Here is a 72,089-nt window from a genome sequence, read left to right as displayed (position 1 = left end):
CACAATACAAAATTTGTCTTACATTACTTAATATAAGACAAGTAGGATAATGTTGAGCATTAGAAAGGTTTGTTTCTACTAAATATAAAATTAAAAAAATCAAATATCAAAATAATTATACAAAAAACTATAAAATTTTTTCCAATTTTTCATTTTAATGTTAAAATTTATATTATTAATATTTTCAAAATTTCAAATAATATTTGAAAAAAAAATCTAATGTATATACCATTCTATAAAAACTAAAATAGTTTAATTAAAAGCATAAAAAAATAATTTTATTTTTTACATTTAAAGATTTAATTCATATTGATGTAATTACAAGTTATTAAACTCTCTTTTTAATGTATATAATTCTTTAAAAAAATATTTGTTTTTCAAATAAAAATTAAAAGAAATTTCATACTAAATTCTATGTAATAATATTTAGTCAAATTAGTTTATATTTATTTAAATCATTGAAATAAATTTTTATATTAGTATTAAACCGAGTTTTCAAAAAAATTACTAATAAATACAAACTTTGCACTGATTCATTCACAAACAATTTTGTAGGATATAGCTATAAGAATCTTCCATTTGGGTATCCATAAAAATATACATATAAACCTAAGATTGCCAACTGTAATAAATTTTGTATCTAATGATGTGTTGTTTATACATTTTCAAGTATCATTATGACCCACAATTATTTTAAAATTAGAATGGCTTCATATCCATCATACCCACTTGAAATCCTATTTCTACAAACCTAATCTGTACTTGAAAAATCCCTACAAATAAATAAAACCATATGGATTAAGAGACACCCAAGTATGAGAAGTGTGGAGTTTTTATCAAACACGTTGAAAACAGATCACAACCAAACCTAGTCATATCCACCCATGAAAGAGGAGAAGCCTCGTCCACACAGAACCACACATTCAACATAGCCCAACAATAGAAACCCTAAATCTTAGATGCCATTGCTCAAACGAGGTAATTTTACCCAACACCATAAATTTCGCCTCCGCCCCCTAGGAAGTCATAAAGCACAAGCAGGACAGAACAACATGCAACGTTGCCCAACAATTCGTACTACAAAAGCTTGGGTTTGCTATGTGTCGGTGCTGGGTTCGGCACTGTCGGCGCGGAGATCACGAGGCGGGAATCTGCTGAGCTCGGGGGTGAGGAAGTATTGTGGAAAGTGGAGGAGCTGGTAGCATATGGAATAAAAAAGGAGGCGCGGATTAGCTCAGCGGGAACCATCTGCTGGTGGAGGATAGTTTTCCCTTTCCGATGTGCTTGTCGCTTCTATCTTCACAGGAGCTGCAGTCTGGATCCTGTACTTGTTGGCAGTTTGTGGGAGTCGCAGTCTGTTTGTGTTAGAAAAGGGCCCCAAGAGCAACGTGAAAGCAAATGTGGGGTGGATTCGCTTCAGGGAGGAGGCTCCTGTAAGTTCCAAGGGCTGCCGAGGTAACGGTGGAGAATCTGAGCAGAGTATTCGGGACCAGTTCTAGGACACGGACTGTGTGTGTGTGGGTTTGTGTATGTTTACAGATTGAAGATGTGCCCCCATCGACGTCGACTTTGAGGTTTTCGAATTGGGATACATGCCCTTGCTGGACTCGCTGGGCCGCAAGAATCCATCGCTTTGTAGTCTTGACAAGGAATCTGCTCGGTTGCAGGATATGACACGCTCGTCGACAATTGAGTGAGTTGTCACACCTTATTCCAGATGGCTCCGGTACTTGTTAGCACAGAAAAGGAGAACCAGCTCCGTGTGATGCCACGACAAACATCAAGCAGTCCCCTCAATGAAACTGAACCTGTGTACGATGTAAGGGCTTTTCGAAGCAGACTACTCAAATCATGGCTTCGAGTCAGCTGTCTTTCCCAAATTTCCCTGAAGCCTTTAGACCATGATTTTTTCGATTCAAGATTCTGAGCAAGATGGGATGTTGCTACGTAGCACATTAGAAGCTTAAGAACAACCCTTCGATCAAGGTCTGGGATGTGCACTTTGTTCGAGGTACAACAAGTCGTGGCCGATCATTGACTGGAATCCACGTAACGATAGTAAAAACCCAGTACAATTTGCTCAATGAATAGCTGGCGCACATTTTAACCCTCAATGCATGTGTGAACATCGGACTGCATGGCCGGTGGCCACGACGACTGAGGACTTGTAGTAGATGTTCACGTACAACGACGATGCTTGACCCCGGTGATTTTTTTATTTTTTTATTTTTTTTTGTTTTTTGCAACATCGTGAATGAATCAGAACTTGTACCCGTTACTACCATGCATTTCTTTCCTTTGTGTTAACCAACAAAATCGATGGATGGTCTTGAACTAAGCGTTCGTAACAACTTGCATGATCTTCGGAGTTCCTTAGTAGCCACATACGAATCCAGTTCCGATGATACTGTTTACAGTCGAAAAAAATCAATCCAACACAGATTCGACGAGCAGTCACCAGATTGAGCCAGTTCTAAAGTGGACACCAAGCACGCAAGGTCTAAACCAAGTTACGTTGGGTTGGCAATTTTAAATCCACACCAACCTGGATCCCAGTACAATCAGCCAGTAACTCTCCCTCTGAACAGATTTTTCAAAACACGGGGACCAGTTGCGTACGTGAGCCAGTACGATTCCTCGTAACTGACAGGAGGGGTTCGCAGGACCGCGGCGCCTGTGTCCTGGATCAGTGTACGTGCCTAAGTTGAGTGAGGCATCAGGACTCGGCCAAATCAGCGACTTCTGATACCGACCTTAGCCAGCGCGAGACACACTCTCACACACCCCACACACACTCACTGCTTCCCGCAGTCACAGTGAAGCATGGAAAGCTGTAGTGTCTGAAACCGTAACGCTGCCCAAGACCCAGTCTCATGGGCTTCAGGTCATGACCTTCAGTTCGTGATTGGAGCAGGATGCTCTTGCTACAGTGATGAGCTGGTGGCTCCGCAACATCAGATCGTACGTCACATTTACTGAGAGCTTGCAAGAAGGTGCTGCTGCTGCTGTTGCTGCTGCAAATCATGGTAATCTGAGCAAAGAGTGCTATGGACGGATGGATCGATGGCCCAGTGCCTGTTTAAAGCCCGACAGTGATCACTGAGCCTGTGGAACTAGCCAGTTTTCCAGCCAGATTCCGTTGCTGGGCTTGCTTGTAGCTCTCGGTGGTGCCCGCGGCGCACAAGTTAATTAGGTCACGCCGTTGCAGGCGTCAACGAAACTGCACATCTTTTGGTTTCACATGCAATAAAGTCATTGCTGGAACGACAACAACAGCAAACATTTTAATAGTAATGATTCCATGTTGTAACTGCTATCATTTTACAACGCCCTTCGTATGTATATATGTTTGTATGCTTATATATATATATATATATATATATCTATGTGTGTGTGTGTGTGTGTGCTGAAGAAATAAAAGTGCATTTCCTCTGTGTAGTCACTTCTTGGGTACATGACTCAAGGCGAACTAGAAGGTTTTCTTTTCGTGTGCTAATGTTGATAAGAACTTGCACGAAGGATTACACATATAGTAGGAGATGAAGTGTAGTGTGTTTGAAATGTTTAAGAATGCTAAGTTTCTCAATGTTTTTTTGAGTAAGTATGACGTCATGGAATTTGTTGACACTCATAAAGCACATTCTCGTTTGAAGTTGTATGTTGCAAACGTGTTTGTACAATTCGAAAACATCATTTAACATATTCTTTTTTAAATGCTTTTAAATCTTTATTTAACATGTGAGTGTACCTCTATCAAAAATTGTAATATTACTCATAGAAAAAAAATGAAGCACAAAAATCCCAAGTTGATACAAGATTAAGTAAAAGATAATTATAAGATATTTATTACCAGAAATTCAACAAAGTTTTTAATATTTGAAGGCGTTTTTTAATACAAGTCAATTTAAATCAGAACAATTCTACACTAGTTTCCAAGGACAGGAGTGGAAAGCTATTCTAATATGTTGAAGAAACATACATCAAACTAGGCTGAGAACCTCATTTGACCTCAAACTTAAATATTCATTTTCCACTTCTCTTGATTTGTTTATTTATTTATTAAATTAATTCTTTTGTTGAGGAAAGGCTACATAAAAATAAAATAAAACCAGATTTGTAATGTCACTCAATTACTGTTCACTAAAAGTCTTGTTGAGCCTAATTTATGATTTTTGTGACTAGTTCCATCAGGTTGTTTGAAGCCTTGCTTAGTCTTCATTTAGTGTTACATAAAATGGAAAAAAAGAAACCCTAAAAATAAAAGCGTGGTTTCAGAGTGAGGGGGGTCCAGACACTCTGCAGCAAGATGTTGAGCCTTGTGAGAAAGAGGGAGTAAAGCTTAAAAATTGAACTCAGACTTGGAAAAAGGCCATTTTCCATCTCCTTTCTTTGAATTATGGAAAAGACAGATTCAAAGTCCCCTTCCAAAAAGTAAAAGAAACAGACTCGTTTTCTTTGGCAAAAAATAAGAAATAGATGTGGCATGAATTCCAAAAACCAAAAACAAATTCAATAGTCATTGCTCACAAAAACTTACAATGAAAAGTATCCCTAAAAAGAAAGTTTTTATTAGATTCATTTGAATGAAAAAATACGATTTATTGTTAAAATAACCTTTTATTTTTTAAAAATATCTTCTTAATTTTTTTTTTTATTCTATCGAAGAATATAATAGTACAAAAAAAATTTCTATTTGATATTCTTACATTTATAATTTATTACAGGCTTAGTGTAGGCTTATGTAAAGACTGACTTAAATATTTTTTTATGGAATTATTATGTTATCATTTATATATTTATTATATTTAAATACTTAGTAAAAAATATATTAAATTAAAATATTTTTATGGTGTAAAAGCTTGTCATTGTGTATAGAAGCCTGTAATTCATTATAATTAAACCTTCTACAAATTTTTAAAATAAAGTAAGAATTTATTTATTAATATCTTTCAAAATAAAAAATAATCACAGATACATTAGTTATCCAGCTTGCTACAGTTTTAGAATAAATATTTTTCATGTAAAGGTTGGAAAGAATCTAAAGGCTCTCTAAAGTATTAAAGAAATATAAAAGTTAATTTTTATAGGAATAAAAATTTATATTTAATTTCAAAATAAACTAAATAAACACAAACAAAATTCTCAAATCTTCTCACTATTATATATATACATAGAATCCCAAACTCAAGACATATTGCAAGACCATTTGGTCTTCTAAAGTTTTTTGAAAGATCTTCATCAATTTAATAATGGCTTAAAGCAAAATCTGTACTCAAGCCAAGCATAATAGAAGGTTATACCATAATCCACTAGGGATTTTATAATAATGAGTTTTTAAAAGAAAAAAATTATTTGTATATAGTAATAATGATAACTTTGTGAAACTAATGTTAAAATGATACTTTAAATGCTTAATTTAAAATAATAATTCTTTTAACTACTTTGGACAAGCACAAAATCCATTCATAGTATTTATCAATGAGGCTAATTTAAGTAAAATCACCAAACACAAGATGACAATTAGAATGAGCTTTTAGAGTTGTTAGTATAAGAATTTCAACCAATGAAGTGGGATTCAAACTTGGGAAAAATGCAATGAATTTTAAGTACAAATACAATAATGTGAGTAGGTGGAATAAAGATGGATTTGAGGGGTCCAAGGAATGAAACAAAATTTGGAGGCTTGGTGTAATGGATTAGAGGTGTGGATTAGGTGGGTGAATGGGCTATTGTAGAAGTTGGTTGGGTGTGGTTTAGATGGCAACAAGGCTTTGGATCACCATCCATGCAAGAGCAATTACAAGCATTATATTAGAAAAAATGTTAAAACAAAAAAATAAAAATTATGTGTTTATATATATATATATATATATGTATATAGTTATTTAGTTATAAAATGAGGTGGCAGGGGTGCAGTGGCAAGCATGTATGCAGCCACAACAACATTAATTGAGGATATTGCCTGTAAGCTTGTGTGTAATGTATGCCTCTCCAAAACTCAAATATCAAGAGTTTCTGAACTGATTCCTAAGTAAGTTAATTTGTAGTTCTGTATGTTGAAATCTGTCTTAAATACAATGATGTGTGGCAGTGGATTGTGTTGCATAAGGAAACTCATGTGTAATGTCATGCAAAATGCATGAAATTTAAGCATTGAAGCAAGTGAGTTGGTTAAGAATTGGGTATTTTTGTGTTGTGATGAATAGAATTTTTGATAGGATGGGATGATATAGTTGATATTATTAGTCATATATAAAATGATTCAAGGAAAAAATATATATATATATATATATATATGTTAATACATAGAGAAGGTGTTGTTAATGTCATCATAGTTTTTGTTATTGCCACCACAAGTTGCTTTAAACTTGTAATGGATACCATAATGTATTTTATAGTACATTAAAAAATACATGTATAAAAAATGTGTGTTTTATTCATTGTGGTGTACATTAGGAATATTCTATAAAGTGTATTGTGGTATGTAACACAAGTTTAAAGCAACTTGTAGTAGCATTAGCAAAAACTATGATGGCTTGGAGTGGATGGCAAGTTGTGGTAGTAATAACAAAAATTGTAGTGAAATTAGCAACACCATATATATATATATATATATATATATATAAGGATGGTGAAAATATGTAATACCACTTTTTTGCTTTGAAATAAGAGTTCATATTTACATTAACTTCAAAGAACAAGTTGTGTAGAACAAGATAAATTTCAACTAATTAATAGTTATTAGCTAAAAAAAATAAAAACCACACAAATCAAAATTATGATTTAGGAGAGTATGAAAAAAATCAAATTTCATATTTTGTTATGCCTTTTAATAAAGACCAATAAATTGTACAACAATATTACAAAATAAAAGCAAAATAAATTCTTATTGTATCATTATATCTTCAATGTTATAAAATTATAAAAATAAATAATACTGATAAAAATAATAACATAAATTTATAATAAAAAATAAGAATAATAACATAAAGTAATAAGTATACATAACTTGCTTTAGTTAATTTTTAAAAACAATATTTATTTTAGCTAATATTAGAAATAAAATATTCATAATTATAGATATTATATTTTATAAAAAATTATAATTTTTACATATTAATATTAACATAATTTTTAATTACATCAAATAAAAATATTTTTTAAATAAAAAATTATAACATGAAATATTAAAGTTCTAACATGAATTTTATTAAATTATATATACGCACACACACACAGACATACATACATATATATATATATATATATATATATATATAATCATTCCAAAAAAATGTTACATGTTAAATCTTTGTTTACATGCACCTTTTGATTATGATAGTTTTGTATATGATTTGTAGGCATGTCTATCAATACCTATTATTGATACAATAAATTCTCTCCAACATGTAAAAACTATTTAAATTTTTTTACCATAGTATATGCAAAATTTATTTGTATATATATATATATATATGTGTGTGTGTGTGTGTGTGTGTGTATATCTATGAATTCAATTACACATTTGTATAAGTGTGTGTGTGTTGAACTCCATTCAAGAAGCTATGACAAGACTACAATGTATTGACAAAGTGTACATTCTTCCCTCTTTTGAGGGCCTAGAGAGTCTCCCTCCCTTTGTTCAATGAGTTGCACAAAATACCAACACATCACCGTAGGTACCTTTGTTATATATTTATGCTTTGGATAAAACCAATACAGCATCATCCATCAATGCCCTGATTCCCTTATCTCCACTCCCAGAAACCCACACAAGAATCTCAAGCATAGAAGGTGTCCAATTCCAACACAATGCAAAAACAAACAAACAAATATCAATGAAAAAGAATCAGCTGAAACTACAATGCTGTGATGCATTTACTATTTCCACAGTTCTCCTCTCTCATTGTTCATTATTTATAAGCCTTGTGAGTGTATTGAAAGCAACTCTTATCCCTTCACTTGGGCACATTTCATCCTCTAGAAGCACTTTTCTCAACAAACAAAAACAAAAAAAAAAAAAAAAAAAAAACACATAAATATGGAAAACATTATCCATATATCTGTGGCATGGATGATGAAGCAGGCTGTCACTGGCAACCACCCTTGGAAAGAGCCACCAACATAAAGTGTTTTGAGAACAACAAAAACCCTTGAAGGAATCATATCCATTCAAACCACATGGGACGGCTACTCAGGCAAATGGCACCCTTGCAAAAATAATAAAATATACCCCATTGTTGTGGCACCATACTAGTTGGATGGATGAATAGATGGATGAATAGATGGATGGATGAATGAATGCAATACATGGATGGTTAACATGACCCAATAGATGAATGTATATATATATATATAGAGAAATACAAGGCTTTCCTCCAAGAGTTGGCTCTCACAGCACAACTCTCTCTTTCAGGGGCTGGCAGCGTGGCCTGTTTCAAAGGCAAAACAGTTTTGTTGTTGTTGTTGTTGTGTGCTTCCCACTTGCAGCCCCCCCTGATAGAGGCAGGGCTCCTGTCCTTGGCTGGGTTGGTGGGTGACTGACTGACTGACCGACTGAATGACTAAGTGTGAGTGAGTGCATGTGTGAGTGTGTGTGTTTGTTTGTATAGCTTGTATAGAGGATGACTGCTGTGGCCTGGCCTCACTCTGCCCAGCCTGTCCTGGTCCAGCTCTACCCAGTCACTGAAAGCTCAGGTGGCGTGAGTTTCTGGGAGACGTAGTTGTAATGAAAAGCACACAAAGAAGAAAGAGAAAAAGAAAAGACCCAGTCTGTCACTGTATTGGTTCCAAATTTTATTTTAAAATAAATAAATTGATAAATAAAAATCTGTACATCCCCCTTGACACATGCTGTAGTTTTGCCTGCCCCATTTGGATGAGTCAGGAGGGGGGGGGGGTTCCGTGACATGCCATGTAGGATACAGTCGAAATGCAGCCATTTGTGTTGGTTCTGTAACTTGCTTTGTTTAGCTCTCCCCTGCTGTTGTGTTGTATTCCCAAATCATGCATTTTTATTCCTCATAAAACATCCTTTTATAATCAAGTGCCATAATTGATACGAGAACCAAAGCAAAAGCCTTCTAAGGAACATCTAAGTAAGCCTACTGGTGTCGTGTTGTCTTGACTCCCTTTGCTGAGTCAGCATCTACCAACCGAGAAGAAGAAAAAAAACCGAAATCGTGGATTTCAGGATATAATAGGAATGCCACGTTATTTCTTCATTAAATGTAAGGAAATATGGGAATGTAACGGAAAGTTCCTTGGAAGGATCTGGAAGTCTATGAGTCAGCCGGCGGCATTTTGAGAACGGTTCAAAGAGTCGCGGTCTGGTAGAACGAGTCGGGCCCCCAATGTGTCTTTTAGTGGAGGGAATATGGCTCCGAGGTTTTTCATAATGTCGGTCCGGATATGCTGTGTGTGAGCTTTCTAAACTTGGGTCCTATTCTGAAGGGTTAGTTAGCCTACACTCCAATCACACGATTATGCTTTGCAGATGTTGTGCTCTAATCATTGATGAACACTTTGGAATCTCAGGGTTAAAGCCGTATGTCTGAAATTTATATTGCTATCTTTCCATGGAAGGGTAGGATGATGGGGCAGTTCATGCAGAACCGGTCTCGTCGATATTCGATTACCACAAAACAGTCGCCTTGACAAGCCGCTGGTCCACAATCACACGATTCATTCTAAATCTGTGTATCTCATCGTCCACGTGAGAAGAAGAAGAAGAAGAAGAAGAAGAAGAAAACAGCGTTGATAGGTACTGCTCAATTACGAGACCTGTGACAAAGCTCGAGAGATTCCTTGCTCTGGATAGTTATCTTGCTCAAACCCGTCGATGCACAGCGAGGTTGAATGGATCTGCCACCAGAGCCTGACGCCGTGTGGTCGTGCCACCATGCAAACAAGCGATGAGGAGACATCGACTGGGTACTGGCTGTCGATCGCCCTGGTGGTACAGTCGAACGGGGTTCCAGTGCTGTACAAAGGTTCCGTTATCTGAGGGAGCTGTAGCGAACAAGTACTGGGTTCACCAGTTTTCACCCCTAGTAATAGTAGTAGGTGAGGCGGGTGGTGTGAGACGGGAAATGACCGTGGGGGTGGTCAGGAGATCAAAACAATCCTGTGACAGTCCGATCGTAGACCACCACATTGGCATTTGTGCAGGGCGTGTACAAGTGTAAGTTTTGCTAGGTGGTGCCCCCATTGTCAGAGCGTGGGACCGTCCATGGCCATGGGGCTCTAGGCCTAGCAAGCCTGTATAAGGAGTGACAAGAATTCACTTAAGACAGAACGCCTTCGACGTCAAGGTATCCCTGCAAATGTGTGCGTGCGTCTGCGCGTGTGTGGTTTTGTGTCGTTCAGAGAGCTGGAGGTCGGGAGAGAGAAGGCGAACTGAGCTTGTGCCATGTCATTGAAGAAGGAAGCCTAAAATATTTGAACAGTTTTCGAGCTTTGTACACGCCATCACGTGCTGCAGGCTATGGTCTGATGTCCTGTAGTTTAGAATTGCGGTGATTCTCGTGTCTGGGTTCGGCAGCTCGAGTGGTTAGTCTCTTTGAGGTTAGTATAGACCTCAATGCTCTCATTGCGACTAGCTGAGAAAATCCTCAAACAACTGCCTCTTCTCGGAAGAGTTACGCTGAGGCTTTAGATGTTGGTGTGGTTAGAAGAATAATCAGAGGAATAGTATTCAGAAGCTTGACCACCGAGGAAATTTAAGCAAAGGTTGACGTTCACTGCAACTAGTCTTGAAAGTTCTGCAAAGTGAGGATTAAGTTGAGCGCGTGTGATGGCGGGGCAATACTTCTACGATCCCCGACCTTTTTACGGGATCAACGGCCACAGTGGCCTGTTGCCCTTGGATGAGGTAAATATCACATATGCATATCCTTCGACTATCTTGTCAAATTTGTTTGATGTGTCCTCTGATACAGCTCGACTGATCAGCGAGATTCGATTAGCTTAACCAAAAACAATTTTTGGATCATGTCGAAACTGGAAAACACCTCGCAATACTAGCAGCCTGCTGTAGTTCCTGTAGAAATGCGGGACAACCATGCTCATGTGCTGCGCTTGACTTTGATGTGGACTCAGGTATTCCATGGAAGGTACGAGCCTGTACCCTACTGGCTAGATCAGCGAATGACGTCTCTATCCTTTGAGGATAGTTACTACCCTAGCCAGAAACAAATGATGACCGCACCCCTAAGGCCAGAAATGCAACAATACATCCACCGGGAGGATAACCTCATGGCGTACAAGAGGCCGGAGGTGAGGGACGACATCTACACCGACATGTACAAGCGGCCGCAGCAAATGATGAGGCCCGAGGTGCAAGATGACATATACATGGACATGTACAGGCGCCCCCAGCAATTACATGCAGTGCCTAGTGGATACCGCGTGTATCCCGAGATGAAGTTTCTTCGCGGACAGTCGCAAGATGATATGTGGCTTCATTTCAGAACTCCAATGAGCGGAAAATCTCAAAACCAGTTCACTGGCAGAGGTCTGGAGTCGCAGGGGATGATGGTTCGCAACGGTCCCGTGCAATCGAGACAGTCAGAGGCGTCAATGGGCCCAATGCCTAGCAGAGATAACGGCAGCGACCAGTACCGGCATTCGGAGATGACGATGACCAGCCAGATGAACAAAGGCCAGAACAATGGCGGAGAACAAGTATTGACTCGGCAGATGGAGATGCCAATGAACAACAGACCCAATAATGGCAACAACAATCATAGCAACAAATTGATGAACATGTCCAGCAACCAGGGCGGTAATGATCACAAGAGCTGGAACAACGGCGACGAGAATTCGAGTAGAAAATCCCAAGGACAAGGTGGCCAATCTGTGCACTCGAATGGAAACCAAGGCAACTTGAAGCAGCGCGGGTTCTCCCAGCATGACCAGAGCGCGAACGACGACGACGACGACGACGAGTACGAAATGGGAAGCACTGGCCGTAAGACAGGTTTCAACAACGGGGACAGTTTCCAGCACAAGGGAGAAATGCAGCAGCACTCAAGCAACAAGAATGTCGGCAACCAAAGCTACAGCTCACCGCAGACTCTATCGAAGCCCAAATCCTGCAGGCAAGGGCAATGCGACACCCAGCAAGTTCACGATCACAACCTTTCAGGCCAAAAACAAAGCAAGACGAGCCACAAGTCCCACCAAGACGGATGGGACAGCTCGTCGGATGACGACGAGAGCTACAAGTACACGAAAAAAGCCTCCAAAGGGCAGCACAATCAAGGAACCACCAATTTCCAACACAGCGGCCACGGCAATGGCCATGGAAACAAGGAACAATTCAGCCTCCAGAACCACGGTCAGCAAGCCAAGCAATCTGTAAGCTAGCAATTCGACCCAACTTTGACCTTCATTTCCTAAAATAATTCTATGACTTCAACATGAGCTTGTAAACATCCTGTGCATTGCACCCAGATGAACTTTTCCAGGTTGTAATTTTGTTGATGCAGCAGTACAGCACCAATCAATCGAAATGCGTGGAGCTCAAAGTTCCTATTTGCTGCGACAATTGCGAACGGAAATTGAGGAATGCCTTCGAATACATGGATGGTTAGTGTACATAAGCAGTTTTACCCCTCTTCTTTCTGCCCGATCTAACTCGATCGTTTTCATGTTGCAGTGTAAGGCATTTACAGAAAGGATAAGTATTAAATTGTTCACTTTTTTTCTGGTTTTTCGCAGGTGTAGAAAATGTGCTGTGTGATCAATGGAGCAGGAAGGTGATCGTCTATGGTAACGTGACGGCCGACAGCGTGCTCAAGAAGGTGAGGCGAGTGAAGAAGGCTTCCGAGTTGTGGCAACAGCCGAAGCAACTACAGCACCAGATCCGGGCATACTAAGAAGCCCCACACGGATTTCTCAACATCAACCTCTGCGCCTCGAAAGCTCCGCCGTGTACATATACATCAACAACCCACCATCTCCGCTCCCCCCCCAAAAAAACCATTATAGTTTCCACGCTCGACAGTGGACAGGCGAGTGAAGGAAGGCTTTTCTCTCTGTAGCTGCGACAAGAAGTGAGAGCAGCAGCAGGTGCAACAACACCAGCAAATAAAAAACGGATCCGGCCTCACTTTTGAAGAACCCGGAAATTCAAAAAAACTCCCACCCCGCCTCGGAAGCTCCGCCTGTGTACATGCTTTAACCCCCTCCAGCTTCTCAGCTTTGATTTCATCATATTAGGTTACGTGCTTGATGAGTTTTACACGATTTGAGGATTTTTTTGACATCATATCCAGAACTCTCATTTGTATTTTAGTTTGTTTAGGATGAGTTGTGGCCATTAGTCTGAGAGAAGAAGAAAAATAATAAAACACAACAAATCAAAAAAAATTACAAAATACAAAATACAAAAAAACTACACAACAAAAGCTGCTTCGAAAATTGTATAGTCTTCATCAATAATGGGGAGTCTCAGCAAACGCAGATAATATTGTGATTTCGTAGTTAGTTTAGAGTAGAGTTGGCACTTTAGAGCTGCCTGATATTCGACTGTTAGTAACATATAAAGTGGGCCTCCCCGCTGGCTTCATGAGGCTCACATTGAGCTACTGTTATTATTTGTTAGTTTGCACAGTTTGAGAAATAACACCAAACATCTGAAAAAATCGGAAATTACATCTTCGCTTTAGCTTCAATGGAATGTTGCTGTTTGATGACTCTTTGGGATAAATTCACTGTTCATTTACGTTTACATTCATATCAAATTTGTTGTATTATTATTGGAGGTGGATGCCATTTAATGCCTGGTTATTGTTGGATCTTAATGGTTTTCAGTCACATTTTCAGAATGACTATATATATATGTATACTATTTATTCATTTTTAACTTAAAAACTTATTAGTAGAGCATTCAGTAGGAGATAATTGCACTAATTTCTTTGCTTTTCTTTCTTTTTAATTATTTCTTTACGATTTTGGAATTCACACATTTTTGTAGAAACACCAATAAATCAATAAATATGCACTAGAATGTTTTAAAAATCAATTAAATTGCATGTTATAGCTAAAGTATCTTTTAAATGTATAATTTATGATTTAACTTATAGTCAATAGTAAAAGTTCTTTCGAATTTTATTAAATTGAATTGTAGTTTTATGCAGTTTTGAAACTGAAAAGAAAACATCTCATATCATATAAGATACTTTGCATAAGATTATTTTTTGGGTTTATATTTGTACAACTTTATAGTTAATGTGTTTAGTTTATTCTAAACTAAATATATAGTCACTTCTTATCAACATAAATGCTAACTCAAAAGGCACACTTTTAAAACAGTAGTGTAAATGAGTCATACATAATCAAGAAAAAGAAAACAAAAATATAACTTTCATTATTTTATATTATTGATCATAACCTAATTGTGTGCTGATATTATAATAAAAGTTCCCTATAATTTTTTTAAATTTTAAATATATCTAATTTTTAACAAGAGCTTGTATATAATAAAAGGTTTTAATATTAATATTTCACTAAACTTTTAACACTCACCACAATGCACACAATTATTTACTATTGTACTACACAAGTAAAACAAAATACAAGGCAACTTAACCAATTCCACAACTATTTCTTGGTTTCTATTTTTATGGATTGTGATACTAGAAATTATAAAATTACATATTTCCATTGCCAATACTATATTTGATTCAAATACACACACACACACATATATATATATATATATATATATCAATTTCAAATTTTAACTTTCAGTATTAATTAATTTAAGATGATTTTAAAATAGGATAAATAAATAAATAAATAAATATATCATCATTTAGAGCATGTATATTATATTAAAATATATATTAACATATAAATAGATATATAATACTTTATACTATGATTTTTTTTTATAAAATCATAGCATATATATTTATTGTTAATTTGAGTTGTGCACGAGAAGTTGAGAATTTATAATAATACAAATTTTTGTTCAAAACCATCTCATTTTTTTAACTAAAATTCTATACAAAAGAATTAATTTTACATAATATTTTGAAAATATTTATAAAATAAATTTGAGATAAACAAAATTTATGCTTAAACAAAATACTACATCACTTTTTGAATGTTTTTGCTAATAATATGCTTACTGGTAAGGAAATGTTTATATATATATATATATATATATATATATATGCATACACACATTAATAACAAAATTTTGGGAAAAAAATAAATATATTAATTTTTTTAAAATTGAAATTTATAAAAATTGAAATTTACTAATTTTATTTTAATATAGAAAAAATATCTATCCTTTATCCTACATTAAAATATGTATTTTAATTGCACCCAAAAAATTAAACTAAAAAATCGAATATTCATAAATTAATTAATTTTTTAACAGATTAATTAAGTATGTCCAGTATAACAAAAAAACAAAAAATAAATAAATCTTCTAACAAACATACTCAAAATAAATCTAAAATTTATAAAATCTCATACTGTAGAATTTTATTTTGAAATATATATATATATATATATATATATATAATCTTTAAATATAGACTTGTTAAAGCCACATCTCAACTTTGTTAAAGCCACACTTCTCAAACCATGTAATAATTCATTTAGTCATATCTCATTCTACCCTTATACTCTATCATCATCTTCCATGAGGCAGCCCATCCTTGATGTCAAACCATCTCATTTGCCCTAGACGCTATCTGAAAGTGTGGAGGGTAGCCCCGTTGAGATTGTTCAAGATTGTAGAGGGCTTGTTGAGGTTGGGGCTGAATTTTGGATTGCTTGCTACTCTTATATCGACCAAACCTAAATTATGCTTTGTAGTTAATGGTTTCAAAACAAGTCCTACATGTGCATATAGTTTATTTTTTGTCATATATTTAGCAATTCATAAGCTAATGTAAGTATGTTTTGCACATTTTAGGTTTTGCTCAAATAAGAAGAGTCAATTATATTTGCTAGAGAATACCAAAGAATTTGTCAAATTACATCATTCCGAGGAAGAAGATTTGCTGGTCGTTTACAATATCCAACAAGGGAATTATATAACCTCACTCAAAGAGTATCAATCCATTCATCTTGTTAGCTCTTTAGTAATTTTTATAGAACAATAAAGCCAATTTATTAGCACTAAAATTGCTACAAGTCAGTGACTTGATACTATTTTTGGATATTAGGTCTTTAGACCACAAAAAAAAGTTCACTCAAAAAGCAAGGGAGCATGAATGTCACAGCAAATAAATATCACAATCCTAATTTGCAAGTAGCACGTGACAATGTGCCATTGAACAGGTGTGCCTTTTGCTACAGTGATCTGATTTTGAATCATCATGTAATAAGCATTAGTTCTTGACACATGTTTTCATCATGCATTATTTCTTAGGGTTTAGTTACATGCATAGAGCTGGTTAATCAAAAATCACAAGCTTGAATTACCCAGATAGCAAGACAAAATTTCAAAGAGGTACTAAATTCGTTTGGGAATTGCTTACAAACAATATACAACACAAGAAGGATGTTGGAAGTGGATGCCGAGTCCATCTGTGCTCACATGTACAAGGCAAAATGGGAACAAAGAAGGAAGCTTTACGAAGCTGCAGATTCAATCAAGAATGTTATGGAATTTGTGCTTCAAAATTCTCTAACTAAGATTGAAGCCACTCTCCTGGACTCTTCAGATTCCAATGAAGTACCTAAGCATGAAGATGAAGTTATTCAGCTTGAGAGGTATCATCTACAGAAACTTGTCGTCAAAGACGAGGACTTGTTGTGGTGCGACTGTGTATGTGTTCACATGAAGGACAAAATGGACAGCACTCTTTGGCATAAATTGCCACCAACTATATTAGAATTGGTGTTTGTGCGGCTAATTCTCCATCAAATTTTCAAGTGGTTGCTAGAATCATGTGGTTGATACCAGACGCTTTGAAACGTAGCCGAGGTAATTGAAGATGGCTAGTGCTTCAAGAGAACATGCAACTAGTTCTTAAGATAATATACTGGATTTGAAGCTAGTATGGTGATTATGCACCCATAGCAATCAATCGATTCCTTTTTATAAAGGTTTCAGGAGAGCTGATATCTCAGTAAAATACCTTTTTTCTGTTTTTTTCATGCATGTAAGTGGGATTATCAACACTGAATACAAGCAGTTTGGATTCTCTACATGGATGTATTCAAACATCCATGACATTTCATTGTTCTTTGGTTCAGAATGCTTGGATATGTGTCAGTGAGCCACGAGCACTTACTCAAGTTTGCGTGTCATTTGATTTTCAAGACTCTGGATCCTCAATGGAATAGCAGCTTTTTTTCACCAAGTAGAAACTAGTTCCACCCCAACACAAGAAGAAAGAGAATAAATTACTCATTTGGTGAAACACACTTCTATTGCTGTACAAACAATTATAGACCTCCCAATTCGTGACCTGCATCTAATTGTGGATCCTTCAAAAAATACTACACAGTATTCATGTGTAGAAAATTACAATTGATTGCAATTTAATGCACTAGAGAGATGTCCTCTATAATGTTGGTTATTAGGCTTGTTTGGAGCATAATATTGTGGTAATGTCAATTCTAATAAATTTGATTGTATTTTTACTTATTGATCAAGATCCAATTTAGGATATACATCACCCATCTGATTAAGTAATGCTTTAATTACTTGAACATTTTATTAGATAATGTAGCTAGAAGATAGTAGCAGAGACAAAAAAGGTCAAGATGCCATTGTTGATGGAAATCACCTAGTTGTAGAAGACTATTGGTTGCAAGACATTCATATAATAGGTGTTTGCATGAAATATCAAAATTAGTAGTAAATTGTCCCATATACTTCTCTTGTTCTCTTGGTGCCTCAACAAATGCACACACTTTCAGTAGTGCAAAACAAGAATTCTTATAAATCACTTGGTCATAGAAATGTCTACTCAAATCAATTCAAGTTTGGACTTTCTTATCTCCAATTTTTTCTTAAAGCTCTCTTTCTTAATACTCCGCATATGTTATAATCTTGTACTGAACATCATAAAAGTCTATTGTAGATATTTAAAGCCACTTCTTCAAAGTAGCATGGCTTCCATCCATCCTCAACATGTTTCTAAAATAGAGGCATTGTGAGGACCAAGCACCAATAAATCTCTCCTTTCAAGACAACTAAGTTATTGTTATGTAACTAATAACAATAGAAAATCTGATATAATCTTGCTTAAGTATTTTCCAATTGAATTTAAAAAGATCAATTGTACAATCATCCATAATCTGATTCCAAAACTATATGAAGTTTGTCCATTCATCTACAAAAAAAAATTGCTTACAATTTATAAAAATGTACTTGTTGATATACAAAACACAAAAAAGATTAGTTGACATATGAAAAACTTTTTCTATTACAAACATCATTGCTAGTTCTCTACCAATCACCAATGTAAGTAGTGTCACTCCATCATCAAATAGTGATTTAACTCTTTTTAATATCCAAACATAGTTTGCCTCTTTTTCTTCCATCAAAAATACAAAACATGATGAAAAAGTGGAATTCAAGGAAGTCACACCTATAATATAGAGTGGCATTTGGAATTTGTTAGTCTTGTATATACAATCTAGTAAGATAACATAAGGATACTTTTGTGTAAGTTCCATTGAAAGAGGATGACTAAAAAATAATTGAGTAATGGTAGTACTTTCATCACAACAATAATTGTATTAAAATTCTAACCCCTTCAATTTGTCTAGCAAAGCTGCAACAAAGGTACATCCTTACAGCAACTGACTTTGCATGGCTCTTTGGTGATTATAAATGGTTAAAGTTGTTGCAATGATTCTAAGCTCTTGTTGCCAAATAGGAATTAAAACTATTGCAAATTTAGTCTCTATAAAGAATAGTTGTTGCACTTGTTGTTACATCCCAAAAGACAAGCGTCTTGCAATACAATGTTCAAACAAGATGGATGATTGTGAGTAGAATTTTAAACAATAAGTTGCCAAAGGCTAGATTTACACTACTTAGCATATAAATCAAATAGACAATTGCAAAGGCATGTGTATTGGCATCTTTGCTTGGTTGTTGACTTATTAATATGTTGGTCACTATGATCACACTTCAACCAAACTTAAGTATTATCAACTAATTGTCTTTTCACCACTACATAGCCTTGGGAAAAGACAAATGATTGAACACTTTTGAGAAGGTTGTCCAATATAGGATACTCGCATTTGGATAGAAGAAGCATTACAAATAAAGATCTTCAATGTTTTTTAGATCAAAATCTATAAAATTATTATCATAAATGAAAATTATTACAATAGTAAGGCATGCATACAAAAAAAAACATCAAGTCTAATTGGTCAATCCAAAAGCAGACATTATAGTATATAGACTAAGCTTATATTTCAATCACAAGAGATTTAAAAAGTACAAAGCATATCCAAACATATGAGAATTATGAGTACCAAAATAATGGCAATTTTGCAAATAAATACAAGTGGCAATGAATTGACAACAAATTAAGAAAAAAAAAAAAAAAAAAAAAAAAAAAAAATCTTCACCTCTATTGGGAAACATATAAGTGATATAGTAGCACTTCTAACAATCCATGCTCTCTATTACAATGCAAATATTACATTGATTAGTAGACATTTGAGCCCCAAGTTATGGATTGATAAATGAATTCAATATCCTCATTGTTACAAAATAAAACAAACATTTGTATACAACATTAAAACAAAAAATATATAAAGATTTAAACTTTAACATAGTACAAAATAAGTTTTTTGCACTACAAATTCTATAATAAGGCAATCATAAGCAATCTACCTAAAATAATTAAATATATAAATATATATTTTTTAATTTCTACCAACATCTTTTATTGAAAATTTATTAATAATATATTTTCTAAAATCCTAATTCAACTCTAAAATATTAAAATTATATCAAAATGCAATGCATGCAATAGAATTGTATTAATTTTCAAGTTAACATTAGCATGAATTACATACAGATAAAATCCACGTCTTCCAAATGCTATATATATATATATATATATATACTTTCATAAACAACTACTTTGCAATGTTAAGCATCATAATTAAAATACATGTTTCTAAAAATATTATGGGGTTTTGAATACATCCTAAATTGCTTTGGAAATATGCACAAATTACTCAAAAAAGAATAATAATAATAATAAATAAATAAATAATCCAAATTGAAATTCGTATGCAAGAGCATGATGGCAGAGATGCTATATTCAAGGTACAAAAGAAGAAGGGCATGGTGGATAATACACACTACGGCTAAGATTCAAGAACAGAGTTCTTGTCCTTTGTTTAGTTTCTTTAGCTCTTTTCACAACCTAATTCTTGGTTTTCTAAAAGCCAAGTTTAACATTAAGCTTATAAAGATATTATTACATTACATAAATGATAAAAATAACGTTTTCATGAAAATCTAAATCAAATATTGCATTGTTGAATTTAAGATAAAGTATGACATATTAATACTAAATTTTGTATTAAGGTATAAGCTTTCCATTTTAAAAAGGTATAGTAAATTAATCTAAAATCCAACTATAAAGATATTATAATATTACAGTTGTTTACTATAAATATAAGGAGCGGATACTATGTAGGTCATTTTTCACTTGAGTAAATACAATCTCAAATCCTGAATCTTAATCCTATTAATATTCGCTCATGTGCACATGAAGCATATCAACTATATCACGTGATCAAAACAGGTCTTTGTCCACTTCATTACCGTATCTTTCATTGCTGGTCTATTTGAAGCTGCAGATTAAATTGCCAGGTCTAGAGCAGAGCAAGTTGCACAGGCCCCAGTACACAGGGAGATTCATCTCTAGGCAGACTGACTGCTAATGCTGCTCTGTTTCTCCATAGATCAGATCAGCAAGATCCCACACCAACAGTCGCCCGAACTAGAACCTTTCGCAGTTGCATGCGACGCTCTGCTGAGGAACAGCTTCCGGAGAAACCCAATCAACAACAAACCCCAAACTTGCTCAAATTACTTCGTTCATTAAAAATAAATCTCCAATGCGGTACAAGATGTCTATTCAAACAAAGAAGCAGAGTAGCTTGAGGAGCCTCACATTGCAACTGCAATGGATTACTTATCACTACAAGGTGTACAATAATCATTTCAATAGTTAAAAGCACATAGAGGCTGTTCAAGCCTAACCAATTCACAAGTCAAAATCGTGCACAGTACACACGTCTTGCAGGAGAGCAGTACCACTTCGGTGTAAAGAAAGCGAGGTCGCAAATGTCACCGCATGGAAAGGCCAACATCGCAGACTGGACTAAACTAATAAAAACGAGCTCTGTGTTTTTGTGTACAAATCATTACCCTCTTTCAACATATCCTTGGCGTCCGTGTCCATACCCAGCCTTGTGAGGGCGGCAGCTTGCATGTAAAATGCTGTCGGCCATTCTGGGTGAACATACTGGGCCTGCATTGCATCACGAAGTGCTGCCTCTGCTTGGTCACTCAGCAGATAAGCCAAACTACGACGTGCAAATACAGTCGGTGAAATCATTGTTCCTACATCAACAAACTGAAGTGAATACGATGTTAGTACCTGATCTCAGAGGGAAGGCCTTCGTGTGATAAATCATTTTAAAATAGTAATGTTTTAAGTTGCATTTTAAGATGAAAATCTACTTAGAAATAATAACCCTCAAGTTTATTGTTGACAACTTTTTTGCGGTGATCCAACATAAGTAGTCAGCTCAGTGACACCCTTGACCAACCAAAAGACGAACCCTCACCGTCTGTGAACCCAGTAAGAAAAATAAGCAAAATAGTGAAGAAATGTACCTGCGTGTAGCAGTCAATAGCTGTTCTAAAATCCTTCTCTCGAAACGCCATGTCTCCACGTTTCCTTGAATTGAGCATGTCTTGCATCTGTTTTGTCCAGACTTGGAAAGACAACTGCACATACAACACATAATTTGCTTACTGTTCCTCAAAGCGAAAACTGCTCCACTAAAATGGATAGACGAGCTAAACCAAATTGCCTGCAGCTGCGTAATGCAATCCAGTAATACTTAGGTCCTCTTGAGAAACAAATGTGCACACAACATTCCTAAGCTTAATTTATCATTTCACAGCAATTAAATTAGAAAGATAAATGCATACCTCATTATCGGTGCCTTCGTCATCCTTATATCCTGTTTTGACCAGAATCTCATGCACTGCTGTAAGATCATTGCGAGAGCAGGCTTCTCCCAGCGGTGACACCGGAACATCTGTTGGTGGCATGTTTGGTCCTCGGGCAATTCCCATCAGTGTGGACGAGGGAATTAACTGCATTGACGATTAAAGACATCCCCTTAAGCTCACGAAAATAATGCTACAGCATGTTATAACACTACTTTGCCACATTCCGGGACAAGGCTTTAATACCCATGGTTCGAGTAACCACCTACACCTGCTCAACACCCTCCATTCAGAGAATCCAGAGCACCACACATCCAAGATGACAAAGATGCATAAATCTGCACGCCCATTGTAAATGATGAACACAAGCGTACCGATTCACACTGCTGGCCTAAATCAAGCAGACTTCAAACTTCAGAACTCAGGAGAGACGGTGTACAAATAAAATTAAAAATCCTTGGGAACCGTGAGGCTGGAACGAAACCATTGCAACGACGTATTGCAGCCAGAGCCTCAATAGGGTCACCACTACTCAAAAAGCGTCAAAATCTGGGACGCGTACCTTCCAAAGCAGCAAATGTTCAAAGTGGACTGAGTCTTGGCCCATCTATGGCAACATTTGGCTTTTGCAAGTGCATGTCCCAATTTATAAAATGAGACCCCATTCCGCAAGCCTGATAAAGAAAAAATGTCCCTATTCTTTGTGTCTAATTCAGGGCCCAGCCTGCTATTGATTAAGAGATACTAATCGTCCAACTACCTCTGTTCTCCGCTGAAGTGGGGTAAGGGCGGTCACAAGCATCTTTGCATTCGGTCGCTCGCGTGGTTCAAGTTGCAAACATCGCGACGCAAGACGAACAAGCTCGACACCATCCTCGTTCGTAAATTGTCCGTCCAAGTAGGAGTCCATCAGCAAAAGCATGTTTTTCCCACGTATCAAATCCAGCGCCTGCAGTCGGTTAATCAAGTCAGCCATGTACCTCGAAACTACACAAGTATCCAATCAACGGATATTCCAGTACAATTTGTTTGGTTCACGGTTTTCGAATCAAGCACGATATTCCAACGTAAGGTGGACAAGTTGCACTCACATGGCTCGGAGGAATATGCTTGCCACTCAGTAAATCGAGTAATACAGTTCCATAGCTGTAGATTACACTTTCTGGAGTCACCCTCCCTGGATTCATAAACAAGCGACGAATTGATGAGTTGGGACTTCTAAGTTGGTTAATGACCCCGCATGAAGGCAGACTGTGCATCAAACGCAAACCTCACTCATCCCATATCGCATCAGACAGTCAGAAGAAGGCAATTAGATAAGAGGCCACAAAGAAGCTCTACTCTACCTGTTCTATCACTTCAAAGAGAACAAGACCAAAGCACAAGCATTCAAATGATTAATGCTCACCTGTGCGTAAATACTCAGGTGGTGTATATGCAAGGTTGGTGCTGTAACTCTTGCCATCTCTGCTGTTCTTCATCAGACCAAAACAAGATAGCCGAGGATTTCCATCCTGGAGATATTACCTTGTGCAAATTAACAACTTCGAAGCGTCTGGTGCTAAAACAAAGTGATGAAACAGAGACACCAACACCGGAGAACATTCTACTCAAAGATAAGGCATAGAATCGTTCTTCCACTCAATCATTGTCATGTTAACCAAATGATGACTTTTGAGAGGCATAATGAGGCTTGCTAGAATTCTTCAAACATGCAGGATATACTCACAAGTACTTTCACAGGAAGAGCACAATACCTGGTCAAACATCACCCGGTAAGCGTTCAGATCATGATAAAGGCGAAGGTTGTTATTCGAACAGTGATCAAGCGCCTGCGCCACGTAAAGAGCAACACGCACTCGCATGCCCCACGACATTGGCTGCTTATCCCCTGCAGTACATGCCAAATTGTACTGTTCATTAAAGACAACCTAGTCACATGGCTCTCTCAACACTGAAACCCACACTCAAAAAACGTAATTCAATGCTAATGTTAACCTAAACTTGATGACTCTAAACAATTAATTAAATTTAAATTTAATTTAATTTGAGGATTAAGACAACAATTACTTAGTGTAAAAAAACTATAATTTATTAAAATAAAGTAAAGAAAACCACCGCCATTTTACTAGTACATCACTCATGTTAATGCCAGCATGCACTCGAGTTCTTTGTACACATGAAACAGTCGAATATTCCGCACATAATGACATTAATTGTACAAAAACGAAGTTTCACACTCTGAAGTTTGGACATTACTCAACCCGAAGATCAACAAACAATCATTTTGTCATTCTTGACACTTTGCTGGCTTCCAAGACAGATGAATAGTACAGCCTACTTACAATGAAAGAGATGTTTCGCAAGTGTGTCGTGAGGCATGTACTCCGCAACTAAGAGCCTCTCATTGCCCTCAACACAATATCCAATCAAGTTCACAAGTCTCTCATGCCTTACTTGACCCACCTTCCAAGCCTCATCCTGTAACCAACAAGAACAAGCATCGAGAAACATTTACTAACCCCGAGATACAACAGACGTTCCATTCAACAAACATAACAAAAAAGTTATCATGTTTACTAAAGAGCAACAATATTCTATCAGATGAACACCAAGCCCGTAAATCCAAAAACAAAAAGTCAGAAAGCAGAAAAAAGACAAAAACAAAACAAAACAAAACATAAATTCTTAAGGGAATTTCAAGTCCATGTTATGAACATGTGGGTCGTGCAGGTTACAGGTGGTGGAGCAAAACCACTAGCATCTTAAACATCTATTTTAAACTTACACCGAAAAGAGGAGCCAGAAAGATTAGCAAACCTAGTATTAAACTCCAAGTATCTTCCAGGCAGGATGAACAAGGGGTTTCAAGACTTGTATTCATAGAACAAGCATATGGAACAGACAAACGAAGAATGAAAAAAGTAACATATTACCGAGAAGCCCTTTGCATCAGGCCATGCAGTCCTAGGAAAGCGCTTCACAGCGATTATGCGATTTTGGCCGAGCTTGCCTCTGTACACAAAGTTTGGTGCTTTCTCCCCACTCTCCGAGACAATGAGCTCTGCGCTAAAACCCCTAGTAGCTGCTTTCAACGTTTCCAACGTGTACTCCTTAAACGTTGGAACAGCTTCTGGTTCACCTCGTTTCTCATTATCTGCATGCCACCACAAGTTAACCTGCTAGTCATTCCTGCTAACGATCAAGTGTTCCAGCAATTGTTGTGAGACTCAATGTACTCAAAATATCCAATAGAAAACACTTCTAAAACAACGAATCAAAAATAGCACCATAGTATCAGAACACGCTACTATGCAGAGATTCTTGAATGAGCTCTAAATACGTCCAAGTGTCAGACAATTAGGGACCCAAATCGAAATTAATGAGGAGACAATTGATCAAGAGAATAGAGAAATGACTGCACGATTTGAATATCCAAACAGCACACAAAACAACCCACTGAAGACAACCGTCAACCTAATTAAATCAACAAATAAACTCGAAACAAGAAGCAACACAAACTAATTCGTGTTCCCCCATAAACAGGTCTTGGATCTACTCTAAAACAGTGGTAGCCTTCAGTAAAAAATTCATGTGGCATTTCAAACAAGCTCAAGACATTACATTCTCATACAGAAAGTTCTAGCCAAGACGATCCAACACGTTGCAAGCAGGCGAGAACAGAACCAACTGATGACCATTACCCACCCAATGGCTAATCTTCGTCGACCTCAGTGCGCGCCAATCAGCACAGGAGCAAAAGACGTGCAGCGCAAAATATATTGTCCAATAATCAAGGCTAGTCAACATAACGAACTCTTTGGACAAGGTGCGCTAGTTTTAGAGTTTTTGAGAAGAGAACACGTCTTTGGTTCAGGTGTTGACACAACAAAATAATAGACTCCTATGTAGCATTCCTGAACCTTGAAACATAGTACTGAGTGTATCCCTTGCGAGACTAACTTGACGAAGAAACAACACAGGCAGACATGGCATAAAACCGATGCGAACTGCTAAGGCCACTACTGTGCTAAAGGGACAACTCTTTTTTCGAAATTGATGCATAAGTCATGAGGCGAAACAAACCTAAATCCACTTTCTCAGGATTAAAGACATCCTGACTGGCTCGGTGCGAGTCCCTGGGCTTCGAACTGAAGCAGCCCATCCCTCCACCTCTAAAACCGCAAAGCACGCCAGCCCTTCGTGCACCGTCCTCAATCTGCCATTACCGATACCAATCCGGCTCCACCACCTCCTCCTGGGCACTACCCCGACTCTGCACATAAGCTGCCGAATCTTCTCCCAATTCATCCCACCCGACAAACACCACGGCGATTGCCGAAATTACAACCCAGTAACCCCCAACCTATCAAACTCCTAGCAGTACGATACGACTCGGTGCTCAAAATTCGCCGGAATCTATTGCTAGGAGCATTCTTGATCAAAAGCACGACTGCAGCATGGCGAAAATACTTAAGATTGGTCAACGTTCGTCACCCTCCCAGACCAAAAGAAACGGACTCACCGAAACTTCCGTGATCCTCCACGACTCGCACGATCCGAGTCCACTCTCAAGAGTCCTCGGATTCCGTCTTTCTCGCTCTCTTGCTCTTTCGTTCTGTCTCTCACGCAAATAACAAAACCCAGACAACGTCAACCCTGATCACTCGATCGCAACGAAACCTCCCAACACCTCCCTGGAGAGTTGTTCAATGTAACGAACTTCAAGCAAACAAGCGAAAAAATGAACAAAACAAGCCTCGGCCACTGCGGCACCCTACACTATCCCCACCTCTCCCGTTCTCACCCCCCGTTCTCACCCCCCTTCTCTCTCCTCTCGGCAAACAACCAGACTAATCTGCGAGAACCTCACCCCCTCACTCTGAACTGCGTGGAGGAAACCAACTTGTGCGCCTAAACTGGGTAATGAATGATCCACCTCAGAGGGCTGTCAGCACCCCCAGCTAAAAAAACAAAAAACAATTTATATACATATATATATATATATATATATGTATATAATGTTTTTGTAAAACAAATGGGAAAACAAATAAACAATTAAAATAAAATAAAACGGGCGTGATCACGAGGGCGAGGAACCCCACCCGCAACGCGCAAGCCGCTGGCTATCAGCGCGCGTGAGACCGTGGCCAACGCGGACAATGGCACTCCTCCTCAGATCTCTCTCTCTCTCTCCCCTCGGAATCGTATCATTCCCCACTCCTACACACATCCGTCCCTTGCCTGCCTGCCAGCCCCCCCCTACTCCTCCTCCATGCGCACCTTCTCAGTTGTCCCTCATCCTCCTCCTCCTCCGCTCCCTCCGCAGTCGATTTCATCAATGAACAGGAAACAACGGACAGCTGCGCCCTTCATTCTAATTACTGCGGCTCATGGTCCGCGTTATCTCAAAGTGATTTTCTCCCATTTACAAATATCCCCCCCCCCTCCCTCTAGTGTTCATACTTGAGAGTTATCAGGGTAACGTCCAAACTTGTTGTCAGAACACCAAAAGTAATGGAGTGAGCAACCAATAGGATGGAATGTGAAATTTAGTGCATGGATCCTTCAAACAGAGGTCATTGGAACAGTCCCACCAGGTAGAGTAAGAAGAAGAAGAAGAAGACATGGCAAAGGCAATGGATGCTAGGAAGAGACAAAGGAGAAAACTAACGAAGGGAGAGTAGTTGGAGTTGTTGCAGTAGTCGCAGCAGTAGTAGTAGTTGTAGGGATGGTGAGATGCGCATGCATGCATGGATGCATATCTCTTCTTCTTCATCATCCTCCCTCCATCCTCGCCCCAACTGGACAGAGAGAGAGAGAGAGAGAGGTGCAACATCAAGCCATTCTGCAAAACGGAAGACGCAGCGCCTGACTGCAGGGTAGGGGCAGGGTAGGGCAGGGCACAGAACAGTGGGACTGGGCCCTACTGGTCCCACACGTGCTGCCCATCGCCTCCTTCGGGGTCGCATATCACTCCCTCGCCACGTTGGCTCAGTAACTCCGCGCTCCCTCCCCTCGGCTTCATTGCTACAGCTGCTGCTGCCTGCAAACGCGCCGGCTACGGCAAAACAAACCTCCAGGACGCCATCGCGCCACTCCACACTACAGCTTGCATAAGAGCGCGGGAGAGGGCGAGGGCGGGGACGGGGACGGGACGGGGAGGGCCGGCACACCTTCCCTCCCTCTCCCTTTGTAGCGGTGATATTGGCGGCGTCGTCGTCCTCTGCCCGCTCTCTCTCTGTCTGTAGCTTGGACTGATGCCATGCTAGTGGTGGCTGGTAGCCTGGTAGGTCTGTTGATAGGTTTTGCGACCTACAAGGATTTGAGTAGGTTGTATGCGGCATCCATGCCCGTTGTATGGAGATTCGAGCGAAGTTCCTTGGGAGAGTCTCCAGCGAAGATTTGGTTTTCAAATAAATTATATTTTCTTATTTTCATATTTGTAGAGTATTGTGAATGAAATCATTTTTTGTTAAAATGGACATGATTTTCATAAGTGTGGCCTTAATGAACCCACAAATTGAATGTTGAGAATCAAGTGTGAAGTGATTAAGAATGGCATGCCACTTCAATTTGTGTGTTTCTTTTTTGTTTGTAAACAAACTTTGTTGTGAATAGACACATTTGTGATACCCAAGTTAGGGTTTTGGCTTTTGTAGAAAAATGGACTTGGCAGTAACATTTTGTATTGGATAATTGACTATTAACTCTAGAATCCCAATGCTGTTCATTGGGAATTGTGAGCAGGTGGCAGCATATGGATTATGTGGTGACAAATAGAGCATGATGCCAGCCACACCAAGTCTCCTCACTGATTTTCAGTTGAGATTCTTCTGGGGCTTGGAGCTGACCCACAAAATTACCCCATAGATTTTGTGTCTTTGTGGTATTAGTTACCATTTGTTCACCTATATATGTGTGCTTTATTTGAAGAAGCTCTTCATGCATTGTCTGTGAGGCCAAAAGCCTCAGCTTCCACTTTGAGATTGCAAGGGCAAGACTTTTTTGCCACCCTAAAAGTGAGCTATCTCAAGCCACTCTGCTTAAAAAAGTTGAGGTGCTTTTTCATCCTTTATAGGATGCTTTTATTAGTGGTGTTGTGCATAGTTGACAATTTCAAATTTACATTGCTTGTTGTTGTACTTAAAAACCTTCATTCTTTCTTATTATTTTTATTGTTTCATGTGTCCAGTGAGCTTATTCTATCATACAAAGTTCTATGTGACTATGTGCAAACTATCACCTATCCAACTGCAGATGCTGCCCCCTTTTGGCATTATCATATACACTGTTTCATTGTTTGTTTGTTTCTGTTCTATTTTATTCTTTTTCTTTTTTCATTGTGCCTCGTAGGCATTTGTTGTTTTGTTTTGTTTTACTTGGTATGTGTATCTTGTACCCCATTGGGAAGCTGACACACAAAATCAATCTGTGGGTTGTCTTCATCTGCATGGGAATGAACAAGAACTCTTGGCTCCTAGAAAAATAAGGTAAAATATAAAGTATATATACACACATATATGTATTCATATAATTGATACTAATTGCTTTCTTTAACACAAAGTGTCTAGAACAGGGCAAGAAGAAAAATGAAACTGCAAACATTATTTTTACATGCTATACACAAGAATGGATTCTATTTCATGCTCCAATATAAATGTCACAATGACAGGAACTAGCATATTTGCTGTATCATACTTTTCATGTATAGTTTTCAAACCAATCTAAATCATGTATCATTTATCATGTACAGACTTATTCATCACAATCAAGTATATTGTTGTATGAGATCTGCAGATGCATTGACAAATACACACACACACACACACATATATATATATATATATATATATTTTATCATACAATGAAAAAACATTTAGTACAGAAAAGCAGTATGTCTTAATTGCAAGAATTGGAGATGATATCATGCGTAAAACACACCAGATGCACAACTGGAAAGTCATGTCTTGAGAAATATTCATAACACACAAAGTATTTTTCTAATTATAGAACATGTATAAATAACACTTCTTACTTTTTTGGCTATTAATCCATCACAAAGAGGAACTAAAGGAGCAATTTTGTATTTGTTCATGAAGAAGTGTTACCCAAAACTATTTTAAGGGATAATTTTCTACAAGCTCGGTCAGCAAGCTCGGTCAGCATGGGTCCCACATTATCGGGCAGCCCAAGAAAACACAAACCACGTCGGACCAACGTAACTTTAACTGGGTAGGGCCAGGTCAGTGTCCAGTTCGAAAAGTTGGGGGACTGGGCACTGCTACCCGCTGCCCAGCTAAAATTTGAAAGCAGAGAATTTAAAATCAGAAAAGGGCCGTGGGGGGGGCATCATAAGAATGAGGCGGGGGCGGCGAGAGCGGGGAGGAGCCAAGAAAGTGGTTCATTTCGCGATCATCTCTAGGGATGTACCGACGACATAGACTTACAGAGGGGAAGGGGGGGAGCCTCACTGGCAGGGGCGATTCCGTGACCGTCCCGTCGCCATCAGTGGTGGTCAGGCTCCATGTCCCATTTCCGTGTCAATCAAATGACGGGTGGCCAGCTGGGTGATTAGCCAGCCCAACTCGGATTCTCCCCTCCCCCTTTTCCTTCATACCCCCTTACTTCCTACCCACCCCCTTCCTGGCCCTGCTGGTCCTGCTGGCCCTGTTACCGCGTGGTGATTTCGCCACAGTGGAAAATAAGTAAAATTCCACTCACTTGCTCTCTCGCTCTTTCAGGGTTCTCTCTTTTTCTTTTGTTGCTTTTCGAACGAGTTTCATGAAAGTAAAAGTAAGATGGTGTTATTACCATGACGCCATTCCGTTATTGTAATATATATATGTATACATTTATTAAATTGACCCATGCATTTACTAAATCAACCCATCAATAAAAAAAAATTCCTATATAATAATAATAATAATAATAACAATAACTATTCAATCTAATTTATCACATTCTTGTTTTTGTAGTAATTTTTTTGTAACAATAGTTTGTAGGTAAGGATCTTCATCTCAAAGTGATTCATGATATTCTAATCTTGTAGCATATATACAAAATTTAATAGATTTTAGATTCAATATATATATACATCAATTAAAAAATATCATACAACAAAAATCCAAATAGTATAGTATTTTTATTTTATTTTATTATATTTGTATATAAATATACACACATTCTTACCAATATGAAATATATATATATATATATATATATATATATATACGCTTTTAGAGTTTGAACTTAAGAGATTATATTTACTTCGTAAAATCACTAATTAATTACATTAGTTTTATTTATATTTGGAAATAGAAACAAAATATTTAAAAGATAAATTTCTATTTGAAAGTAGCTTGTAGTTTAATCATTTAAAAGATATATATATATATATATATATATATATATATTATATATAGCTAAAAGTATTTTATATCAATAATAATAAAAACATATATTTAAACTTATACTAACAAATAATATGAATACACAAGTTCAAAGTTCAAAACATTTGTTTTTATCAGATCTAAATTTATGTGGACAGTTTATTTTATAACATCCAATTACAAACTTGCCTACATGTCTACTGTAGGTTTCAATTTTCTTAGTAGTTTTATCTTGCAATTTTCTATCTTTGCTAATTATGTACATAATTTATATTATTCTCTTCTAGGCCTAAGATAGAACTTTAAAATATAACTTTTTTCTGTTAATATTATTACTTAATTAGAATAAATTGACTTCTATATGTAATAGGAATGCTTTTGATCTAGTTAATTGCTAATCTAATTGAAATTTAGTGAAATCAATTGGCATTCAATAATAATCTATCATTAAACTTATTTGGTAAAGAAATATTGGTCTTTTTAAAACTATCATATTTAAAAGATCAACTATGATTTAAGACTTCTACCTCTACATCTTACTATAATTTTAAAAAACTTATTTAACCTCTAAAAATTGCATCATTAAATTTAAAACCTACATTTTGAATTTAGATTGTTTCACTCCTTTTTTTGTGATTTTATTCTTGTTTCTGTAAATATTATATTTTGCACTGTTATTAATAAAGTAAATTTTTTATTTAATTATAGAGATGTAATAGCTTACACACACACACACACACACACACACATATATATATATATATATATATATAAACATATTTATAAATTAAAATTTAATATATAATTATAAATAATGCTGTGATGGTAGATAGATTTCAAAACCTACTTAAATTTACTAAAATCAATTCCAAACACATTTCAAAACTAATAATAATTTTAAAATTGTGAGGATACAGAATATTAGTGATATTTAAACCAATTGCTATCTTAGGTGTATCTAAAATACATAATGATTGTAAAAATCTTTATTACCACATGTGCTATGTTATAAAATTCTAAAATAACTTATTTTAGTAATATGATATATACACACACATATATATATATATATATATATATATATATGAATTTTTGTTAAAGGTTAGCATTAAAGATATTTATTGAGTATCTTAGATGTATTTTTGAAACTTTTAAAAATCTTTCAGAACTGTACAAAACTTTTAAAATGGCAATTGTACTTTAACTTCACTCATAGATATTCACTTATATATCTTCAACCATCATGTATTTTTTTTTTATTTTCATTCTTTTTTCTGATTGAATTTTAAGTTAGATAAGAAATCAAAACAGGTACTGATCCCTATTAATGTAGCAAATCCAAGCAACATCAATGGTATGAGGCTTCATGATTTCTATTTGAACACGTCCATTGTTATTAAGCACCCGAAATACAGCTGCAAAACCAAATTCAACCCACAGTTCGTTAATAATCCACCAAGATGCTAGTGTTAAACAAATGTTTTTATTCACTTATTCCTTTATTCCTTTTTCACACCAATTTCTCTAATGTTTGTATTGATATCATTTATTTGATGCACATTCTCATTCTTAATGCAAGGTGTAAAAACCAACAACCCATAACCAACTTAATTTTAAAAAATCACAATTTAAATCACGGTATAAGCTGCTGTAGCTTCTTCATGTGACACACCTCTTGCACAATCGAATCAGAATAGACATTCATCATTGCTGAGTAATCTGATCAACACGCTTGTTGGTTTGATGGGGAGGTTTGCCTGTTACCAAAACTCATGTTTCTCATGTGAGAAGAAATCATGCTTATCCACTCTTCTTCTGACTAGTCTCAAAAAAGTTTAATGAAAAAAACTAATGACAAAAACATAAGTTAACTGATAGACACTTATAAATACTTGCAATGGAATTTAACCCTAGTTTCTGCATTTGATGTGACAAGTCCTGGAACATTTAGTGACTGATGGTAGCACTCTTCATCATCAAAGCAAAACTCAAGATATGGTGCCACAACACCACCAAAATGCTAGAGAATCGATCAGTCTGCTAACCCAGAAAAGAGAGAGAGAGAGAGAGAGAATCAGATAGAAGCAGAGAAATCTTACATTCTGAAACACATTGCAACGTCCAGGAATTGTCGTAAAGATACAGCTCTACGTCGGGGCCATACTCGATGGGCTCCTCTCCCTCTTTGTATGCTTGGATACATACAACTGGCTTGGAGTCATTGGGAATCAGCTTATTGAACCTCTCCACTGCGAAACCTGCTCGTGTTCCAACTGCAAACCGCTTCTTCTTCCCATCTGGACCAACCACTGCTACAAACTGTAACACCCACACAAAGATTAAACATCTTCCAGCAGCTGAAGATTCAAACAAAAATCTAAACAATCTCCATACAACACAACAACTCCAGAAACATAACCACCAGGCTATTAGATAACGTCATTTAGGGTTTGCTTCAAAATCATATGCAAACGTACTACGAAACCAAGCAGGGGCACTTCAAAAACGTCATACATTAAATATTTCTCTGAAAAAGAGGGTTTTCTCCACAAGAAAGTGGCATGCTCCAGAGACAATGAACAGATATCAATAACTACTAAAAAAAAATATCCATATCGACAACAAGCACTATTCAACTTGCTGTGGCCGGGCATAGGTCACCCAGCACGATTCTCCTATATACTACACGCGCTGACACAGTTGCTGCTTAAAACGTAAATGAAAAGCAAAAAAACTCACCTCAAATGTCAGATCCAGGGGACGGGAATGGGCGGGGGAACACATGTTGCCGTGCTAGCAGGAACATTCAAGCTCTGGAAGCTGATCTCTGAGCCTCACCATTTACAACCTGCACCCGCACGCTTGCTTGATTACGCATTGTTTTTCTTTCATCTCTCTGCAGGTGAACTTTTTCACGGATCACACAAACACCTGAAACTTCACTGTAGTGCCACGATATGCAGCTCATGCACAAACAAACCCCATTGAACAGACTGGTGAAGATCATGAAAGAACGGGGTTTGATTCTGTAGTAGAAACTTCACCCATGAAAGTGCAACCCTAAAAACCTTTAAAAAACAACCAAATTTGCGTAGTGTTTTACAAACTCTACCTAGAATCCATTTCCAGGAAATCACTCCTGCCTTTCACATTCTGCTCATAAATTTAACATGTAATTCACATGAATTTTATGTGACTTTTGATCACCCACAGTTGCACTTCACCGGAAAGATCGAGTATTGTGATGAACCCAACAACGACACCAGAGCATGCAAAGTAGACTGAAACACACACATAAATGGATTTTAATTTTAATTTTAAAATATTGATTTTTTGAAAAAGGAATATTAGTTTTTTGGCAAAGAGATTTAGTGGATTCTTTCTTCTTATATACAAAGTTTTGGTAAATAAGAGACATTAGATATTATATCTTATGAATATATATATATATATATATATATTCAAAAATTGATTTCTACTTCTGGTAAATGTTTTTGTCAATTCTAAGCCACATATTTATCACCCAACTTGTTACTGTCATGTTTGCTCCACTTCCTTCTTTATAAAATAATTGGTAGAAAATAATATCATGTTTTGCTAGATTCTTGAAGATTCTTAAAGAATTTTATCAAAAAATTAAAAATAAGATTATAATCAATTTATCTATCTTTTATAGGATTTTTCATTGCTTGCTCATAAACTACATGAAAAAATCAAATAAACATTTTTAAAATTCATTTTGCTAAATGTAAAATTCATATATATATATATATATATATAAGAAAATAATAAAGAGATCCAAATTTTTACTAAATTGATTCATCTTGAATGAAGAATCATTGCACCCTCATCTCCGTTCCCCTCATTCCTACATTTTCAGCCTCCATTTATATTTTCAAGATCTCCTCTTCTAGCTATGATCTAATATTCTTATAAGATCCTCAACTTGCAATGGCTCTCTAGCACTACTAAATGCTACAACAATGCTTGTCTTACTCCCCTCACTCCAACACTATAATTCAATGTTTGTTCCAATGTTCTTAGCTTTTGTATGCACCATGACACCCTCTCTATTGCTAATCCTTCCACATTGTCTCTTCCATCATTTCCTTCACACCTCCTCTCTTCCACATTCTTTGCCCCTTGTCTTGTTCTATCCCATTGCCTCCCCATACATTATGCATCTTCTTTGCCCTCAACTTGATCATTGAATATGGTTAATTTGGGTCTCCAAATGTTTACAAAATACAAAGAGTAGAAAAATCTCAGCAATTGTTTTTGCAGAGGTTGAGTTGAATCTCTCCTCAAAGGATGTCAAACAAATTATACAAAATTTTAGCAAGAAAAATTACATCAACATTAGTAGCATGAACATAGTGTAAAGAAGAAATTTTTTGGACGACACCATAGTGGCTATAAAGAGATTAATAATTTGGTGGGATAAAATGATTTAGAAAGCGCAAACAATCCTAGTAGACGGATTTAGATTTTGGGCAATATTCAGTAGTGGACTCTTGTCAAAGTGATGGATTATTGCTGCAATTTCAACATGAAGATACTAGTAATAGAGTATGTGTCCAATAGAACATTGAGCAACTTGATGTATCCATTGAGGGATGCCAAAGTAGTAAAAGAGTTTAATTAGATTCATCAAATCAATGTGACTATCAAAATTGCTAAAGGATTGAAATACCTTCACCATGGTTGTTTGAACTTCATTCTTTATGGAGATTTGAAGCCGAATAACATCATATTCAATATCTTTATGAAAGCAATGATAATTGATTTTGGTATTGCAAAGGCTTTGATTAATAATAAAATTATGCCTAATACTTCAATTAACATTACTACTAATTGCTACTTTGCTTAAGATATATAACTCAAATCTATGATAGCTTTTTTAATATTAAAGATCTTGACATTGGGTAGGAATGTGGACAAGGATAATTAGACGACTTAGTCTGAGGAAGCAAATTATTGATTAAAGTGCCACAACAAGCAATCATAGTACAAAAGCATCTCTTGAGGTGTTTGATTCTATGCTTTTATAAGCAATTATGATAAGAGAAAGAAATTAAAAATGGGTATGAAAGCCGAAATTGTGGAAACAAGTACAACATAGAAATAGAAACAAGAGTGCAATGATCCTTTATCTAAAGTGGGTCACTTTAGTAAAAAATTAGATTGCTTTATCATTCTCCTATATATATTATATTAACTTATTACAATCATTGAATACATTTAAAAAAAATTCATGCCAAATATTTTAATTTAATATGATCATAAGTTAAACTTAACTATAAAACATAATTTAAAAACCAAGATTTTATTTTTTAATATATATTATTATATTTTACTAAAATTTGAATATGATAAAAATCAAATCATAAATTCTAAAAAAATTACCACATATAGATCTTATATGCATTGGCCCTTTCATTGCAAAATTATAAAAAAATACTTAAAAAATTAGTCTTTACTTTTAATTTCTAATTTTTATTTTTTAAAAAATAAATTAAAAGAAAAAGAAAAATAAAAATAAAAATATAATACAATTATATCCATACAATAATTTATTTTCTATAATTTTATAGAAGGTTTTTTTTTTCTTAATTATCAAATAGGATTTTATTATATAAAATAAATTAAAAATATAATTTATAGTGAGATATAAATATAAATATGAAAAATAAAATTTAATAAAAAATAAATAAAAATACAACATAAATTACTAATATTTTTTGGAAAGGAAAAATTAATTTTTTGATGCTTAAAATTATTATTGATTTTTATTTTATTGCTAATCCATGGACTTATATTTTTAGTCTTCAATAAAAATATATTCACATATAATAGGCTTAATTTAATTAATAAAAATTAAACTATTTATTGAATTGATCTATAATTGAAATTAAATTTTAATTTTAATATTAAAATGAAATTAAATTATATATATATATATATATATATATATATATAATTTAAAGTAAAAATTATCATATTTACAAGAAGCAATATTTGAGACTATAACTACTAATATAATTTCAAAATAAGATATTGATGAAATATGAAGCCACCTAAGAATAAAAAAATACAACAAAACAAATTAAAGAAGAAATAGTTAAGACTATTAATATTATATATATATATATATATATATATATATATATATATATATATATATATATATTTATAAAAAAAGCCGATTAAATTTAATGTATATATATATATATATATATATATATATATATTTTAAATATTTTCCCACTTAAACTTAAATGGATGAGACTATGCAATACCTAGATTATAAATGGATGAAGTTGATATCCATATTTTTACTAAAGACAAGGTATTCATTGGTTATGAGTTAGAATTTGTGTTTAATTCAAATAAGAGATTAAGTTTATTTCAAACAAAATGACATTCAAAAAAAAATTCAAAAAACTATAATTCTTAATATATATATATATATATATATATATATATAGAATTCTATCATGAAAATAAAATAATTCTTTTTTATTGTATTTATATAAAATCTTAAATGATATAAAAATAAGGTTTAGAAAAATAAATAGTAGATACTATGCTAATTAAATGATAGCTATGGAAATCATGTCAAATTTTAGTGTTCCTTTGCAAGTTAGTGATATCAACAAGCTAGTCTATGAAGAATTTTTTTGCATATTTGGAGCTAAAAGATGAAGTCTTTTTTACAAGTAAAAAACTTGTGGAAGCTTATAATTGATAAAATCAAAATAACAACATATTGATATTCATACAATAGGCAAATTATATATGTATAAGATATTACTTCACCTTCTATAAACAAGTTCCATAAGAAGTAATAATCATATGTTGAGAAAGTCCAAGATACAATAAATTGTATTTGCCATATATTTTGATGTTTTTTTCTTTCAAAGGTAGTTGATAGGTTCTCTCAACCATCAATAGTATTACATACTAGGACAAAAAGACCACCTTGATATTTGCTCATTGTTGAAGCCTTCATAAATTTCTTCAAATAAAATATTTAAAATACTATTAGGAGTGGTTTTATGTCTAATAATATCACCAAGCATTAGGAGTCTCTTTGAAGGTTGTAATATCAACCACATTATATTTTACCATCAATTTTAAAAAAAATATGTCATTTTTGAAGGTCTTCATTTCTATTACATCATCTTAAAGGTTGTAACAATCACAATGTCTCATTTGATAATTCAACAAATAATAATTATATCACTTTACTATTATAAATATATAAAAAATATAAAAAAATATTAATTTCCTATTACTTTAGTATTATAAATATATAAAAACTACAAAAAATAGAAGATAGAATAAAATCTTCTTTGAATCTTGTTTCTTTTATAGAATTTTTTTTCTATTTTTTAACTTAATTTTAATAATTTTTTTCAATAAAAAGTATCAATATTCTTTGCTATATTTATAGAATTCTTGTGTAACTTCTATGTATATTCATTTATATCATATTTATACAAATAAATAAGATATTTTAATTTAAGTTGGCCCACCTTAAGTTTAAGACTTCTTTTGCTTCAAATTCTTGATTATTGTTCATTTCTATAAGAAAAGGTGGCATTTGTCTTCTTTTGGAATATTCACTATCTTATATGGCTTAAGAAGAGATACGTAAAATATAATGTGATAGTAAGAGTGTTTGCTTTAGAAAAACATAGAATTTATGGATGCAACTAGATATGGTCAAATAATACTCTTCATTCAAATGAACTATATTACTTCATACTCTTGATATTATATAAAAAAATGTCATTATTTCTTCATTCAATTAGGAACCATAGTTCTATATTTCATTAGATTTAAGCATGTGATGACTCTTTAAAAACTACTTAATCTCTCTCTCTCTCTCTCTCTCTCTCTCTCTCTCTCTCTATCTATATATCTATATATATCAAATTTTACATCTTAAATTTTTCTATATCATATTTTATAAACAAACAAAGCTAATGATTATATTAACATGAAGCAATTAATTCTTTTTTATTCAAAATTTACTTTATCTTCATACTAACTTTTCTTAAAAGAAATAAGAGATTTTTGAAAAGCTAAAAAAGAGAGGAATTATTTTTTAAAATCTCCAAAAAAAATATTAAAAATACCATGAAAAAATTTTCAAAAAAAAAATTGAAGAAGATCCTAAAAAGTGACTAGTTCTTCTTTTATTCTAAAACATACTTCATCTTCATAATAACTCTTCTTGAAGTAAGTAGAAGCTTTTTGAAAAGCTAAAAAAGAGGGGGAACCATTCTTCAAATTTTTTAAATAAAATACTAAAAATATTTTAAAAACCTCAAAAGAATAGTTGACTATATCTAAAGAAAAAAATGCTTGAGTAATGAAGAAGGAGAGAAGAGTCCAAAAGCCAACACAAGCCCATATCACTCCACCTTAGTCTATGTCTCATTACCTTAATATCATATGATTCTATCTCAAGTCTATATCAATCTATCTTAACTTATCTTTAGAGATAAAACATCAATATCTATAGATATTTTATTTTACTTTATTTCTATTTTTTCTTATAAATTAATTTTTTATAATATTTTATCTTATTTTTTTATATTATATTATTTTCAAGTATGATATCTACTTCTTCCAAACTTTTACATCTTTTGGCATGTGCCAATCCAAACATCTCTATTTTTTTCAAATGCCTCTACATCTTATATCTAATCAAGATCTAGATTCTTAAAATTTGGAAGATCATTTTGAGTAAATTTCTTATAATTTTTCTTAAATATCTTGTACCATCTAATTCATAAAGAAAATAGATGGTATTATTATGTACTATAACTACTATATATAAATCAAACTATCTTTGAATAAACTTTTTAAAAATGCTATGTTGATGCTTCAAACTACTTGCAAATATTAATACTTAATCTCTAATTTTAATTGATTTGAATCTCAAACAATGAATTTTTTCAAACCTTTCTTTGTTGCACAACTTTATAGCTTTTACTTTCTTCAATGCAATCTCTTCATTTTTAGATAATCTTTTAAGTTATTGAATCTAAAATTCTAATAATTTCTATGTTGTGATGCCATCTTCTCAATCTAGCAACTTCTAAATAGGTACAAAATCTTTTATAAGAATAATTGGCTTTTTGCCCAACATCAATTTAATAGGCATATAATTAGTATCAATACTATAAGTGGTTCTATTTGTCCATAAAGCAAATGATAGAAGTCTTAGCTACTATTTTGATTTATCTTTGCAAGTCTTTACAAGAGAATTTATGATAAGAGGATGTTTTTTCTTACTCTTACTATTAGCCTTAAGATTATAAAGAATTGTTAGGTTCAATTTTATATCATATCTTTAAGAAAATATTTGGCTTTTATTGCATTCAATTCTCCTTGATTAGTTCTCACTCTTCCAATACTATTATATCTTCTAAAGCTATCTTTTAAAATGAATCTACACACTCTATTTGTAATCTTGGTCCTCAAAGCTTTGCCTTCAATATAATTTAAGAATTCTTCTCTTATCAAAATAAAATACTTCATACTCTATAATTCCAATGGCACAGCCACCGAGTCAATCATCTACTAAAAATTTATAGTAATTGGATAGATAAGATATAATTTATTTTTAAATCTGACTTTGAATTATAATTGACATTTAATGCATGAAGCTACAAAATCTTTTACATCTTAGTAGAGACCCCTCTACTAATATTGTTCTTTGATTTTATAGTAAATAGCTCAAATTCTTCTACAACTTGTCCAAAATGTATTATAAAATTCCTTGAGAACTTGATTTTTTTTTTATCATTGCATCATTTACTACTCTCAATAGTATTCCATTCTTTCTCTTTGGCATCTTCTATAAGAAACAATCTCTCAAAATATAGCCATAGGATTGACATCTAATCTCTTTCAAAGTCTTGTTTGACGAGCTTTTTTATCTTTTCATCATACTCAAACAAATGCCAATATCTCTTAATTTATTTCTATAAAGATCTTCTTTAAAATAATGATCTTTATTACTTGTATTTATTTGATTAGTAGCTAACATATAGCTATAGTGTTCATCTTCATCATCTTTATCAATCTCTTCTACCTCCATCTCTTCTTCACAAATATATTTGACTTTAGATACTATATGTATTATAATATTTTTTTATCAAAAATATACATAAATATAAGATTGAGTGATCTAATATAAACTATCTATCTTAATATCGTAATATCAATAGTAGAATAATTGGCAATCATACCTAATAATCATAAACAATCAATTTTTAATATAAAATTTATTCTAATTAAGTAATTTATGTTTGCTTTCATAGTTGTAAGCATTTCTAAAAGCTCCTTCTTTACTTGTGGATATTTTCTTTGTCTATTTGTAAATTTTTTTGTTACAAAGCTGATAGCAAATCTTCTCTTTTTTATATCATCTTGACCAATAGCTCAATTAATAGTAATTGGATTTGTGTCAATAATAACAATAATTTATCTACTACAATCATAGTCAATTTTCCTTAAAATTAGTCATGACTTCAAAATCTATTTTAGATCCTCTATGACTAGTTTTTATTTTTGATCTTATTTGAATTTAGTCTCATTTTTTTAATAAATTGTATAGTAATTCAACTATGTAGGTAAAGTGAAGAATCTAAATCTAATAGAAGACATAAGCTCCTAAAATTTTTCTTATTTTAGTAATACTACTACATGCCTTCATCTTAGTAATAGCATCAATCTTTTTAAGATTAGATATTTTACCATTCTTTAGATATAAATATTTAACTGCTACAATCTTATCTATTTAAAACTTAGACTTATCAATAAACAAGGTTACATTCACTTCTTCAAGCATCTTTTCTACATCTTTAATGTAATCCTTCACAAACCTTCTACAACTGTTAGCATCCAATGTTAAGTCTTTGGCCTCTTTTCTACAACTTTTAATAGGTATATCATCCACAAAAGAAATAGTCTTCTCAACTACAAATTTCTTTAAGATTTGATTCATGGTACTCTATATATGATCTATTAAGTTTGTAGCACCTTGAAACAAGGTGTACATCCTCAAGAGTCTCAATGGAATCTTCATTGTTGTTAAATTTGTATTTTTTGATTTAAGCTAAAATTATTTATAATTAGAATAAAGATCTCTAATAAAATAGATGGCATGTCTTACAAAAGATTCAACAATCTTATTTACAATTCATTCCAATGCCTTATTTCTAATTGTCACCTTATTAGCTTGCTGCATGTTTTGAATGAACTTAAAAGATTTAGACTTATTTGATACTATAAACCATCAATAAAAATATAAAACCACAGATAGTTTAAGTATTTTTATTTGCAACTTTTCTTGCAATAGATTCATCAATTTAGATAGCAAGGGTTTTAGCATTGGAATTAGCTTTAAATCCTAGGATATATGTGGAATAATAAAAATGACCATTCATGCAACAATCTTTAAATTAACATATCCAATCTCATTTGGTAAAGAGGCAAAAATCTCATCATGCTTAGAGATCATTTTTTAAAATCTTTTTGTCTCAATGTTTTTTTAAAATTCACTCTCTCCAGTTTTTAGCTTAGACAATCTTTTCTTTGTAAAATTATGCCTAATTATTCTTATCTCTCTAAATCTAAGCTCTTCTTCAAGCTTCTTGATATGACTTTTGGAATTAAATTGCAATTTTATTGCCATTTGCTTCACCTTCTTTGCCATGGTTTTATGCTTAATACTCACCATTGTTTCAATTTCTAATCTATAACTTCCAACCAACCTTACTTCAATAGCTATCTTCTATAATTCTTCATACAAATCTCTTGAGTGAATCTCTACCATTACATCACTAGATGTAATAATCTCATCTTGCAAAATCTCCAAAACTTATAAATCAACATTTGAATATCTTTCTTCTTCAACAATTCTAGAAATAAACTCATCATTCAAAATCACAGCATTTTTTTTTTAATTTTCTTTGAATCTTCTTAAATAACCTTTTATACTTAGAATCTAAATCTTCAATCTTTTTAAATCTTATAAATGCATCTTTTATTAAATTCCAAATCCTACATCTACTCTTCTATACATTGAGGCATGCTATAGTAGATGTTTTTTTTTGCAACCATGGCAGCTTATATTCTACATGTGCAATCTAAAAATCTAAAAAAATATCGTGTTCATGATTCATAGAAGTTTTTTTAAATAGATTTCTATGCTTCTCATGATCTAGCTTTAATGTGAGAAATTGCACTGACTTCTTACCATCATGACTGTATACCATAGCATAATATGGGCCATTATCCAATAGCTTGATTTTCATCCTTGTTATAGTGATATATAGCTTCTTCAAAATAATTGGATAACTTCCTTGATTTTATACATTTTTTTTTATTCTATCTCTATATCACCAATTTTAATGTCCATTACTAGATATTTTCTATAAAAGTTACTTTTTTCATTGTTGACAGCTCTTAACATCCATCCATAATTGGTATCAATTGGATACTTGTCTTTTTCATAAATCTTTTTGAATAAGATATTAATCTTAAAACCATGATCTAACAATACTAAGATTGGCTCTTTAAGGCCTTTAATCTTTATACTTATTTATATAATATCTCTTTTTCAAAATAGACAAGTATAAGTTATCAAAGCTTTACTATCACTTTTTTATAGCTTATTAGTTTTACATTGTGACACTTTGACTTTCATTACAATTTCTTTTTCTTAGTTCTTGCTAGTATTTTCTTCTATTTTAATGTTGGCTATTCCATCACATAAAAATATTTCCAATACTTCATCTTTTATTTCATCATATAAAACTTCTTTCATAACTTCAACTTCAATGATTTGAATCTTGCTAAAAATGATTCCATGTTTTTTTACTTTCATCATCATTTCTCATATTATTACATATTAAATCAAACACTTATCTAATCTTTTCTTCTTCGTCTTTAATTATCAAAGTATCCAATGTCCTTGCCATTATTATTTTAGTTGTCATTTGCCTCTTTTTCTTAATTATATTGATGATGATTCATAAAAATCTTTCTTAAGAATATCAAAAGCTTCTCTCAAAGTAAACTTAATCTTAGCATTTAAAATAATATCTTTTAAAATATCTTTTATATTAATTGAGGATTTAATATCAGATTGAAGTTTATAAGTTGGTGCCTTATTTTTTTCCTTGGTATCGTCTATTTTCTCTTTACACTTAGTGTTGCTCATTCTCTCCTTCCACTTTTCTTTTGAAAAAAGAACACTAGCTTATGGATGTAAAATAAAAAGTTGTGCTTCTTGCCTTATGTTGCTTATTGGTTTAACTTTTGGAATAACTTTTCTGCTACTTGGGGCATTTTTTTTTTTTTTTATTAGTTCTTCTACATCTTTTTTTTTATCACATCTATCCATTTTGACCTCTACTTATGTATAATAGGATTCCTTCTCACCATTCTCACTTATCAAATAGGTCCTAATAGAATTTGCATCAACTAGATCATTCCATCCAGTTAGTCTTCTGATAATTTGTGCTCCTCTAACCATCACTTTTTTAAATATATGTATTGAAGTTTCTATCTTGTTGTGCTTAGCCTCAATATTAAAATTTTCTACCTCTTTATCATGTGAAGAATTACTTCTTTTCTATCTATCATCTATCAATTTCTTCATACCATCTCTCCTAAAGTTAGTCTCTAAAGACTAATCTATTGCATCATCTTTAATTTTGCCTTTTGTAAAGGTAATAATATCACTCTTCATGGCACCTTCATATAATCCATAGTCACCACAGTTTTTATTTGAATCATTATATCAAATGTATTTCACCACAAATTCTTTTGATCCTTCAACTGGTCGTAAAGTATTTGATTTTGAATTTTTTTTTCAAATCATTTATTTCTATCTTTAATTCTTTTATGCCCCTTATTAATTCTTCAAGAGTATCTTTGTCTATAGTCTTATCTTTTGAAAAACTTAGTAGAATAGAAGTAAATAAAGTTATTATAAGAGTATTTACAACTATCATTGATGTTGTTTCTATTCTTGGTCCTAATCTTCTAATCTTCACATGCTATTGCTTGGCAATGAAGCTCATTATTTCTTTCAACCTTCTCTAATTAGTAGTAAAATTACTTTTTGATGTTTCTTCTTGAAAAAAGAGAAGCAATCTATTTTCTAATACATCATTTATAGATTAAAAAAAAAACTTTGATTTCTTCACCTTTGAAAGACACTTCTTAGATAATAGAAGTTATTCAAAAAAAAATTCAAATTTCTTTAATAGTTCATTTGATCTCATATATTTATTTGGTTGTTATTCCATCTAATTAATTTTTTTTTCTTTGACATCTTTGTAGTATCCTCATCAAAGTATTCATCTTTTAATCTTTTTTCAAATTTAGTCCATCTATTCATATAGATACTTCCATGTAATTGTCTCATCCTCTCTTTGATTTTTAAAACAATAATTAAATCATAGGTTTCAATTATTTTTTCTTTTAGAACTTGATAGATTTTTATTTCACAAGTGTAGATCCTGAAAAATCCAATGAGATTATTTCCATCAAATCTTCATACTTTATCAATAAAATTTCTCAATTCTTTGGTAGTCTCTTACCCATTTGTTTTAGTAACTTATTGACTCAGGATCATTTGTATAGGCCTTAAAAATTCTTCTACAAGGTTGTGAGTACTTCTTTTATTTGAGTCTCATTATCTTGATTAATCTAGTAGTTCTAAAGTTGCTCTTACTGGGAGTATCAAATATTTTAATAAGAGTATTTTCTTTAGAAAATATAGAATTTATGATTGCACCTAGATATAGTCAAATAATACCTTTCATTTAAATGAACTCTTCTACTTCATACTTTTGATAATATGTGAGAGTTGTCATCCCTCCTTCAATCAATTAGGCACCATAGCTCTATATTTTATTAGATTTGAGCATGTGATGATTCTTTAGAGAAATATTTAATCTACATATAGATATCAAATTTTACTTCTTAAAATTTTCTATAATATATTTCATGAATAATTAAAGCTAATAATTATATTAATATAAGATAATTAATTCTTCTTTATTCAAAAATTCACTCCATCTTCATATTAAATTTTCTTAGAATAAAAAAAATCTTTTTGAAAAGCTAATAAAGAAAAGAATGAATTTTCAAAATTTTCAAATAAAATATTAAAAATATTATGAAAAAATTGCCAAAAAAACTTAAAGAAGTCTTAAAGAGAAGCTAATTCTTCTTCTATTTTAAAATACATTTCATCTTTATAATAATTTTTCTTAGATTGAATGAGAGCTTTTTAAAAAGATAACAAAAAAAAGAATTATTTTTCAATATCTTCAAATAAAATACTAAAAATAATCTAAAAAAATCTCTAAAGAATAGTTGGCTATATTTAAGGAGAAAGTGCCTAAGCTAAGAAGAAGGAAAGAGGGATCTAAAAGTCAATACAAGCCTATGTTACTCTATTTTATTCCATATCTCTTTATCTTAGCATTATACAATTCTATCTCAACTTTATATCAACCTATCTTAACTTATCTTTAGAGATAAACTATAAATATTTATAACTATCTTTTTATTTTTTATTTATTTTTATTTCTTTATTACAAATTAAATTTTTTTAATATTTTATTTTATTTTTACATAATATAATGCTTCTAAGTATGAAAATTAGATAGATTGATAAGCAATTACAATGATTTATTTACTTATAAGAAATAATTAAAGTTTACAAGAATCCAACTTATCACAAAGGTGGCTAATTTTCTTATTATGACAAAGTAATCACATCTTGTTATCAATATAGAATCAAGGTTTTTCTTTACAATAGGAATTTATATTTATCTTTTGTTATTCTTGAGTTTTTTTTAATTATGCCTTCATTGTTGTATGTAGCTTTCATAAATAATTTGTCAAATCTTCTTTTCTAAGATTTTAACTTTTTAAAAGTCAAAAGTATTAGGTTGAAGATAATAACCATAATTAATAAAAAAAGATATTTATTTTTTACACAAATATACCATGTTATTATAAAAAAAATTACCAATAGAAAAAAAATCAATTATATTGTACATAATTGATATTATATTTTAAATACTACTCCAAAACTTGATTCATCAAATTTCTTTGTTTATCAATTTGAAGATAGAAAGTTGAAGATAGTTTTATATCCACCTTTAGAATCTTAAAAAAAATATAAAAGCTTGATATGAATTGAGTCGTTCTATCTAATATAATATCTATTCATAATTTATGATAGCAATAAATGTTGTGAAGGAAAAACTCAGTTGTTACTTCATTTATAATGAATTTTGCACATAATACAATATATGCCATCTTAGTAAAATAATCTATTATCAAAAATATAAAATCATAAAAAAATTAAATTGAAAGATCTATAATAAAATCCATCGAAATAGAAGACCATAATTGTTTTGAAATAGATAATTGCTAAAAAAGTCTATAAAGAGGGTGATAAGGATGTTTTGATCTTGAATAAACATCGCATGATTTTACAAAGTCTTTAACTACCTTCTACATTTGAGGCTATCAAAAATCTCTAGATATTAGATCCAAAATCATATTGTATCTAAAATATCTTATAACTAAGAAGTTATGACAAATTTGAAGAACAAGTAATTGTTCTTTGCTATCTAAAATATATAATTATTTCTTAAAATAAAATAAAATATTTTAAAACTTAAACTTAGAAATATTATAAGACTTAAAAAAATTATTCTTAATATCATAAATCAAAGGATCAAAAGAAATATGCAATTGAAGTAGCTTAAAAAATATTAAATCAATAATCAATGTTGATTTTATTTCTCAAAGATGAAAATACTCTACCTTCAAGATAATCATATTTTGTTGATCAAAAGTTATATTTTTTTCTTTTAGTTCAAGATAATAATGTTTAGAAAGAGTTTCTAACAAATCTTATTGTTTTTTTAATCAATAAGTGATCTTGAAATAAAATCTTAATAAAGACATATTCCAACAAACTTGGAGACAATTTAAAAGATGTATTGATATAAAATATTTGAAGTTCTTGTGATCTATATATATGGTAATTAGATTAAAAACGCCTTTTAGATAATGACACTATTTTTGAAATAAATCCAAAATTACAAGAAGTTTCTTGTCTTGAATCTCATAGTTAATCTCGATTACTAAGATTTTTTTTGGAATAAAAAGCTATTAGATAGATTTTATTATCTATTTCTATTTATAATAATATTATACCAAAATAAAAGTTTATATATATATATATATATATATATATATATATATATATATATAGATATATTTCTATAAAAAATACCTTCAATAAGTCGATACAATAAAAAATTGGTACAAAAATAAAAGCTATCTTTTAAGCTTCAAAAGATGTTTTAGCTTCTTTACTCCACTATAGTTTTTCTTTACATGACAAATTAATAAAAGAGCCCCAACTTAAAAAAAAAAATTAATGAAGATTTAATAATAATTGGAAAATTTTAAAAAATATTTGACATTTCTTATTGTTTTTTAAACCTTCTAATTTAAGCTAGTTTAAATTATTTTGTAATCTATTATAAGGCCATCATTTGAAATGATGTAATATAAAAATTTAACTTAAGTAGTGTGAAATATATACTTTTGTTTCTTGATGTAATACATGACCAATATGAAGTTCATGTTCTTATACATTTTTAAAGTAGATTAGAATGTTGTCTAGATAATAGATAAAAACATCATCAAAAAACTCTTATAAAACATCATTCATTAGATATTGAAAAGCAATTGATATATTTGTGAGTCCAAAAAGGCATGACATTATATTTAAAATATCTATACCTTATTCAACATGTGTACTTTTATTTATCTTTTTTTATTTTATTTTATGCATATCAAGTTGTATGCTCCTTACAGATCTATTTTTATATAGATTTTTATTTAATTTGAATTTATCAAAAAGTCCTAAAATCAAAGATCAATGATACCTATTTTTGATAGTGATCTTATTAAATCTTTGATAATCTATATACATTTGTAATGATCCATTTTTTTTTTTTTTTTTTTTTTTTATAAATAAGATAAAAGCTGCTACTACAAATTTTGATTAGCAAATAAAGTCTTAATAAAATTCTTGTCAATGCATTCCTTTAGTATATCCAACTTGTTTTGTAAAAAGCTATAGATTGGTAAAAATGGCAATTGAATAATTATAGGGACAATGCTTAGAAAGAATATTTATATTTTTTTTAAATATCTTAACAATATTGATATTGACTTAAAATATCACTTAAAATATTTTTATTATTGAAAATAGATATGGCATATATAGCAAAAAAGTGATATTTGTTTTATAGCATCCATAAAAGCTCTTGCACTTATTAATAAAAATTTGGTTATATTGGATTTATAGATTTTTATTTAACTAACACGATTTTAGGTTAAATTATGAAAAAAATTAAGGTTATAAGAAATCTAATATATTTTAGAATTATATTTCTTTGGCTATGATAATTCTAAAATAACTAAGTTAGAAAGAGATCTAATCACAATAAATATTACTAAGCTATTATAATCTTTAGTTGCTACATTTAAAGGAATATTTTTATAGGTAACATTTAAAAAAAAAAACAAACCACTATTTATGACTTCTATATGCATAGATTTTATTTTTTTAACTAAAAATTTTTCTTGTTTTTTTAACAAAATCCTTATCTATAAAATAAATAGAAGCTCTTAAATCTAACAAGATAAAGACTTTGTAATTTTTTGGTCCTAAACTCTTTTCTATTATAAAATAAGATGAAGGATCTTAGAAGAAAATATGACCTTTATTAGGTATTATATAAGATTCTAGTTTCTTTGTTCTTATTATAACTAAATTAATTTATTTTTTAATATATCATTTTTTTAGCTACTATATTCCTTATTTTTTTAATATATTTTTTCTTTGGATAATTTTGAATAATGTACTTAGGTATTCCATAATATAAGGATAATATCTAGTCTTTTCTTGCTTAATAAGAAGTTTAAAACATATCATGTTAATTTGCACAGGTTCTTGTATTAATAAATAAACTTCTAAAAATGTAGAAATTATTGCCATGACTTGACTTGTACCTTTTCAATCAAAAATTTATTTTTGATATCTTTAAAAGATTCAATTGTTGCATAAAATGGCTTGAATAACAAATTATTCAAATAAATTTAATTTTGGCTTTTTCAACAATAAATCTTTGATATTATATTTCAATCCATATTGAAATTAATTGATAAGGATTTTGTCATTTTAATCTATATCACAAATAAGATTTTAGAATTTTGTAACATATATGGTGGATGAACGTGATCTTTATTGTAAAAATAGGAATTTAGTCTTAATTATAGCTATAATGACTTCTAAGAATGAATTCAAATTATAAAAGAGTTGTGAATATTTTTTCATTAAATATGCAAACCAAAAAAGAACACTCCCAAATACAAGTGCACTTATAAATCCAACTTAAATAAGTTTATCAAGGTATTGGAAAAGATTCAATCTTAGATAGAGCTTCACTTATTATAGAAATTCTTGAAACTTTGATCTTGTTCCATCAAACATCTCTAATATACTTATTTTTGCCTCCATACTTATAGTAGTAAGACTTTTTAAATTTAGTTGTAAATTTAATCAACTTTCTTCTCTTAATTGCACACTTTCTTTGAATAGACTTTGAACCTTATTATTAACTTCTTTTATAGGCATAGGAAGAGTACTTCCATGATTGATGTTAAAAATATTTGAGATTTCTATGCTAAGGATATTCATAAGCTTATGAAGATCTATAATGGTTACAAATCTATTCTCACTTTTTCTAAGAATAGCATTCATAATTTTTTCTTTCTTAGATAATTCAAATAAATCCACAAGTCAAATTAGACAAGAATAATTTGCAACCTTTGATATCAAATAAAAATTTCTACAAAGAAGAATAATTATTTTTTTTTTACAAAAAAATAGTATTAAAAAACTAAATATTAGTTTAAAGGTATGTAGTTTGTAACCTTAAAAAATAAAACAATATAAGTAAGATAATCTATTCACTTTTAAAATAAAAAATAAGAACAATAAATTACTACTCTAGTTAAATTGTCAAAGATTATGTGCGAAGTATCTGTGCTCTATCCTTTTGATCTTTGGTGTTTCATACGCCATAGATTGAAGGCCCCTATCAAATTCTTATTAAAAAACCGCTCCAATAGCAAAGTCAAAAGCATCAATATTAAGCGCACAAGAGAGATTAGGATCATACCATTGTAATATTAAACCAGTAATGAGTCCCTCCTTCAACTTATTAAAGGTATTTTTCTATTCCAATTTCTATTCAAATGAAGCATTCTACTTCAATAGGTTTATCAATGAGGCAGCAATATAAGCATATCGCCAAACAAAACGGTGATAGTATCTAGCAAGGCATAAAAATAAGCAAACTTTAGAAGCATCTTTGGAGGTTGGCAAATCTTCCATTGCTTTTATCTTACCTTGCTCCATATGTATACCTTCGGAAGATACTACATGCTCCAAAAGGGTGACTTTTGACTTTTAAAGTTCATATTTTGATTGCTTGTAATAAAATCGACTATCTTATAGTCAATGCAACACCTGTCATAGGTATTGTTCATACTCTTTAGGGATTTTACCATACACAAGGATATGTCAAGGACTTAAATCTCGAAGAAAGAGAATCCTCAATACACTCTTATGCTAGTGAAGAGAAGTAAAAAGTCATTCAAAAGGTAATGTAATATTAACTAAAATGGCTATTGGCAAAAATAACAAGACTAGAAAGTCTTGAAAGAAGACTAACGATTAAAATGATGTTGACAAGAGTGAAGAAGGCTTCACTCTTGCCTCCATATATACTCTTAACTAGGAGCTATATGGTAATGTCCTATAAGACCTTCAAAACATGTTGACTTTACTAGCTACATGTCTTAACTTGCAAGGCAAGTTATCTATGTATGTGCAACATGGTTAGCTTGTTCTACAAGCTACTATAAAGAGTTAACTTGTTCTATAAGCTACTAAGACATGTTTAACTTGTTGGCTAAGTTTCCAACCTATAAACACATCTAAAGTCAAAACTATATCTATGAAGCTTCTAAGAAGCTTCTCTAGAAGACTTTATGAAATTTATTTATATTTAACTACTTCTACCTAATCATATAAGTAATTATTGAGGTAAACATATATGTCCATTGTTATATTATGTGGCATTTGGCTTGAGAATGCACCAGACATCTTGCTGTGGAAGATAAAAAGAAAATTGTAACAATAAGTCTTAACAACTCTAATAGATTCTTAAACAAATTACAATTAAAGATTAGTAAATACAATTAAATATCAATCAAATTCAATCAATATTTCAAAGGAATTATGTAAGAAATACAAAGTATTTTTAGAAGTCCTTTAAAGAATTATAAAGAAATAATATAGAAATTCAAAATTATACTAAAATAGAAACCTTAATGAAATATTAAAAAAAAACTTTAATTAAATCCTAGTAAAAATCTAATCAAATTCTAGTCAAATCCTAGTCAAATCCTAACCAAATCCTAACAAATCTTAACCAAAATCTAATCAAATCCTAAACAAATCTTAACCAAATCCTAGTCAAATCATAAAAAACTCCTAAATAAATCCTAACCAAATCATAAATAAATCCTAATCAAATTGTAAATAAATCCTAATAAAATCTTAACCAAATCATAAATAAATCCTAAATAAATTCTAATCAAATCTTAAATAAATCTTAATCAAATCTTAAATAAATCTTAATCAAATCTTAAATAAATCTTAATAAAATCTTAACCAAATCCTAATCAAATCTTAAAAAAATCTTAACCAAATCCTAAATAATTCCAAATAATTTCCAAAACAGATTCAAACCTCAATAACTAATGAATGAACCATCGATTTTAACTCAAACATTGCATATCTCTTTAAAATTAAGTTTAAAATAAGCACAAATTTTTTAAAGAAGATCGAACTCACCAAAAAGAAGATCGATCTTAATAATTATTCGGATGTTGGTTGGCCTTCTTCTCCAATCTAAATGTAGAATTTCCAGTGCTAATATCTCCTTATTAAATAGTTTAATTGATTTTATTTTTTTTATACATGTAGAAAAATAAGTCTACTATCCATGTACATAAAATTTACTCCAATTCAACTAATAGATTGTAAGAAATCTTAGAAATCCTCACTAGACCTAAAACTCTACTTTGACCTTAGCCTTGGCCTCATTTAAACCTAAATAACCCTTGATCTGATCCTTTGATTAAGTTCAAACTTACAAAATATATTAAACACATATATACTTACATATCTTTAAAGTTTTATTTATAGATCTATTGCCAAACTTACAAAAAAATTCAAAAAGTATCTCCCATTTTATTTTACAAATCTAGAGTTATCTAAAACAAACCCTGACTTTGCAAAGCTCTTACAAAGTCAATACAAATCTAAATCATCCAAAATCAATGTTCATAAAAATCTTATTAAGTTTACTCTGTAATTCCACTCTTTGATCTTCTAAAGAATCCTAGAATCATTGTTGAGACTTGGTTTTGTGTCTTGGGATCTGATTTCAATATTGGTTCATAATTGGCCTTTTCTAGGTATCAATTTATAATTTTTTTAGATAATTTTTACTAAAATTTATTTTTAACTTCTTTTTAAAGATGCCTATATTATTTATTTTTTCAATCTACTTTATTTTGCTTTATTTATGGCCCTACAAATTTAATAGAAGTTACTTTTTAAAAAATATAGTATTACTATTAAAAGTTTTATTACCTTCCTATCTTTTATCCATATTTTTCTACTTTATTTTTAACTTAGTCTTTTTATAATAAGATCCATATTATCATCTTTCACTATGTAATCATATTACAACATGACAACATGACATTACCTACCCTTCTAGAGACAAGTTTCATGAGGATGGATCTTTATATGTTGAGAAAGTCTAAGATGCGGCAAATTATATTTTTCACACACTTCAATCTTTGCTTTCTTTGAAGATGATTGATATGCCCTCTCAACCATCAATAGTACTTTATATATGGATAAAAAGATCACCTTATTATTTAGTCATTCTTAAGGCCTTGTAACTTTCTCCAAATAAAACATTTGAAATACCATTTGGAATTGTTCCTACTTCTAATAAAATCACCAAGCATTGAGAGTCTCTTTCAAGTTCATAATATCAAACATATTATATTTTTCCATCTATTCAAGAAAGGACATGTCTTTCTTGAGGATCTTCATCTCGATTTCATCTTCTTGAAGGTTGTGATAATCACAATGTCTTGTTAGATAAGTCTGCAAATGAAAGCTCTTGAGTTGAATTTTTTGATTGTTGGTTCTCTATCTCTTTAGCATCACAAATATACTCAAGCTATAAAGAAAGATAGAAGGTAGAATATTATCTTCCTTTGAACTTATTTCTTTTATAGCAAAGATTTGCTATTCTTTATCTTGGTTTTAATGGAAGTCATTGATGAAAGGCTTCAACTTTTTTTGCTACATTTGCAAGATTCTTTAATGGGTCCCATGTGCATTCGCTAGTATCATATCCGTGCCAATGAAAAAGATATTCCAACCTATTTTGGCATTGCCTTGAATGTAAGACTTCTTCTACCTCAAACTCTTGATTATTATCTACTTCTATAAGAGGAGGTGGCATTTGTCTTCTTCTCACAATATTAATTGTCTTATATGATTTAAGAAGGGACATGTAAAATATAAGGTGGATCTTCATAGACTCCAGTAGATATAATCGATAAGCTATAGGATTGATTTGTTCACAAATAAAAAAAGGTCTCAGCCTACGATAGTCCAATTTATTGCAAAGACAAATAGTCCTGATATTGCAATGAAGTAACCATATCTTATCACCTACGTTGAATTGTGGGTACTTTTTATAATAGGAATCCATGTTGATCTTTTGTCGTTCTTGAGCTTCCTTTAATTGAGTCTTTATTGTTACATGTAGCTCTGAAAAATGATTTGCTAAATCTTTTATCGTAAGATTATCAACTTTTGAAAAGTCAAAAGTATTAAGACATGGATGATAACCATAATAAGCAAAGAAAGATGTTTGTTGAGTAGAAGAATGTATCAAATTATAATATGAAAACTCTGCCAATGACAAAAGAATTGTCCAATCATCTTGATGATAGTTGATGGTACACCTCAAATATCACTCCAAAACTTAATTTACTCATTCCGTTTGTCCATCAGTTTGAGAATGAAAAGCCAAAGAAAGCTTTATATCCATCTTTAGAATCTTGAATAGGATTTTCTAAAATCTTCATATAAATTGAGTCTTCTTATCCAATATAACATCCTTTGACAATCCATGATAGTGATAGATATTGTCAATAAAAAGCTTAGCTATTTTTTACTTAAAATAGATTTTGTATATAATATTAAATGTATCATTTTAGTGAAGCGATCTATGAATACAAATATAGTATCATATGAACCTAAAATTGGAAGATTTGTGATAAAATCCATAGAAACGGTGTCGTATTACGTGCTTTCCTGCTCGAGAACGCGTCGGACGTCTGGCTGTAGAAGGTAGTATGGAGATTTGCCGATAGTCAAGCAGTCTATCAGTTTTTGACTGCTGGAATATAAACGACTGCAACAATGTACCGTAAATCTATACGGATGCTCTTCGACTGCTTGTCGAAGTCTTTTTTTTTTTTTTTTTTTTTTTTTTTTCCAACCGATAGGTCTCTAGACGTTACAGAGAACCCCGAACAACCCAAACTGTTAATCTTCAATACCCCTTTGTACTTATGATCTTGTATCCACTGACTGTCTTGTTAGATTAACCCAATAAATTTCATTCACTCCGCATACTCAATCCTATAGACACCCCTTTAATCCTTCAATCACAGACGTAACTCAATTTTACAAAACAGTCAAGAGTATTCAAACCCACTTCATTTAAAAATCCCGATTCACCATTACAACACTGACTTCAGCAGCGATTGCCTCAGTCTTCCCAAAACTCTACGAAGAAGAAAAATCCAAATTCTATGTCTTTCCTTCCCCGACCCGAAGCATGAAGCTCCTCTCTCTAATTCCCTTGATCTTCCAAAAACCTCCAATGAAAAACCGAACTGGTAACCTTGCAAAAGCTTGAAAACTCGCTCCCTCCCCGATTCTCCCGAAAAAAAAACCTCCCCCCTCAAAACTATATCCCCCCCTAACCTTATCCTCTGAATTTCTTCAATCTTCCATCTTAGATCCGGAATTGGCTCCCACCTCAAGCTTGGATCCGAAATTGGCTCTCACCGTCAAGCTTTCTCCTCCGTTTTTACCTTTAAGAAATCCATTTACCAAAAACAACGTTCCCTGAAACGGCACAGAGAACAGGACAGCCTGAAACAGAATCGAACCCCGTAATCGGGACCACATTGAGTCGCCCGACCAATTCAGGTCCTATATTGGAAAAGATGCCTGTAGTAACCTGGATGTTCCCGTAATTGGGTCAAATTGGTCCTCGCATCAGATTGGCTAAGATCCGTAGTAAGACCTGGATTTCCCGTAATTAGACTGCATTGGATTGACCGGCCAATTCAGGTCTCATATTGGATAAGAGGACCCGGATTGGATTATCGAAATTGGATCCAATTGGCTCCTCGAACCCGTCGTGTGAATTGGTCCTTCTCTTCCTGCTGACTCCCATTATTGGAATCGAATGGAGCATTTCAGTATGCCCCGGCTGACTGTAACGGAGTGACTGAACCTGACCACTCAGTATTTGTACTGGAGTTGGTTGATGCTCCCAATATTCGAGGTAACTGAATATTAATAAAATTCCCCTTTCTTTTTATTTTCACTGTATACTCGTGTTACAACACGACATCCACCCCCTCTGAACCTGTGCATCCTCCGGTATGCACCAATTTACCCAATTGCTGTTTGATTCAGAATATATCTCCTATGTGTTTGTCCAGTTCGTCTTCGTCACCTTCATTATCCATATCACTTTCATCTTCTTGCTGCGAAATCTCTGTACCTTCATTAAGGTCTTCCATATTCATCTCTGCATGTCTTCGTTTAAATATTTTTACTCGCTTCCCTGCAATTGGTATTTTCAATTTTGTACCATCTAACTCCTATAATGAGTAAGTCGCATTATCATGAACAGTTGTTATAACATATGGTCCAAACCAACGTTTTGAAAATTTCCGCAAAGTACTATGTTGATTATCCAGACTATTGTCATAAACAAGTACCCAGTCACCTTCCTCGATTGCTTTTGGTCTCAATCGATGTTGCTTATCAAATCGCGCCTTGTTTTGTAACCTTGCTCTTTTTAACCTTTCCAATGCTATTTGGACATCTTCCGTTCTTTGCTCCAATTGTCGAATCCTAATAGCCAGAAGTTCTTCTCTTGTCAATCCATCTTTCCATGGTAGCATACTCCAAGTAAGTACCTTTTCTTCAATCGGCATAATTGGTTTTTGACCTGTCATAAGTTCTACTGGCATATATCCTGTCACCGAACTATGTGTTGTTCGATCAGCCCATAATGCAAATGACAAAAGCTGTGGCCACTCTTTAACCTTCCCATTACAAGCTTTAACCAATGCTTTCACAATCGGCGGGTGACCGCGTTCGCTTTTCGCATTCCCTTCCGGATTATAAGCAGTAGTCAGTGATAGTTTAACTCCACATTTTTCAAAGAACTTACGAGCTTCTTGTGCATTTAATTCTCCACGATCTGCAGTGATTTTTCCTACGCATCCGTAACGGCAAAGGACATCTTCAAGCAAAAACCTACAAATCCCCTCTGTTGATTTTGTCCTCAATGCTCTTCCTTCTACTAGATTTGATAAATCTTCACGAGCTAAAACCAAATATTTCATCTGCCATAACCCAACCGGCATAATAACCAAATCAACAACCCATTTAAAATGAATAGCCAGAGGATACGTAGGATGAAGACCATCTCGATGTCGGATATTAGAATACGATTGACAGATTTCACATGACTCTACAAATGAGAGCACATCTCGATACATATTTTTCCACCAATATCGTTCCTTGAGTTTAGCAAAAGTAGTCCAGATTCCTCTATGCCCTGTCCATTAACTATCATGAAACTCCTTTAATAATTTTAGTTTTTCTTCCCTTTTGCCTATCACTCGTTGTGGCATCCCAATTCCTTTCTTCGGTCTCTTCCATAAGAATCCATCTCGAAGTAAAAATCCATATGCTTTTTTTCTTATTTGTTTGAATTTTTTTGTAGACCAATTCCCCTGCTTAGACAAGGTATTCAAATAATGACCAATATCCAATAATTCTCCTTCATAAGCTTCTTCAAGAAATAGCTTGTCTTCTCTGTTGAGATTTGATATTGAATAAAATTTCAATCCGACATCATCAATGTCTTCAACCATTTCGTCCTCCCTCTCGTATCTTGCTCGCGATAGCATGTCTGCTACTAAATTGTCCTTTCCAGTGATATGCTTAAATTCTGGATTTAGTGACTTAATATAAGCAATCCATCTCAACATTGCAATATCTGGCGTTGAACAGTTAATAATCATTCTAAGCAATGGCAAGCAATCTGTTTCAATTACTACTACTGCCCCAATCAAATAGTCCTTTTCAGCTTTCATAGCCGAAACGACTCCCCAAAGTTCTCTTTTGACTTGCGAATATGCACGCTGACGAATACTTAAAACTTTAGCCCCAAATCGAACTGCAAATCTACTCCCATTCGAGTCATCTTGACCCACCGCCCATCCAACGGCAATTGGACTAGCGTCTACAGTAAGAATCACTGGTCTATTGCACTTATAATCAACCTTCCTCAATATTGGAGGTGACATCAATAATTTCTTCAATCTTTGCATTGCCTGAATATGCCTTTCTTTCCATTCAAATCGGTAACCCTTGCGTAACAATTCATATAATGGATCCGCTATGTGAGTAAAATGAGGGATCCAGATTCGATAAAATACACATGCACCCAAAAACCTGTGTACCTCTGTTAAAGAACCACAATCCTCTTTCATCCTTCCAATTGCATCAACTTTAGTCGGATCTGGTTTTCTTCCGTAAGATCCGCATAAATGTCCAACAATTACAACCTCTCGCACTCCAAATACGGACTTCATATCCGATAATGTAAGATGAACTTCTCCAAGCCGAGTTAAAATCTTTTCACAATCTTGTATATGATCAACAACATATCTGCGACACCCCTTCGTATCTAAAGTTTCATCCTTGTCTCCTTCTCTGCACCCTTTTATAGGAACATCATCCAGAAAAGGCATAGTCTTTTCCGGAATAAAATCTCTCAATACCTTATTCATCCCATTCATCATATGCGCAACCGAGTTGGTCGCGCCTTGAGGAAGAGTGCACATTCTAACCAATCCAAGCGGTGTCCTCATCGTTGTCATATCTCTACTTCCTTCAGCAAGTTGAAATTGATCATAACCTGAATACAAATCATCCATTGAATAGATCGCCCTTCCAGCAAACGCCTCAGCAAATTCATCCACAATAGGTCCAATTCCTGCATTCCTGACAGTTACAGCATTCACCGGCTGCATATCTTGAATAAACCGTAGTGACCCATTCTTCTTAGGTACCGTAAACCATCGACTAGAATACGACGCAAATGAAGGTTCTAATATTTTTATCTTTATCTTTTCTTTCAATAGTTCGACTAATTTAGGTAAATGTGCCCTCGGTATTGGAATCGGTCTTAGATTCCAAGGTACATGCGGTACAGTGAAGATAACCATAGGTGTTATAATATTTGGATCCACACACCCAATTTCATGAGATTCGAAGGCAAACGATCTACCTTGTTTAGCCAACATCTTTTTGAAGCAAGTAATTTCCTCCGGCAATAAAGAACCATCAGAACCAATCTTCAAATCTTCAAAAGTCTCTTCAGTAAACTGATGTCCAATACTCATTGGATCTCTTAAACTTGCTTCTTTTGATGCTTCTCCCATTTTTTCTTTAGAATCCTCTGGTAATGGTCCGGCAACAGGCTTTACCTTCTTATCTGCCGTTTTATATCTCGTCTCTACTGTGACTTCTGGTGCTTGAAAAGATTCAAGCATGGTATAAACCTCTCTCGAATGAATCTCAACAATCTTATCATTATCTCCTAACCCAATAGATGTAATCAATTCTAATGAATCTTCCAGCCCATTTTCTTCATAAACATCCAAAATCCTCTCATCATCTTGCAATGTACCTATCTTGCGTAACTGTCCTTCAATATCATATAATCTTTTTCTTTCTTTTCTTTTAAAATCATCAACTTTCTTATATATAATATTTCCATTCTCCAATATACCAATAAAACTCGCATCAAAGGTACCTTCATCTCGCGAGAGTACCTCCTCTTTTGTACCTCTATAATCTCGCTTTATAATGGTACCTCCCCAAAATCCTTAAATCCTTCAACAATCTTTGGCAATGATTTCTCCCTCAACCTATCTCGATTCCGTTCATGGTTAGGAGGTACTGTTAGAAATTGTACAACTTTCCTCCCATCTTTGCTCCGTACCCTTGCATAAGCAGAACCATCGTCAAGTACCTTTGTTTCCATCCGTGTTACCGTGATATAAGGTTGTCCTAAAATCAACGGATAAGACGTTGTATCTTGAACGAAGAAATGTTGCTCCGTCGCAACATCCCCAATCCGAATTTTGACATCTGGACAAGCTCCATATAATTCGCCTCGTGTGTTATTAACTGCTCATATTGCCCATCCATGTTCCATATCAATTGGCCATTTTTGCTTCTTATAAAGATCTTTAGACATGAGATTTATTTCAGAACCATGGTCCACCAAGGCAACTATTGGTTCTTCTATATCTCCTACCTTCACCAATACCTCAGTAGTTGCCCTTGCCCAATGCTTTCGAGTATAATGGCTCAAAGTTTCCATTTCCTTGTCACTAGAATCTTCGAAACGTACTCGCTGATTATACCCATTCTTTTCATTTGTTGGTTGCTTGTAACCAATATCAACCTCTTCTTCATCTCTACATATTCTTGCATCAATAGCATGACTCATTTCAGTTTCGCTCATTAATTACCTCTTTCGCTTAATGCTGTCAATGATAACATCATGAAACTCCTTCTTTGCAATTCCCAAGACTTCTTTCAATGTGAATTCCACCTTAGTGTTTAATATACGTTCTTCCAACACCCCTTTCAAATTTGTTGCCGCTTCAATATCAGAAAGTAGCTTATAAGCAATTGATTTGCCCTTATCTTTTGTCTCCGTTGTTTTTTCTCCCAATGATGCTGAGGTATCCTTTACAGGCAATTCTTGTGAAGCTGCCTCCCGAGCCTTGTCTCCTCGAGTTTGCCTCTTAAAAGGATTTCCTTCTCTAGTATCATCAAAATTTCCTCGTCTCTTTTCTTCCATCAAAGCTTCATGTTGGCTCTTAGCAATATATGCATGAACTGAAAGAGACTCAACAGGATCCTCCCAACCTGTTCTACCTCGTATTATAGCTGCAGTTCTCAATAACGCTTCTCGAGGTAATTTCCCTTCTTGCATTGTAGAAACGGCAGAAGCCCAAAACTCACTAGTTTCCGTACTTCCACCAATTTCATCATCTACTCTAGCACCATAACTTGCACTTTCTCGTGCTACTGTTTCATGCTCTTTTAAGTAATCTTGAACCAATGCTCTCATTCCTCCCTTGCCAAAATTGGTTTGAAGAAGATCCTCTCTATTTTTCACTGCTATCTTTCCATCTTTCCAGCAAATAATTTCCTGTCGTATCATATTATTAAATTCATTGCAATCTTTTCTAGTGTGTGAAGCATCATCACACCAAATGCATCTTTGTACATATCCTTGTTTTGAAACATTCTTCGAATTGTTTGTAGAAGTATTCTCTTCAAGTCTTGCCAATTTGATTTGAAGATCTCGCATTCCTCGTATAATTTCTTCCATTCCCATATCTGCTTTCTTTGATAAAGATGTCGAAGGTTGAACTGTAGGCATTGTCGATGGTGTTGTACGTACTGGAGCTTTGGGTGCTTGTATTGTTTTCTGAATATTGCTCGTATCCTTCCTCCTTTCTTTTTTTGTAAGCAACCCCACCGCATCTTCAACGTTCTTCCACTTCGTTGTCAATCCTTCATCTTCTTCTTTGTCTTCAAGAAGGGGTTCTAATTTCTCTTGCAATTCTCCATCAGCAGCTTGAAGAAATAGATCAACTTTGTTCGGCTCCAATGTCAATTTTTCTACCTTCGATAATTGAGAGTACTGCCTCTCAAATTCCCTTAGTAGCTCTGTTGCTTGAAAATTCTTATTGGGCCGTTCAATCCATCCCAGAAACAGCTTCTTAGTAACGCGATCAACATCTTCCAAGAAATATTCGTCTTTCAATGCATGTGAAAAATCCTCCCATGAATTCCCACAATGATCCGTAATCGATGTAATGTGGTCCCTTATCTCCGATATTGTGGCAAGTCCAAATAGTGCAACCATTTTCTTCTCAGAAACCCGATTTAATTCCATTTCACGAACATAACATCTTAAATACCTTGAAATATTCCTCCCATCAAATTGATCAATTTTATTGACCACTGCTTGCAATGCTTTGGTTGCCAAAGCTTCCTTTCGATCATTGCTTTGCTGTTGCTGCATTGACAATGAGAAGGCTTGAAACAAACTAGCAATAGACGGATCCATGTGCATACCTTGTCCTTTAGAAGACTCCCCATCAGAAACTTCTCCCAAAAATCCTTCAAAATTTTTATTTTCGTTTTCCATAAAAATAAAGATAAAATCAACCGAAATTCAATACCTTCCACCTCAAGCTTTCACGTCGGGTTCACCACTTATGTCGTATTACGTGCTTTCCTGCTCGAGAACGCGCCGGGTGTTTGGCTGTAGAAGGTAGTATGGAGATTTGTCGATAGTCAAGCAGTCTATCAGTTTTTGACTGCTGGAATATGAACGACTGCAATAATATATCGTAAATCTATACGGATGCTCTTCGACTGCTTGTCGAAGTCTTTTTTTTTTTTTTTTTTTTTTTTTTTTTTTTCCAGCCGATAGGTCTCTAGACGTTACAGAGAACCTCGAACAACCCAAACTGTTAATCTTCAATACCCCTTTGTACTTACGATCTTGTATCCATTGACTGTCCTGTTAGATTAACCCAATAAATTTCATTCACTCTGCATACTCAATCCTATAGACACCCCTTTAATCCTTCAATCACAGACGTAACTCGATTTTACAAAACAGTCAAGAGTATTCAAACCCACTTCATTTAAAAATCCCGATTCACCATTACAACACTGACTTCAGCAGCGATTGCCTCAGTCTTCCCAAAACTCTACGAAGAAGAAAAATCCAAATTCTATGTCTTTCCTTCCCCGACCCGAAGCATGAAGCTCCTCTCTCTAATTCCCTTGATCTTCCAAAAACCTCCAATGAAAAACCGAACTGGTAACCTTGCAAAAGCTTGAAAACTCGCTCCCCCTCCGATTCCCCCGAAAAAAAAACCTCCCCCCTCAAAACTATATCCCCCCCTAACCTTATCCTCTGAATTTCTTCAATCTTCCGTCTTAGATCCGGAATTGGCTCCCACCTCCAGCTTGGATCCGAAATTGGCTCTCGCCGTCAAGCTTTCTCCTCCGTTTTTACCTTTAAGAAATCCATTTACCGAAAACAACGTTCCCTGAAACGGCACAGAGAACAGGACAGCCTGAAACAGAATCGAACCCCATAATCGGGACCACATTGAGTCGCCCGACCAATTCAGGTCCTATATAGGAAAAGATGCCCGTAGTAACCTGGATGTTCCCGTAATTGGGTCAAATTGGTCCTCGCGTCAGATTGGCTAAGACCCGTAGTAAGACCTGGATTTCCCGTAATTAGACTGCATTGGGTTGACCGGCCAATTCAGGTCTCATATTGGATAAGAGGACCCGGATTGGATTATCAAAATTGGATCCAATTGGCTCCTCGAACCCGTCGTGTGAATTGGTCCTTCTCTTCCTGCTGACTCCCGTTATTGGAATCGAATGGAGCATTTCAGTATGCCCCGGCTGACTGTAACGGAGTGACTGAACCTGACCACTCAGTATTTGTACTGGAGTTGGTTGATGCTCCCAATATTCGAGGTAACTGAATATTAATAAAATTCCCCTTTCTTTTTATTTTCACTGTATACTCGTGTTACAATACGACAATGGAAGACCATAGTTATTCTAGAATTGATAACGATTCAAGAAGTCTATAAAGTCAATGGTAAGGACTTTTAGATCTTGAATAAGTATTGCATGATTATACAAAGTCTTTGATTGCCTTCTATATTTGAGGCTACCAAAAATCTCTTGATATTAACTCAAAAGTCTTATTGTATCCAAAATATCCGGTTGTTAAAAAATTATGACGAGCTTGAAGGACACGTAATTGTGTGTTGCCTTTTGGAATATATAAGAAATCTTCAAAATATAGTAGCTTATTCTTAAACTCAAAATTTGAAGTATCATAGGACTTAGAGGAAGTATTTTTGATATAATAGAAAAGAAGATTTTATTACTCAAAGATAAAAATGCTCGGGCGTCAAGAAGATTGTTCTTTATTGATCAAAAGATGCATCTTCTTTTTTTGGTGTAAGATAAGAACATCTAGAAAAGACGTCTGATAGATCTTGTTATTTTTTGGATCAATAAGTGACCTTGAAATTGAATCTAGATAAAGATATGTATCAACATGCTTGATGAAGATTCAAAATATGTGTTGACATAAAGTACTCAAGATTCTTATGATCTGTATACATGGTGACTAGACTTAATGTACATTCTTAATATGACGCCATTCTTGAAATGAATCCATAATTGTAAGGAGTTCTTTATCATGGATCTCATAATTAATCTTACATACTGAAAATTTCTTGGAGTGAAAAGCTATTGGGTGGAGTTTGTCATTTTTTTCCATTTATGACATTATGACACCCATAGCAAAGTTTGATGCATCTGTTTTCATAAAAAATGTATTAAAAAAGTTGACGTAATACAAGATTCGTGTAGAAGTAAATTCCTTCTTTAAAGGATCAAATAATGCTTTTACTTCTTTATTCCACTTAAGTTTGTCTTTATAAGCCAAACATGTAAGTAGAACTTGAAAAAAGTTCTTGATGAAGATTTGGTAATAATTAGCAAAGTCCAAAAAACATTACACATCTTGTATTATTTTTGGAATCTTCAAATCTATGATAATTTAGATCTTTTTGGGATCCATCACAAGACCTTTCTTAGAAATTATGTATCCTAAAAATCAACTTGAGTAGTGTCAAATACACACTTTTCTTACTTAGCATATAATCCTGTATTTCTAAGTTTTTGTAACATGCAATAAATATGAAGTTCATATTCTACTGTGTTCTTAGAATAGATTAGAATATTTTTTAAATAACAAATAATAAACTCATTCAAAAACTCACAAAAAATATCATTTAGAAGATGTTGAAAAGCAGCAGGTACATTCATGAGTCCAAAAGACATGACATTATATTCAAAATATCCATACTTAGTTCGAAAAATAGTCTTTCATTCATCTCTTTTTTTGATACGAACTAAGTTGTATGCTCGTTGTAGATCTATTTTGGGATAGATCTTTGCTTGATTGAATTGATAAAGAAGTCTTGAAATCAAAGGCAAAGGATATCTATTTTTGATGGTAATCTTATTGAATCCTCAATAATCTAGATAGATCCGCAGAGATCCATCTTTCTTCTTTACAAATAAGATAAGAGCCCCAACTGGAGATTTAAAATGGCATATGAAGTTCTTTGCCAAATTTTCATGAATATACTCCTTTAATGTAGCCAACTCATTTTGTGATAAGCAATAGATTGGTCTGAATGTTAAAGACATGAGCTAAAAGATGATGTATAAACCAATGAAATCCGTTTCAATGAAAGAGTGACAAAATAAAAATAAAAAATACTTATATTAAAAGAAATTGAAAAGGCTTATTGCTAAAAGACAAGAAAATTTGAGACACATGAAACTAGACTAGAAGCAAGAAAAGAGTCGATAAGAATGAAGAGAGCTTCATTCTTGTTTTTATATATACTATCTAACTAAAGACTACATGGTGATGTTCTATAGGACCTCCAATATGTATTGACTTTGTAGAACACATGCTTTGACTTACAAGGTAAATTTTTCTACGTGTAGACTACATAATTAGCTTGGTCTTCAAACTAACAACATGTGTGGCACATGGCCAACTTGTTAACCACGTTTCTAATCCAAAAAGTCAATTAAAGACACTTATAAAATCAAAACAACATCTATAAAGCTTCTAGAAAGCTTCCATAGAAGATATTATAGAATTAACTTGCTTTTACTTACTTCTATTTATTTCTACCTATTTATATAGATAATTATTGGCTTACATATAAATATCTATGATATTATCCTCCCTTCTAGGGACGAATTCTACGAGGAGCGGTTATCATATGTTGAAGAAATCTATGATGCGACAAATTATATTTAATACATACTCAGATCTTAATTCTCTTTGATGATAGTTGATAGGGCCTTTCAACCATTGATAGTGTCTCATATCAGGGCAAAAAGACCATCCTATTATCTTATCATTGTTGAGGTCTTTATAACTTCTTTCAAATAAAATATTTAGAATATCGTCAGAAGTTTTTCCTACTTCTAATAAAATTACCAAACATTAGGAGTCTCTTCTAAAGTTGTAATACCAAATGCGTTATATCTTGCCATCTATTTGAAAAAAAACATGTCGTTCTTGAGGATCTTCATCTCAATTGCGTCATCTTGAAGGTTGTGACAATTGTAATGTCTCATCTTGTAGATCAGCAAATAAAGGCTCTTCAATCAAATCCACTAGTTATTGGTTCTCCATCTCCTTAGCATCACAACTACAAAGAAGCTACAAACAAGGATTGAAAGTAGAATGTTATCTTGCCTATATCTTGTTTCTTTTATAATATTTTTATCTTGATTTTGATAAATGTTATGAATAAAAAGCCTCCTCCACCTTTGTTACATTTGCAAGATTCTTTACTGGCTTCCATGTGTACTCACTGATATCATATCCACACCAATAGTCAAGATATTCCAATTTATTTTGGCATCGCCTTAAATCTAGAACTTCTTCTACTTTGAATTCTTGATTATTATCCTCTTTTATATGAGGAGGTAGAGCTTGTCTTCTTCTTAGTATGTCCATTATCTTGTATGATTCAAGAAGAGACATGTAGAATACTAGATAGATTTTCATTGATTTCGGTAGGTGTAAATGATATGCAATTGAATTGATTTGTGCAGATATAAGAAATAGTCCAAGTCTATGATAGTTCAACTTATCACAAGGATGAGTGATCTTAATATTGTGACAAAGTAATCATATCTTGTCACTCAGATAAAATGGTGGTTATTCCTTTTGATAGACATCCGCATTGATCTTTGTTGTTCTTGAGTATCTTTTAACTGTGCCTTCATTGTTGTATATAACTCTGATAAATGATTTGCCAAATCTTGTGCCAAAGGATTATCAGCTTTTGAAAAGTCAAAAGTATCAAGTCGTGGATGATAACCATAACTAGCAAAAAAATATGTTTGTTTTGTAGAAGAATGTATTGTATTATTATAAACAAACTCTGCCAATGGCAAAAGAGTTGTCCAATCATCTTTTCGGTAGTTGATGGTACATCTTAAATACTGCTCCAAAATTTTATTAACACACTCTGTTTGTCCATCAATTTGAGGATGGAATGCCGAAGATAGTTTTATATCCACTTTTAGAATCTTAAAAAGAGTCTTCCAAAATCTTGATACAAATTGAGTTCTCCTATCCGATATAATATCTTTGAATAATCTATGATAGAAATAGATGTTGTCAAAAAAGACCTTAGCTATTTTTTTATCTGTGATAGATTTTGTACATGGTACAAAATGTGCCATTTGAATAAAAAGATCTACAATCATGAATATAGAGTCATAAAAACTTGAAATTAAAAGATCTATGATGAAATCCATAGAAACAGAAGACCATGGTTGTTTTGGAATAGATAATGGTTGAAGAAGTCCGTAAGGTCAATGACAAGGAGTTTTTGATCTTAAACAAATGTTGCATGACTGAACAAAGTCTTTCACATCCTTTCACATTTGTTGCTACCAAAAATCTCTGGATATAAGCTCCAAATTCTTGTTATATCCAAAATATCATATTGCTGAAAAGTCATGATGTGCTTGAAGAACACGTAATTGTACTTCTCTTTTTGGAATATGTAATCGACTTTCAAAATAGAATAGGTTGTTTTTGAACTCAAATTTAGAAGTATCTTGGGACTTAAAAAAAAAATTCTTGATATTATAAACAAGAGGATCAGAAGTATAGACATGAAGTACTCAAGATTCTTATGATTCATATATATAGTGATTAGATTAGAAGCACCTTTTAGATGATGACGCCATTCTTGAAATGAATCTACAATTGTAAAAAGTTCTTTTTTGTGGATTTCATAGTTAATCTCAGCTTCTGAAAGTTTTCTGGAATAAAAAGCTATTGGGTGAAGTTTTATTATCTATTTTCAAGGATAAGAACATGATAAAGACAAATAAACAAGTGAGACTTCTTTCATAGAAAGATGATGAAATAGAAACAACTTGATATATATATATTTAGAAAGAAACTGGAATGGCTATTACTAAAAGTCAAGAAAATTAGAGACCCTTGAAACTATACTAGAAGCAAGAAAAGAGTTGACAAGAGTGAAGAAGGCTTCAATCTTATTTCTATATATACTATCTAACTAAAGGCTATGTGGCGACATTCTATAGGACCTCCAATATGTATTGACTTTGTAGAAAACATGCCTTGACTTACAAAGTAAGTTTTTCTACATGTAGGCTACATAATTAGCTCGTTCTTCAAGCTAACAACATGTGTGGCACATGGCTAACTTGTTGACCTTATTTCTAATACCAAAAAATCAATTAAAGACACCTATAAAATCAAAGCAGCATCTATGAAGCTTCTATATCAAATACTATAGAATTAACTTACTTTTATCTACTTTTATTTATTTCTACTTATTTATACATGTAATTATTGACTTACATGCATATGTCCGTGACATTATCTCTCCTTCTAGGAACGAGTTCCACGAAGAGCAGTAATCATATGTTGAGGAAATCTATGATGCCACAAATTTTATTCGCTTCATACTTTGATCTTTATTCTCTTCGAAGATGATTGATAGGGCCTCTCAACCATCGATAGTGTCCATACAAAGGTGGAAAGACCACCCAGTTATCTGATCATTATTGAGGCCTTTGTAACTTCCTTCAAATAAAACATTTGGAGCACCATAAGGAGTTGTTTCTACCTCTAGTAAAATCACCAAACATCGGAAGTCCCTTATAAGGTCGTGATATCAAACGCGTTATATCTTGCCATCTATTCGAGGGAAGAACATGTCATTATTGAAGATCTTCATCTCAATTGCGTCATCTTGAAGGTTATGACAACCGTAATGTCTCGTCCGATAAGTCAGCAAATGAAGGCTCTTAAGTCGAATCCGCTGGTTGTTGGTTCTCCATTTCTTGAGCGTCACAACTATAAAAAAGCTACAAACAAAGATTGAAAGTAGAATGTTATCTTGCCTAGATCTTGTTTCTTTTGTAAGAAAGGTTTTCATCTTGATTTTGATTGATGTTATCGATGAAAAGCCTCCACCGCCTTTGCTGCATTTGTAAGATTCTTTATTGGCTCCCATGTGCATTCACTAATATCATATTTGCACCAATGGACAAGATATTTCAATTTATTTTGGTGCCGTCTTGAATCTAAGACTTCTTCTACTTCAAACTCTTCATTATTGTCCACTTCTATAGGAGGAGGTAGAGCTTGTCTTCTTCTTGGTATGTCCACTGTCTTGTATGGTTCAAGAAGAGACATGTGGAATATTGAATGGATTTTCATTGACTCTAGTAGATATAAATGATATGCAATTGGATTGATTTGTATAGAAATAGAAAATTGTCCAAGCCTTTGATAGTCCAACTTGTCACAAGAACGAGTAGTCTTGATATTGTCACGAAGTAACCATACCTTATCACCCATGTGAAATGGTAGTTGTTCCTTTCGATAGACATCCGCATTGACCTTTTGTTGTTCTTGAGCTTCTTTTAACTGTGTCTTCATCGTTGCATGTAGCTTTGACAAATGAATTGCCAAATCTTTTACAACAGGATTATCAACTTTTAAAAAGTCAAAAGTATCAAGTCGTGGATGATAACCATAATTAGCAAAGAAAGTTGTTTGTTTTATAGAAGAATGTACTGTGTTATTGTAAGCAAACTCTGCCAATGACAAAAGAGTTGTCCAATCATCTTGTTGGTAGTTAATGGTACATCTTAAATACTACTCCAAAACTTGATTAACACGCTTCGTTTGTCCATCAGTTTGAGGATGGAATGCTAAAGATAGTTTTATATCCACTTTTAGAATCTTAAAAAGAGTCTTCCAAAATCTTGATACAAATTGAGTTCTCCTATCCGATATAATATCTTTGAATAATCTATGATAGAAATAGATGTTGTCAAAAAAGACCTTAGCTATTTTTTTATCTGTGATAGATTTTGTACATGGTACAAAATGTGCCATTTGAATAAAAAGATCTACAATCATGAATATAGAGTCATAAAAACTTGAAATTAAAAGATCTATGATGAAATCCATAGAAACAGAAGACCATGGTTGTTTTGGAATAGATAATGGTTGAAGAAGTCCGTAAGGTCAATGACAAGGAGTTTTTGATCTTAAACAAATGTTGCATGACTGAACAAAGTCTTTCACATCCTTTCACATTTGTTGCTACCAAAAATCTCTGGATATAAGCTCCAAATTCTTGTTATATCCAAAATATCATATTGCTGAAAAGTCATGATGTGCTTGAAGAACACGTAATTGTACTTCTCTTTTTGGAATATGTAATCGACTTTCAAAATAGAATAGGTTGTTTTTGAACTCAAATTTAGAAGTATCTTGGGACTTAAAAAAAAAATTCTTGATATTATAAACAAGAGGATCAGAAGTATAGACATGAAGTACTCAAGATTCTTATGATTCATATATATAGTGATTAGATTAGAAGCACCTTTTAGATGATGACGCCATTCTTGAAATGAATCTACAATTGTAAAAAGTTCTTTTTTGTGGATTTCATAGTTAATCTCAGCTTCTGAAAGTTTTCTGGAATAAAAAGCTATTGGGTGAAGTTTTATTATCTATTTTCAAGGATAAGAACATGATAAAGACAAATAAACAAGTGAGACTTCTTTCATAGAAAGATGATGAAATAGAAACAACTTGATATATATATATTTAGAAAGAAACTGG

General features: G+C 33.0%; 3 protein-coding genes and 1 long non-coding RNA gene across 16 annotated transcripts; 2 read left to right on the top strand and 2 right to left on the bottom strand.

Annotated features, from left to right (window-relative positions):
- Positions 1–9,373: 9,373 nt before the first annotated feature.
- LOC112274785 (uncharacterized) lies at positions 9,374–13,665 on the top strand. Of its 3 annotated transcripts, none has more exons than XM_024504547.3 (4): positions 9,374–10,873; positions 11,101–12,360; positions 12,471–12,591; positions 12,724–13,665. In XM_024504547.3, the coding sequence occupies exons 1-4, from the start codon at positions 10,796–10,798 to the stop codon at positions 12,879–12,881; spliced, it is 1,617 nt and encodes a 538-aa protein (XP_024360315.1). In that variant the 5' UTR covers positions 9,374–10,795; the 3' UTR covers positions 12,882–13,665. The 3 variants fall into 3 exon arrangements, with proteins under 3 accessions (XP_024360315.1, XP_024360317.1, XP_024360316.1); XM_024504549.3 differs by having other exon boundaries at positions 9,376–10,873; positions 12,495–12,591; XM_024504548.3 differs by having other exon boundaries at positions 9,382–10,873; positions 12,492–12,591.
- Positions 13,666–15,939: 2,274 nt separating this feature from the next.
- Positions 15,940–16,653, top strand: LOC149986615 (uncharacterized). 2 transcript variants are annotated; one of them, XR_016500151.1, is made up of 3 exons: positions 15,940–16,078; positions 16,194–16,308; positions 16,457–16,653. It is a non-coding gene; the product is annotated as an uncharacterized LOC149986615 (long non-coding RNA). The 2 variants fall into 2 exon arrangements; XR_016500150.1 differs by lacking the exon at positions 15,940–16,078 and having other exon boundaries at positions 16,168–16,308.
- Positions 16,654–21,037: 4,384 nt separating this feature from the next.
- LOC112275080 (serine/threonine-protein kinase BSK5) lies at positions 21,038–27,131 on the bottom strand. Of its 4 annotated transcripts, none has more exons than XM_024505070.3 (11): positions 26,727–27,131; positions 26,288–26,488; positions 25,138–25,358; positions 24,547–24,682; positions 23,959–24,092; positions 23,610–23,715; positions 23,293–23,378; positions 22,962–23,150; positions 22,181–22,348; positions 21,860–21,973; positions 21,038–21,596 (listed from the first exon to the last, which is right to left on the bottom strand). In XM_024505070.3, the coding sequence occupies exons 2-11, from the start codon at positions 26,364–26,366 to the stop codon at positions 21,342–21,344; spliced, it is 1,488 nt and encodes a 495-aa protein (XP_024360838.1). In that variant the 5' UTR covers positions 26,367–26,488; positions 26,727–27,131; the 3' UTR covers positions 21,038–21,341. The 4 variants fall into 4 exon arrangements, with proteins under 4 accessions (XP_024360838.1, XP_024360840.1, XP_024360837.1 ...); XM_024505072.2 differs by having other exon boundaries at positions 26,288–26,459; positions 26,727–27,122; XM_024505069.3 differs by having other exon boundaries at positions 26,288–26,497; positions 26,727–27,085.
- Positions 27,132–32,360: 5,229 nt separating this feature from the next.
- LOC112274923 (uncharacterized) lies at positions 32,361–35,672 on the bottom strand. Of its 7 annotated transcripts, none has more exons than XM_024504780.3 (6): positions 35,404–35,672; positions 34,805–34,874; positions 34,333–34,441; positions 33,693–33,912; positions 33,266–33,350; positions 32,361–33,008 (listed from the first exon to the last, which is right to left on the bottom strand). In XM_024504780.3, the coding sequence occupies exons 3-5, from the start codon at positions 34,375–34,377 to the stop codon at positions 33,298–33,300; spliced, it is 318 nt and encodes a 105-aa protein (XP_024360548.1). In that variant the 5' UTR covers positions 34,378–34,441; positions 34,805–34,874; positions 35,404–35,672; the 3' UTR covers positions 32,361–33,008; positions 33,266–33,297. The 7 variants fall into 7 exon arrangements, with proteins under 7 accessions (XP_024360548.1, XP_073386190.1, XP_073386192.1 ...); XM_073530089.2 differs by having other exon boundaries at positions 34,706–34,874; positions 35,404–35,668; XM_073530091.2 differs by lacking the exon at positions 35,404–35,672 and adding an exon at positions 35,122–35,306.
- Between the last annotated feature and the right edge of the window lie 36,417 nt (positions 35,673–72,089).

This window comes from Physcomitrium patens, chromosome 22 (genome assembly GCF_059467195.1).
Source record: "Physcomitrium patens ecotype Gransden chromosome 22, ASM5946719v1, whole genome shotgun sequence".
Classification (NCBI taxonomy): domain Eukaryota; kingdom Viridiplantae; phylum Streptophyta; class Bryopsida; order Funariales; family Funariaceae; genus Physcomitrium; species Physcomitrium patens.
Note: the sequence above shows the minus strand (reverse complement) of the source record. Positions and strands in the feature narration are given on the sequence as shown.

Bases quoted from the DNA above. Each gene is read 5' to 3' on its own strand.
- LOC112274785 (XM_024504547.3), top strand. From the start codon at position 10,796: ATGGCGGGGCAATACTTCTACGATCCCCGACCTTTTTACGGGATCAAC. The intron at 12,361-12,470 runs GTAAGCTAGCAA...GAACTTTTCCAG, and splicing joins GTCAGCAAGCCAAGCAATCT to GTTGTAATTTTGTTGATGCA. The intron at 12,592-12,723 runs GTTAGTGTACAT...GGTTTTTCGCAG, and splicing joins TGCCTTCGAATACATGGATG to GTGTAGAAAATGTGCTGTGT.
- LOC112275080 (XM_024505070.3), bottom strand. From the start codon at position 26,366: ATGGGCTGCTTCAGTTCGAAGCCCAGGGACTCGCACCGAGCCAGTCAG. The intron at 24,093-24,546 runs GTAAGTAGGCTG...CATGTACTGCAG, and splicing joins TGCGAAACATCTCTTTCATT to GGGATAAGCAGCCAATGTCG. The intron at 23,379-23,609 runs GTGAGCATTAAT...TTATGAATCCAG, and splicing joins ACCTGAGTATTTACGCACAG to GGAGGGTGACTCCAGAAAGT.
- LOC112274923 (XM_024504780.3), bottom strand. From the start codon at position 34,377: ATGTGTTCCCCCGCCCATTCCCGTCCCCTGGATCTGACATTTGAG. The intron at 33,913-34,332 runs GTGAGTTTTTTT...TGGGTGTTACAG, and splicing joins CCCTGGATCTGACATTTGAG to TTTGTAGCAGTGGTTGGTCC. The intron at 33,351-33,692 runs GTAAGATTTCTC...TTTTGGTAACAG, and splicing joins GTTGCAATGTGTTTCAGAAT to GCAAACCTCCCCATCAAACC.